The sequence below is a fragment of the Arachis hypogaea genome, chromosome 12, assembly GCF_003086295.3.
Source record: "Arachis hypogaea cultivar Tifrunner chromosome 12, arahy.Tifrunner.gnm2.J5K5, whole genome shotgun sequence".
NCBI classification, from domain to species: Eukaryota; Viridiplantae; Streptophyta; class Magnoliopsida; order Fabales; family Fabaceae; genus Arachis; species Arachis hypogaea.
In genome coordinates this window covers 76,016,205-76,085,882 of record NC_092047.1, presented here as the reverse complement: position 1 = coordinate 76,085,882, position 69,678 = coordinate 76,016,205, and the positions used below count along the sequence as shown (strand labels likewise).

At 39.1% G+C, this 69,678-nt stretch overlaps 4 non-coding genes across 4 annotated transcripts; 1 reads left to right on the top strand and 3 right to left on the bottom strand.

Moving 5' to 3' along the window:
- Window positions 1-12,742: 12,742 nt before the first annotated feature.
- On the bottom strand, window positions 12,743-12,850 carry LOC112730798 (small nucleolar RNA R71). Its single transcript, XR_003166607.1, has one exon. It is a non-coding gene; the product is annotated as a small nucleolar RNA R71 (small nucleolar RNA).
- A 17,022-nt stretch (window positions 12,851-29,872) lies between these two features.
- On the bottom strand, window positions 29,873-29,980 carry LOC112730818 (small nucleolar RNA R71). Its single transcript, XR_003166626.1, has one exon. It is a non-coding gene; the product is annotated as a small nucleolar RNA R71 (small nucleolar RNA).
- An 8,923-nt stretch (window positions 29,981-38,903) lies between these two features.
- LOC112730967 (small nucleolar RNA R71) lies at window positions 38,904-39,011 on the bottom strand. The gene has a single exon (XR_003166765.1). It is a non-coding gene; the product is annotated as a small nucleolar RNA R71 (small nucleolar RNA).
- Window positions 39,012-58,028: 19,017 nt separating this feature from the next.
- Window positions 58,029-58,136, top strand: LOC112731088 (small nucleolar RNA R71). The gene has a single exon (XR_003166880.1). It is a non-coding gene; the product is annotated as a small nucleolar RNA R71 (small nucleolar RNA).
- Window positions 58,137-69,678: the final 11,542 nt, after the last annotated feature.

Genomic DNA, 69,678 nt, shown 5'->3' with positions numbered 1-69,678 from the left:
GAAAAGGTTAGCAAGACAAGGTGCTGCAGAGTCAGATACTAAAAGTGAACCCAAAAAAGGTTGATGAGTGGTATAGCAGAAGGATCTACAAAGAAAGTAAGAACAGAGGATGAAAATGCAGTTGAACAGATGGTGGAGGGTGCCAGCCTACAAATGGCACCCAAGGCGCCATGAGAACTATAGTTTGGAATTGTCGGAGTTTGGGGAGACCCCTGACAATTCACACCTTAAAAGGGATCTGTAAATCCCACTCCCCCGAGATTGTGTTTATAAGTGAAACAAAGAACCAATCTCGATAGGTGGAAGCAAAACTTCGGGTATGCGGCTACGAAAACTGGCATATTGTTAACCCGGCAGGAGTGGCAGGAGGACTTGTGCTAGCTTGGAAGGACAGCATCAGTGTTCAAATTATTAGCAGTGGAGAATTCTTTGTGGCAGCCGAAATTAAGGAAGTCGGAAGCAGTGAGGTATGGGTGTTCATTGGTGTCTATTTGAGTTGTTCGAAACAAATTCAATCCTTTCAGTTTGAGGAGCTTACAACAATGAGCCAACACCTGGAAGGAAAAGTGGTAATAGCAGGCGATTTTAACACTATAAAAAGTCAAGCGGAAAAGGAGGGTGGAGGCCAAAAATCAGCAAACACCATTGCAACATTCACTAATTTTATTGACAGTAACAAATTAGTGGATATTGGAATGGTGGGGCGCCCTTTCACGTGGACAAATCGAAGACAAGGAGAGGATTTGGTGAAGGAGAGGCTTGACCGCTATTTAGTTGGGATGGAATGAAAGTTGAAGTTTCCGAATGCAGTAGTGCACAGGCTCACAGAGTCAGGCTCGGATCATGCTCCAATTTTGATGGAAATCGAACTTCAATCCTGGCAAAGTAAAAGGAGGTTTAAATACCAGGAACGTTGGTGTGGAGAAGAGGATGTCAAGAGAATTGTCAGTGAAGTGTGGAGAATGGAAGTTGTAGGCTCGGCTATGTTCTCCTTGGCCCAAAAGTTGAAAGTTTGTAGACATAGATTAGTTCAATGGCAGAAAACTCACAAAGCAAACTCTCGGAAAGAAATTGAGGACCTTCAAGATAAACTAGAGGAGTTACGGGTGGCTGGAATCAATGGGGGAGATGAGGTTACCAGTTTGGAGGAGAAGTTGGAGCTGGCATATTTAAAAGAAGAGAGCTATTGGCGAGAAAAATCTAGAGTCAAATGGCTAAAAGAAGGAGATCAGAACACTAGATTCTTTCACTAGAAATTTCAATCAAGGATGCGAAGGAACAGAATTTGGAGATTAGTAGGGAGGGACAATGAGATTGCATCGAAACCGGAGGATATTGCAAAAGTAGCTGAAGACTACTTTTGCGATATTTTTACTTCTTCTTGTTCGGCTGATCCAAATCCATACTTAGAGGATTTGGAGCCTAAGGTTACAGCTTCCATGAACCGTAGGCTCCAAAGGCCAGTAACTATAGACGAGGTCAAAAGAGCTACATTTAGTGTTCATGCTCAGAGTGCTCCTGGTGATGACGGGTTTACAGCTAAGTTTTTTCACTTTTTCTGGGATATAGTTGGAGGTGACGTTTTTAAGGCAGTGAGAAGTTTCTTTCATAGTGGCAGAATTCTAAAAAGCTTTAATCTTACTCAAATTTGTTTGATTCCAAAGGTGCCAGATGCCAGTGACATGACTCAGGTACGACCGATTAGTTTGTCTTCAGTTATGTATAAAATTATTTCTAAAGTTATGGTGCACCGATTACAAGGTATTATGAATAAAATTATAAGCCAAAATCAGAGTGCGTTTCTCAAAGGTAGACTCATTTCAGATAATATTCTAATTGCCTACGAATGTATGCACTATTTGAAAAATAAGAGAAATGGGGCAGAGCATGAGATGGCTATTAAACTAGACATGAGCAAGGCTTATGATAGGGTTAAATGGAATTTTTATGGTATATTATGGATAAGCTGGGCTTTGATGCTAAATGGATTAACTGGACTAAGGAATTGGTAACGACTGTTTCTTACTCTGTCGTTGTGGAAGGTCAACCTTTTGGCTATTTTAGGCCAAATAGGGGCATCCGACAGGGTGACCCCCTATCTCCATATCTCTTTCTTTTTTGTGCAGAAGGGCTTTCTTTCTTGCTACACAAGGCAGAGCAAAACAGATTAATTCAAGGAGTTCAAGTTAATCGGAGATGCCAAACAGTTAATCACCTTTTGTTTGCTGATGATTCAATCCTTTTTTGCAAGAGCGCACCTAATACAAGCCAAAGTATTCTAGAATTGCTAGAGATCTATGAGGGTTTCAGTGGGAAAAAAGTCAATTTGAATAAGTCGGCTATCTTTTTTAGTCACAACACACCTCAGAACACAAGACTAGCAGTTGCTCAGACACTAAATATTGAACATATCGGAGCACAAGACAAATACCTAGGACTGCCCTCTATAATTCAAAAATCAAAGAAAGCAACCTTTGGAGCTATCAAGGATAAAGTTCAGAAGAGGATTATGGGTTGAAAAAGAAGTCTATTATCATCAGGTGGCAGGCACACGCTATTGAGAGCGGTGGGGGAGGCGATTTCTATTTATACACTCTCTTGTTTCAAGCTCCCGAACATGCTGTTGACTGAGATTCATAGCATGCTCTCGCAATTTTGGTGGGGTCAAAAAGGCGCAAAACGAAGAATGGTTTGGATTAAATGGGACACAATGACGAGACTGAAGAAAGATGGAGGGCTGGGGATCAAGGACCTAAGGGCGCAAAATTTGGCTTTATTGGGCAAGCAATGTTGGCATCTAATGAAATACCCTAATTCTACTCTATCAAGAATGCTCAAAGCTAAATATTTCAGATATACAGATTTCCTACATGCAGAGATAGGAAGTTGGTATGCGAAATTGTTACTCAGGTTGTGAATTATTGTTCGAAATTGATTCCCTGGTGATGGCACCAAAAACGGATGCACAGAACCATGGTCTAAACATATCTTCACAACTTCGCATAACTAACCAGCAAGTGCACTGGGTCGTCCAAGTAATAAACCTTACGTGAGTAAGGGTCGATCCCACGGAGATTGTTGGTATGAAGCAAGCTATGGTCACCTTGTAAATCTCAGTCAGGCGGATATAAAATAGTTATGGAGTTTTCGAAATTAATAATAAAAGAAGGATAGAAATACTTATGTAAATTATTGGTGAGAATTTCAGATAAGCGTATGGAGATACCTTCGTTCCTTTGAACCTCTGCTTTCCTGCTGTCTTCTTCCAATCAGTCTTACTCCTTTCCATGGCTGGCTTTATGCAAGGGCATCACCGTTGTCAGTGGCTACATCCCCTCCTCTTGTGAAAATGGTCCAAGATGCCCTGTCACGGCACGGCTAATCATCTGAGGTTCCCGATCATGCTGGAATAGGATTCACCCTCCTTTTGCGTCTGTCACTACGCCCAGCACTCGCGAGTTTGAAGCTCGTCACAGTCATTTAATCATTGAATCCTACTTGGAATACCACAGACAAGGTTTAGACTTTCCAGATTCTCTTGAATGCCGCCATCATTCTAGCTTACACCACGAAGATTCCGATTAAGAGATCTAAGAGACACTCATTCAATCTAAGGTAGAACGGAGGTGGTTGTCAGGCACGAGTTCATAGGGAATGATGATGATTGTCACGTTCATCACATTCAGGTTGAAGTGCGAATGAATATCTTAGAAGCGAAATAAGATGAATTGAATAGAAAACAGTAGTACTTTGCATTAATCTTTGAGGAACAGCAGAGCTCCACACCTTAATCTATGGAGTGCAGAAACTCTACCGTTGAAAATACATAAGTGATAATGGAGTTCATTGGTCTCGGCCCCAGAGGGGAACCGGAGTAACCAAGACTACTATGATCCAAAGATAAAACTCAGGATGTCTAATACAATAGTAAAAAGTCCTATTTATAATAAACTAGCTATTAGGGTTTACAGAAGTAAGTAATTGATGCATAAACCCACTTTCGGGGCCCACTTGGTGTGTGCTTGGGCTGAGCTTGAAGTCTACACGTGGAGAGGTCATTCTTGGAGTTGAACGCCAGCTTTTGTGCCATTTTGGGCGTTGAACTCCACTTTGCAACTTGTTTCTGGCGCTGGACGCCAGAATTGGGCAGAGAGCTGGCGTTGAACGCCAGTTTGCGTCATCTAAACTTGGGCAAAGTGTAAGGCCCACATCGGTTGGAGAGGGGAACGAAGCATGCCTTATAAGGGTGTGGATACCTCTCCCTAGCATGACGCGTTTTGACGAGTGAGTGTGGGGGGCTTCGGCTATCATCCCTATCGTCAAAGGCAAAACTGTGAGGTCTTGTGTGCCAAAGCGGATAATATTGTGCTAGCGGGTGGTCTGGGCTGTTACAGATGGTATCAGAGCCAGAACCCAGATCGATGTGCCAGCGAGGGCGCTGGACTCCCTTAGGGGGGTGGATTGTAAGGCCCACATTGGTTGGAGAGGGGAACGAAGCATGCCTTATAAGGGTGTGGATACCTCTCCCTAGCATGACGCGTTTTGACGAGTGAGTGTGGGGGGCTTCGGCTATCATCCCTATCGTCAAAGGCAAAACCGTGAGGTCTTGTGTGCCAAAGCGGATAATATCGTGCTAACGGGTGGTCTGGGCTGTTACAGAAATGTAATACCCGGTCTACCGAAATTAATTAAATAATAAGTTAAATAGGAGCGAATACGGTTGGAAGATTTGGCAATAGGAATTTGATGATTTAAATATGATATTTGGATTCAGTGAATTTTTTCAAGTCGAAACACATAGTTTTCTGCGTAAAAGCGCGCAGTGAAATTTTGACCGGCAGTACCGGCTGAGACCTGTCTGGTACTGCAGCTGAGAAAATTGATTATGAGTAAGTAGGATTAAGAAATGAGGAATTATAATTAGGGGAGGTAGAAATATTTGAAGTGCGATTTAGAGCGCTAATCTTAAAGGTTTTGGTCTAAAATTGGGCCAACGGGCAAAAATAAGTGAACCGGGCCTAAGTGGGCCCAAGACCCAACATATATAAACATTAGTTATGAGAATTTCAGCTCATTTTGCCCTAAAGAAGGGGTGTTGGGCGCTGAAATTGGGAAGAGAGAAGAGAAGAGAGAAAACCTAACTCTCTTTGATCTTCAAACCACCATAACTTGAGCTACGGAGCTCCGATTGACAAGCCGTTTGCGGCCACGCGTCGCTCTTCTCATCCTCTACAATTCTATCTAAGTTTGGTGGTGAGTATTCCATTCATCTCTGCCCAGTTTTCGAAATTCCCCACTGTTACACGTTTTTGGGTAGTTAGTGTTGAAATCTTGTGATTTTGGGTGTTTAGGGATACTCCAACATGGATTCTAAGTGGGTTCTATCCCTACTTCATATGGGCTGAGGTAAGAAGTGCTCAAACCCTTGTAATTTGTCATTTTTATGAGCCCTAAGTTGATGTATGTATGTGATATTGGTTATGTTAGTGTATTTGGTGATGTTGGTGCACAATTGGGAGATTGGTATTGCTTGAGGAGCTTTGGTAAGGCTTGGAGCTAAGGATGGTGAAGAATTCCAAAGAAGAGGCTCAATTGGTTTGGCTACAAGAGGTACGGTTTAAGTTTCATTTAAGTACCATGTGTTGTGATGAGAATTCCTAGGTTAGATGCCCCTAGGATTAAGTTTGGATTATGTAAATGGTTGGTGCTAATATGCATAGTTGATATGTAATGTGAATTAATGATTGGGTTGAGAATTGTGTGACCTTGTATGTTTGGTGTATTGAGAATTTGATGTACTGGGTAATGAGTATTGATTTTGTGGTTTATGCATTTAAATTGTGAAAATTGGGCCGGAGGCCGTGAATTTTGGGCCGGAGGCCGGAAAGAGGTAAGAAAGGTAAGTCGATGTGTGCATTGTATGATGGCACAAGTGATTGGATGAATTTCAGATAATGAATATATGAATGAGTAGGAAGGTTATTGAATAATAAGGTTTGAGAAGTTGAAGTGTGGAATTTGGTAATTTTGGGTGAATTTATGTAGATGAGGTATGTTTGGTTCGGTTGAGATATATTATGTGATCATATATGTGATTATGATTATTGATGCCTTGATGGTATGATGATGCATTAGAGATATGTATGTTGTGATACATGCTTGGGGAATGATTAAGGTTGATTTGTGGGTGAAATCACGTGATAGTGAGTATGATATTGATTATGTATAATGATGGTTGATTGGAAATGGTATTATTGGAAATTGGGATGAGGAAGGATGTATGACATGATATTGTGTTTGTCCTTTAGCCATTTGATTGAGAAATGTTAAAATGGTTGGATGTGGTTTTGGGAATTTTTGGTAAAGTGTCAATGTGTGAGTTGAGGATGGCTTGATGTGGATTTTGGTACATTTTGATTGATTTCAAAAAGGGTTGAAATTGGCATGTTTTGGTTGATTTTGAAAAGAGTTGGAAATGGCTTGTTTTGAAAATGGCACCTTGTGGTTTTGTATGAAAACATGGTTTTTGGGCACATTTTGACGGGACATAACTTGGACTACGGATCTCTATTTTGTGCCAAATCTATTTAGAAATGAAATTGAATCCGGGATGTCCATGCCGTTCAAAGAACGGGTGAAAAATGATTTAAAATGAGAAAGTTATGTCCGTCGGAAGATTGGGGGTTGAATCTGTAAATTCTGCAGCTTTTAACTTAGAAAATTTTTAGCAGAATGACCCTCCACGCGTAGGCGCACTTGGCGCGTACGCGTCGTTCTTCAAGAAGGCACCATCCACGCGTGCACGTGGTGTGCACGTGCGTGTCGATGCGCTGCACCCAATGCCCAGCTATTTTCCAGAGAGTTGTGCCAGAGTTGTGCCAGTTTTGTGCCTGGGCGCAAGAGCACCCACGCGTACGCGTGGCTGACGCTTGCGCGCCGTTTGGATATTTTTCAACCCGCGCTTTCGCGCGTATGACGTTTGCGCGTCGATGAGTTTTTGGCCATCCGCGCGTGCGCGTGGAGTGCGCGTACGCGTGGCCCTGTTTTCATGCCAAAGATGGTTTTTGAGTTTTTAAAGCCAAATCTCATACTTCTAAGCCTCCGATCTCATCCCTTAAGTATTAAATCATTATGATATGCCTAGCAATGAGGAAGGAACTAGGGGATGTGGTAACTTGCGAGTGAAGCAAGGGAAAAGGTTATGATCAATGATGATCAGATATGATTATATGAGATATGGAGGGTGACGGTGGAAGTACCGTGTAAGCCATGCGCCGAAAGGCTATAATTATTGATAAATGGCCGGTTCTTGATTGAACCATGGGTCGGATGGCTGAGTTATTGCCGGGTTACGGCAAGGCCATTATTGTTTATGGCTGAGTATAAATGCATATATGATTAATAAATGAATGTGTTACATGGATAACAATGAAAAAGGTTGAAATGTGATGTGTGACCCCGGGTAGTAGGCAGTGGCGTTGTCCACTTGCTCCGGGTATGAGACGAGAAAGGATGTTTATGATAAATGAGTTTAATTATGGAGTTTTGAACACATGTGTATTTGTGATACCTGGGTAGTAGTAAGGTGGTGGTTCGTCCCGCTTGCTCCAGGTTAATGTTTGAGATTTGATAACAATGATGATTGCTTATAAACTGAACGAATGTATGTTTTGAGATCCTGGGTAGTAGCAAGGGTTGTGGTTCGTCCCACTTGCTCCAGGACAGAGATTGAGACCCTGGGTAGTAGCAAGGGTTGTGGTTCGTCCCACTTGTTCCAGGTCAGAGATTGTGACGCCTGGGTAGTAGCGGCAGTAGTGGTGAATCCACTCGCTCCAGGTTGAGCTTGTAAACACCCGCCTGGGTAGTAGCCGCAGTAGTGGTTATTCCACTGGCTCTGGGTTGAGCGGGTAGTAGCAAGGGGGTTGTAGCTCAAACCTACTTGCTCCGCAATGGGTGTTTCTGTCCAATGGTTAGCTACCAGGACATGTCGGGTTGGCTATATAACCGACAGATGATATCATCAGCCATAGGGCAGGCATTCATCATTTGCATATGTTTGAATTGTTTGGGTTTGCCATTTGTTTTGGATTTCTACATCATATATGCCATGTTACCTGACTATATGCTACTTGTTCTACTTGTACCATATTTGTGTATTACTTGCCTGTATTGCTTGTGTTTGTACAACTGAGAGGCCCCTCATGCTGGTGTCGGTGGGTGTGAGGGCTGTTCTTGATGGGATGCATTGATGATGCGATTGCATGATGATGATGATTATTGAATGAGATAACTGGAGCTCCCTGGGTAGACGCAGTGATGTGGTTTCACTAGCTCTAGGCGAGTGTATGATGTATTGATATAGAATTGCTGAGGCAGAACAACTGGTGATGGTTTTGCTTATAATTCTGAGTCTGATTCGTGGAAGAGTCAGCGAGTTGGGAAACATGTGAAACATGAATTGAATTTAGCACTCCCTTATGACAGTTGCCTATTCATGGATTAGCGAGAACCTAGGATGAATAATTGGTGAAGAAGTTTAGGATGTGATGAGCGGATAATTTATACGCTTTTTGACATTGTTTTTAGTATGTTTTTAGTAGGATCTAGTTACTTTTAGGGATGTTTTTAATAGATTTTGTGTTAAATTCACATTTCTGGACTTTACTATGAGTTTGTGTGTTTTTCTGTGATTTCAGGTATTTTCTGACTGAAATTGAGGGACTTGAGCAAAAATCAGATTCAGAGGTTGAAGAAGGACTGCTGATGCTGTTGGATTCTGACCTCCCTGCACTCAAAGTGGATTTTCTGGAGCTACAGAACTCGAAATGGCGCGCTTCTAATTGCGTTGGAAAGTAGACATCCAGGGCTTTCCAGCAATATATAATAGTCCATACTTTGGCCAAGAATTGACGACGTAAACTGGCGTTCAACGCCAGCTTTCTACCCAAATCTGGCGTCCAGCGCCAGAAAAGGATCCAAAACCAGAGTTGAACGCCCAAACTGGCACAAAAACTGGCGTTCAACTCCACAAATGGCCTCTGCATGTGCAACACTTAAGCTCAGCCCAAACACACACCAAGTGGGCCCCGGAAGTGGATTTATACATCAAATACTTACTCATGTAAACCCTAGTAGCTAGTTTATTATAAATAGGACCTTTTACTATTGTATTTGACATCTTTGGATTACCTTATGATCCTTTGATCACGTTTTAGGAGGCTGGCCATCTCAGCCATGCCTGGACCTTCACTTATGTATTTTCAACGGTAGAGTTTCTACACTCCATAGATTAAGGTGTGGAGCTCTGCTGTTCCTCAAAGATTAATGCAAAGTACTACTGTTTTCTATTCAATTCTTCTTATTTCGCTTCTAAGATATCCATTCGCACCCAAGAACGTGATGAAGGTGATGATTATGTGTGACGCTCATCATCCTTCTCCCTTATGAACGCGTGCCTGACAAACACTTCTGTTCTACATGAATTAAGCTAGAATGAATATCTCTTAGATCTCCTAACCAGAATCTTCGTGGCGTAAGCTAGAATGATGGCGGCATTCAAGAGAATCCGGAAAGTCTAAACCTTGTCTGTGGTATTCCGAGTAGGATTCAATGATTGAATGACTGTGACGAGCTCCTAACTCGCGATTGCAGGGCGTTAGTGACAGACGCAAAAGGATAGTAAATCCTATTCCAGCATGATCGAGAACCGACAGATGAATAGCCGTGCCGTGACAGGGTGCGTGAGCATATTATTCACTGAGAGGATAAGATGAAGCCATTGGCAAGGGTGATGCCTCCAGACGATTAGCCGTGCCGTGACAGGGCATTGGATCATTTTCCCGAGAGATGACCGAAAGTAGCCATTGACAGTGGTGATGTATCACATAAAGCCAGCCATGGAAAGGAGTAAGACTGACTGGATGAAGATAGCAGGAAAGCAGAGGTTCAGAGGAACGAAAGCATCTCCATTCGCTTATCTGAAATTCCTACCAATGATTTACATAAGTATCTCTATCCCTATTCTATTATTTATTATTCGAAAACACCATTACCAATTTATATCTGCCTAACTGAGATTTGCAAGGTGACCATAGCTTGCTTCATACCAACAATCCCCGTGGGATTCGACCCTTACTCACGTAAGGTATTACTTGGACGACCCAGTGCACTTGCTGGTTAGTTGTATCGAAGTTGTGACAAATTATGAATTAAGATCAGAGCACCAAGCTTTGGAGCCATTACCAGGATTTGTTCGAGCCTGGAGATCACAATTTCGTGCACCAAGTTTTTGGCGCCGTTGCCGGGGATTGTTTGAGTTTTCGGCAAGCTTTTGGTCCGGTAACATCAGTGCCAGATTCCCTTTTGATCCGGCAACAGCACCAAGTTTTTGGCGCCGTTGCCGGGGATTGTTCGAGTTTGGACAACTGACGGTTCATCTTGTTGCTCAGATTAGGTAATTTTCTTTTTATTTTATTTTCAAAAATTTTTTCAAAAAAAAATATTTCTAAAATTTTCTCATCTATTTTCGAAAAAAAAAATGTTTTCAAAAATATATTTTTCTTCAAAATTTTTAAGAATGAATTCTAGTGTTTCATGAAGCATGTTGAAGCCTATCTGGCTGTAAAGCCATACCCAAACTACTTTGGGATTGGCATTCAACTAATCACTCCAGTCCATGTAATTATATGCTAAAGCTTGGCTGGCTATTAAGCCATGCCTGACCCTTTGATTGGAGCTTTAAGACTAACATGGCAAGATTCCTGGAATTCATATTAAAAATTTTGAAATCCTTATTTTTATTTTTCACAATAATTTTGGAAAAAAAAAATTTAGAAAATCATAAAAATCAAAAATATTTTGTGTTCTTGTTTGAGTCTTGAGTCATATCATAAGTTTGGTGTCAATTGCATGTGCATCTTGCATTTTTCGAAAATTTCATGCATTCATGGTATTCTTCATGATCTTCAAGTTGTTCTTGGTAAGTCTTCTTGTTTGATCTTGATGATTTTTTGTTTTGTGTCTTTCATGTTTATCATATGCATTCTTGAATTCTTAGTGCGTAAGCATTAAAGAATTCTAAGTTTGGTGTCTTGCATGTTTTCTTTGCATTAAAAATTTTTCAAAAATATGTTCTTGATGTTCATCATGTTCTTCATAGTGTTCTTGGTGTTCATCTTGACATTCATAGCATTCTTGCATGCATTCATTGTTTTGATCTAAAAATTTCATGCATTGCATAATTTTCATGTTTTCATAAAAATTCAAAAAATCAAAAAGAATATCTTCCCCTTTTTCTCTCATCAAATTCGAAAATTTGAGTTGACTTTTTCAAAAATTTTTAAAATCAAGTTGTTTCTCATAAGTCAAATCAAATTTTCAATTTGAAAATCTTATCTTTTTCAAAATCTTTTTCAAAAATAAAATCTTTTTCAAAATTCTTAGTTATTTTCGAAAATTAAAAAAATATTTTTTAAAAATATTTTTCTTATTTTTATCAAATTTTCGAAAATAATATAATCAATTAATGTTTTGATTCAAAAATTTGAAGTTTGTTACTTGCTTGTTAAGAAAGATTCAAACTTTAAGTTCTAGAATCATATCTTGTGATTTCTTATGAATCAAGTCATTAATTGTGATTTTAAAAATCAAATCTTTTTCAAAAACTAATTTCTATCATATCTTTTCAAAAAAATATCTTCTTATCTTATCTTTTTCAAAATTTGATTTCAAAATATCTTCTCTAACTTCCCAACTTCTTATCTTTTCAAATTTGTTTCAACTAACTAACTAACTTTTTGTTGTTTCTTAACTTTTTCAAAACTACCTAACTAACTCTCTCTCTCTAATTTTCGAAAATATCTTCCCTCTTTTTCAAAAATTTCTTTTTTATTAACTAATTATTTTTATTTTTTATTTAAAAAAAAATTCGAAAAAAAATACTAAACTTTTTCAAAAACTATTTTCAAAAATCACTAACTCTTTTTCAAAAATTGTTTTCGAAAATTCACTTCCCCCTCTCATCTTCTTCTATTTGTTTATTGATATACTAACATCTTTCCTTCAACTCTCCAAAAATCTGAACCCCCTCTCTCTCTGAGTTCAGATTTTCTTCCCTTCTTTTCTTCTACTAACACAAGGATCCCTATACTGTGGTATAAAGGATCCATATTATTATTACTATTTTTTCTGTGCCATCTTCTTTGTCATATGAGCAGGAGTAAGGACAAGAACATTCTTGTTAAAGCAGATCCAGAACCTGAAAGGACTCTGAAGAAAAAAATTAAGAGAAGCTAAAATACAACAATCCAGAGATAACCTTTCAGAAATTTTCGAACAGGAAAAGGAGATGGCAGCCGAAAATAATAATAATATAAGGAAGATGCTTGGTGACTTCACTGCACCTAATTCCAATTTACATGGAAGAAGCATCTCCATTCCTGCCATTGGAGCAAACAACTTTGAGCTGAAACCTCAATTAGTTTCTCTGATGCAGCAGAACTGCAAGTTTCATGGACTTCCATCTGAAGATCCCTTTCAGTTCTTAACTGAATTCTTGCAGATATGTGATACTGTTAAGACTAATGGAGTAGATCCTGAAGTCTACAGGCTCATGCTTTTCCCTTTTGCTGTAAGAGACAGAGCTAGATTATGGTTGGATTCTCAACCCAAAGACAGCCTGAACTCTTGGGATAAGCTGGTCACGGCTTTCTTAGCCAAGTACTTTCCTCCTCAAAAGCTGAGCAAGCTTAGAGCTGATGTTCAAGCCTTCAGACAGAAAGAAGGTGAATCCCTCTATGAAGCTTGGGAAAGATACAAACAGTTGACCAAAAAGTGTCCTTCTGACATGCTTTCAGAATGGACCATCCTGGATATATTCTATGATGGTTTATCTGAGCTATCAAAGATGTCACTGGACACTTCTGCAGGTGGATCCATTCACCTAAAGAAAACGCCTGCAGAAGCTCAAGAACTCATTGACATGGTTGCTAATAACCAGTTCATGTACACTTCTGAAAGGAATCCTGTGAGCAATGGGAGGCCTATGAAGAAGGGAGTTCTTGAAGTTGATACTCTGAATGCCATATTGGCTCAGAATAAAATATTGACTCAGCAAGTCAATATGATCTCTCAGAGTCTGCATGGAATGCAAGCTGCATCCAACAGTACTCAAGAGGCTTCTTATGAAGAAGAAGCTTATGATCCTGAGAACCCTGCAATAGCAGAGGTAAATTATTTAGGTGAACCTTATGGAAACACCTATAACTCATCATGGAGAAATCATCCAAATTTCTCATGGAAGGATCAAAAGCCTCAACAAGGCTTTAATAATGGTGGAAGAATCAGGTTTAGCAATAGCAAACCTTTTCCATCATCCACTCAGCAACAGACAGAGAACTCTGAACAAAATACTTCTAATTTAGCAAACTTAGTCTCTGATCTATCTAAGGCCACTGTAAGTTTCATGAATGAAACAAGATCTTCCATTAGAAATCTGGAAGCACAAGTGGGCCAGCTGAGCAAAAGGATCACTGAAATCCCTCCTAGTACTCTCCCAAGCAATACAGAAGAGAATCCAAAAGGAGAGTGCAAGGCCATTGACATAAGCGCCATGGCCGAACCTGTGAGGAGAGGAGAGGACGTGAATCCCAAGGAGGAAGACCTCCTGGGACGTCCAGTGATTAATAAGGAGCTTCCCTCTGAGGAACCAAAGGACTCTGAGGCCCATCTAGAGACCATAGAGATCCCATTGAACCGCCTTATGCCCTTCATGAGCTCTGATGAATATTCCTCTTCTGAAGAGAATGAGAATGTTACTGAAGAGCAAACTGCCAAGTTTCTTGGTGCAATCATGAAGCTGAATGCCAAATTATTTGGCATTGATACTTGGGAAGTTGAACCTCCCTTGTTCATCAATGAACTAAGTGATCTGGATCAACTGACATTGCCTCAGAAGAGACAGGATCCTGGAAAGTTCATAATACCCTGTACCATAGGCACCATGATCTTTAAGGCTCTGTGTGACCTTGGTTCAGGAATAAACCTCATGCCCCTCTCTGTAATAGAGAAACTGGGAATCTATGGGGTGCAAGCTGCTAAAATCTCATTAGAGATGGCAGACAGCTCTAGAAAACAGGCTTATGGACAAGTAGAGGACATGTTAGTAAAGGTTGAAGGCCTTTACATCCCTGCTGATTTCATAGTCCTGGATACTGGAAAGGAAGAGGATGAATCCATCATCCTAGGAAGACCTTTCCTGGCCACAGCAAGAGCTGTGATTGATGTTGACAGAGGTGAAATATTCCTTCAATGGAATGAGAACTCCCTTGTGTTTAAAACTCAAGGATCTCCCTCTGCAACCATGGGGAGGAAGCAGAAAAAGCTTCTCTCTAAGCAGAGTCAACCAGAGCCCCCACAGTCAAACTCTAAGTTTGGTGTTGGGAGGCCACAACCAAACTCTAAGTTTGGTGTTGAACTCCCATATCCAAACTCTAAGTTTGGTGTTGGAGAGTCTCAACAAAGCTCTGCACATCTGTGAAGCTCCATGAGAGCCCACTGTCAAGCTATTGACATTAAAGAAGTGCTTGTTGGGAGGCAACCCAATGTTTATCTAATTCTTATTTTTATTGATTTTCATGTTTCCTTAGGTTCATGATCATGTGGAGTCACAAAATAAACAAAAAATTCAAAAACGGAATCAAAAACAGCAGAAGAAAAATCACACCCTGGAGGAGCATCTGTCTGGCGTTCAAACACCAGAACAGAGCATAGTTCTGGTGCTGAACGCCCAGAATGGGAGCATCCTGGCACTGAACGCCCAGAACAAGCATGGTTCTGGCATTCAACGCCAGAAATGGCAGCAAATGGGCGTTGAACGCCCAAAATGGGCACCAACCTGGCGCTGAACGCCCAGAGTTGTGTGCAAGGGCATTTTGCATGCCTAAATTGGTGCAGGGATGTAAATGCCTTGACACCTCAAGATCTGTGGACCTCACAGGATCACCTCAGGATCTGTGGATCCCACAGGATCCCCACCTACCTCCACTCACTCTCTTCTCTCTTCTCAATCATCCTCTATTCCCAATAAACACTCTTCCCTATTAACTCTTTACCACTCACATCCAAACACCCACTTTCCTTCAAAATTCAACATCTCTTTCCCACCCAATCCCACCCATATGGCCGAATACACATCTCCCTCCATCTCCTCCATATCTTCTTCTTATTCTTCTATTCTTTCTTCTTTTGCTCGAGGGCGAGCAACATTCTAAGTTTGGTGTGGTAAAAAGCATAGCTTTTTTGTTTTTTCCATAACCATTGATGGCACCTAAGGCCAGAGAAGCCTCTAGAAAGAGGAAAGGGAAGACAAAAGCTTCCATCAAGGGTCTATAGCTCAGTGGTAGAACATTTGACTGCAAATCAAGAGATCCCTGAGATACCTCAGGGGATACATTTTCTTCCACACAATTATTGGAAGCAACTAAGGGTGGAACATCAAGAGCACTCCATCATCCTTCATGAAATCAGAGAAGATCTAAAAGCAATGAAGGAGGAGCAGCAAAGACAAGGAAGAGACATAGAAGAGCTCAAGGACATCACTAAGGTGGACTCATTCCTTGTTCTTACTTTCTCTGTTTTTCATTTTCTATGTTATGTGCTTATCTATGTTTGTGTCTTCATTACATGATCATTAGTAGTAGTAACTATGTCTTAAAGTTATAAATGTCCTATGAATCCATCACCTCTCTTAAAAAAAATGTTTTAATTCAAAAGAACAAGAAGTACATGAGTTTTGAATTTATCCTTGAACTTAGTTTAATTATATTGATGTGGTGACAATGCTTCTTGTTTTCTGAATGTATGCTTGAACAGTGCATATGTCTTTTGAAGTTGTTGTTTAAGAATGTTAAATATGTTGGCTCTTGAAAGAATGATGACTAGGAGACATGTTATTTGATAATCTGAAAAATCATAAAAATGATTCTTGAAGCAAGAAAAAGCAGCAAAGAACAAAGCTTGCAGAAAAAAAATAGAAAAAAATAGGCGAAAAAAAATATAGAAAGAAAAAGAAAAAGCAAGCAGAAAAAGCCAAAAGCTCTTAAAACCAAGAGGTAAGAGCAAAAAGCCAATAACCCTTAAAACCAAAAGGCAAGGGCAAATAAAAAGGATCCCAAGGCTTTGAGCATCAGTGGATAGGAGGTCCTAAAGGAATAAAATCCTGGTCTAAGCGGCTAAACCAAGTTGTCCCTAACCATGTGCTTGTGGCGTGTAGGTGTCAAGTGAAAACTTGAGACTGAGCGGTTAAAGTCAAGGTCCAAAGCAAAAAAAAAGAGTGTGCTTAAGAACCCTGGACACCTCTAATTGGGGACTTTAGCAAAGCTGAGTCACAATCTGAAAAGGTTCACCCAATTATGTGTCTGTGGCATTTATGTATCCGGTGGTAATACTGGAAAACAAAGTGCTTAGGGCCACGGCCAAGACTCATAAAATAGCTGTGTTCAAGAATCATCATACTGAACTAGGAGAATCAATAACACTATCTGAACTCTGAGTTCTTATAGATGCCAATCATTCTGAACCTCAATGGATAAAGTGAGATGCCAAAACTATTCAAGAGGCAAAAAGCTATAAGTCCCGCTCATATGATTGAAGCTCTGTTTCATTGATAGTTTGGAATTTATAGTATATTCTATTCTTTTTATCCTATTTTGATTTTCAGTTGCTTGGGTACAAGCAACAATTTAAGTTTGGTGTTGTGATGAGCGGATAATTTATACGCTTTTTGACATTGTTTTTAGTATGTTTTTAGTAGGATCTAGTTACTTTTAGGGATGTTTTTAATAGATTTTGTGTTAAATTCACATTTCTGGACTTTACTATGAGTTTGTGTGTTTTTCTGTGATTTCAGGTATTTTCTGACTGAAATTGTGGGACTTGAGCAAAAATCAGATTCAGAGGTTGAAGAAGGACTGCTGATGCTGTTGGATTCTGACCTCCCTGCACTCAAAGTGGATTTTCTGGAGCTACAGAACTCGAAATGGCGCGCGTCCAATTGCGTTGGAAAGTAGACATCCAGGGCTTTCCAGAAATATATAATAGTCCATACTTTGGCCAAGAATTGACGACGTAAACTGGCGTTCAACGCCAGCTTTCTACCCAAATTTGGCGTCCAGCGCCAGAAAAGGATCCAAAACCAGAGTTGAACGCCCAAACTGGCACAAAAACTGGCGTTCAACTCCACAAATGGCCTCTGCACGTACAACACTTAAGCTCAGCCCAAACACACACCAAGTGGGCCCCGGAAGTGGATTTATACATCAAATACTTACTCATGTAAACCCTAGTAGCTAGTTTATTATAAATAGGACCTCTTACTATTGTATTTGACATCTTTGGATTACCTTATGATCCTTTGATCACGTTTTAGGAGGCTGGCCATCTCGGCCATGCCTGGACCTTCACTTATGTATTTTCAACGGTAGAGTTTCTACACTCCATAGATTAAGGTGTGGAGCTCTGCTGTTCCTCAAAGATTAATGCAAAGTACTACTGTTTTCTATTCAATTCTTCTTATTTCGCTTCTAAGATATCCATTCGCACCCAAGAACGTGATGAAGGTGATGATTATGTGTGACGCTCATCATCCTTCTCCCTTATGAACGCGTGCCTGACAAACACTTCTGTTCTACATGAATTAAGCTAGAATGAATATCTCTTAGATCTCCTAACCAGAATCTTCGTGGCGTAAGCTAGAATGATGGCGGCATTCAAGAGAATCCGGAAAGTCTAAACCTTGTCTGTGGTATTCCGAGTAGGATTCAATGATTGAATGACTGTGATGAGCTCCTAACTCGCGATTGCAGGGCGTTAGTGACAGACGCAAAAGGATAGTAAATCCTATTCCAGCATGATCGAGAACCGACAGATGAATAGCCGTGCCGTGACAGGGTGCGTGAGCATATTATTCACTGAGAGGATAAGATGAAGCCATTGGCAAGGGTGATGCCTCCAGACGATTAGCCGTGCCGTGACAGGGCATTGGATCATTTTCCCGAGAGATGACCGAAAGTAGCCATTGACAGTGGTGATGTATCACATAAAGCCAGCCATGGAAAGGAGTAAGACTGACTGGATGAAGATAGCAGGAAAGCAGAGGTTCAGAGGAACGAAAGCATCTCCATTCGCTTATCTGAAATTCCTACCAATGATTTACATAAGTATCTCTATCCCTATTCTATTATTTATTATTCGAAAACACCATTACCAATTTATATCTGCCTAACTGAGATTTGCAAGGTGACCATAGCTTGCTTCATACCAACAATCCCCGTGGCATTCGACCCTTACTCACGTAAGGTATTACTTGGACGACCCAGTGCACTTGCTGGTTAGTTGTATCGAAGTTGTGACAAATTATGAATTAAGATCAGAGCACCAAGCTTTGGAGCCATTACCAGGATTTGTTCGAGCCTGGAGATCACAATTTTGTGCACCAGGATGCTTAGTGAGTTTTTATTGCAGTACATTGAATTTATTTGGCACTTTTACCGTACTGGGAACCCATGGGCCCGGGGTTCTCATTCCGTATATATCTCTTGTTTTTCAGATACAGGTCCAGGTGCTCAGAAGTGAGCTGTGGTTCGTCTGAGAGACGGCGAAGATATTTATTTTCTCTACTTTGTGTTTTGCTTAGAATCTCTCCACCTTTGTTTTGAAAAGATTATATTATGTATTGAACTCTTTTGGAACTTGCCTATAGAGGCTCTTATGTTTCCTTTGGGAGAGATTAGGATTTACTGTTGTCATCTACTTTCATACTGTACCCTAGCGGGCCTAAACTTCGCGGGTCGCGACTAGTGGCTATTTACTTATGCTATAAATATCTATTTATTATCTATCTCTTAATCTCCTTTATGCCTTGTCCATATATCGCGTTCGGCTTAGCAGTTTAACTTTTCGTTGTCGAAACGTGAGCGATACGTCTTCGCGATTTTATTTCTACTCTTTTCAGGCTTCTCGATTAATACTCCTTTCGAAAATTACCTATATTTATATATTAAAAATCCACCTGAGAGTCGTAACACCGTAATATCATTGACTTATGACTCGAGCATAAGGATTTGAATATTAGGGTGTTACATTATGGTATCAGAGCCAGAACCCGGATCGATGTGCCAGCGAGGGCGCTGGGCTCCCTTAGGGGGGTGGATTGTAAGGCCCACATCGATTGGAGAGGGGAACGAAGCATGCCTTATAAGGGTGTGGATACCTCTCCCTAGCATGACGCGTTTTGACGAGTGAGTGTGGGGGGCTTTGGCCATCAATCCCTATCGTCAAAGGCAAAACTGTGAGGCCTTGTGTGCCAAAGCGGACAATATCGTGCTAGCGGGTGGTCTGGACTGTTACATTATGGTATCAGAGCAGTTCGTCCTCGTGAGCCTGAGGGATGGAACTGCTTATGCTTCAATGCATACTCTGAGTCTGTGCCTGTGCTAGTTAGGGTATCTAACTGATACATCTAGCATGAAGTCCATGAGTGTACCTTTGGTACTTTGAAGCACTATACTTCCGATATTGAGACTGATCAACTTGATATCGATTGTTTGGTGTGTATAGGAACCAGATGGCACCTCGTGGACCTGGTCGGGGACGTGAAAGAGATCGTACTAATGCGCAGGAACCAGAAATCAACCCGAATAACCCGGTAAACCTTATGGCGGTGTTGGAGAATATGGCTGCTGCTATGTAGGCCACTGCGGAGGCTCTTGGGCAACAGATGAACAATAATGGCAATGGCAGAAGGGAAGCTCAGGACCCAATGACACTGGGAACCTTCTTAAAGGTTAATCCACCTAAGTTCAAGGGAACCACCAATCCGACTGAAGCTGATACTTGGTTTCAGGCCATGGAGCGAGCACTGCAAGCGCAGTTGGTGCCTGAAGAGCAGCGTGTTGAATTCGCTACCTATCTACTCACGGGAGAAGCATCGCATTGGTGGCAAGGGGCTCGACATCTCCTGCAACAGGGGAATACCTGAAATCACAGAAAAACACACAAACTCATAGTAAATTCCAGAAATGTGAATTTAACATAAAAACTAAAGAAAACATCCCTAAAAGTAACCAGATTCTACTAAAAACATACTAAAAACAATGCCAAAAAGCGTATAAATTATCCGCTCATCAGAAGTGTACCGTCGTGGGGCTGGAGAAGTGTTCTTGAAGGGCGCAAGGTGATCGATTAAGGCTTGTTATGGAAAATAGGCTCTGGCACTAATGTTCGCATCTTCCATGACCCCTGGCTCCCACCACCAGTGCCCCTTAATGTCCCTCAAAATGCACTCACAATCCCGCCAAATCTGCAAGTGTATTACGTTAGTGCGTTACTAAATCCTGATAGAAGTTGGAATAGAAATCTGATTGAGTCGATTTTTTCAGTTGATATATGTAATAAAATTTTTTCAATCAAACCAACAGAGGAGGATGATGAAGTTAATTGGTGCTGGACAAAATCTGGTATATATGAAGTTGGGTCAGGATACAAAATTGCTTATGGATTCTTTCATTCTCCTACTTCATTGAGGCCCCAGAACATACACAACAGAGTCTGGAATAGCATTTGGGAGTTGAAATTACCACATAAAATTAAGATTTTTCTATGGAAAAGTCTTCATGAAAAGCATCTGGTGTTGCAACAAGTTCACAGCCGGTTCGCATCCACTCCTGCCACTTGTCCAAGATGCATGTTGAAGGCTGAATCAATTTCTCATGCTTTGTTCCAATGCCCCCTGTCTTCAATAATATAGAGTCTAAGCTTAATAACCCCTGACCTATGGATGAGAGAAGAAGAGACCTTTTTCAATTGGTGGCAACGAGTCTTATCTTGGGCAGCGGCTCAATTCGACGGTAGACAAAAGACCCTCCTCATAGCGGCGCTGTGTTGGAGCACTTGGAAAGCGAGGAATCGGTGTGTTTTTTGAGAAGGTAATAAGCCCGGCACCAGAGATAGTGAAAGAAGCCAGCAATTTGGTGCGTGAACTCGTGAGCCATACCTGATAGATGTTGCTAATTTTCTTTACTCTTATTTTACTCTTCTTTAAGCTCTTAGTCTTTTAGTCACAGTTGGTGATAAATGGGAATACCCAATTCTTTTGTACTTCCTTATGGAAACACTTTTATTTTATATTAATAAAATAACATTTATCTTGGAAAAAAAAATGATCGCCTATAGTAATTCGACGTAGACTGGGTGGATTTCTTCACGATAACAATAATAAAAATAAGATTATTGAAAATCTTAAAAAGAGTATTAAAATATGTTATATATTATTTTTAATTTAATAAATAAATATTAATTTTATTATAAAAAATACTTAAAAGTTATCAAATTTTATATGTTGTTGTTAATTTAATAAATAAATATTAATTTTATTATAAAATAAGTACTTGAAAGTTATCAATTTTTATATGTTATTTTTAAGTTGGGATAAGTATTGTTTTGGTCCCTAACGTTGGGGTCAGAATCGAAACCGTCCCCATTGTAATTGTCGATTTAAAATCATCCTTAATATTTTTTTGTATTAAAATCGTCTTTAGAATTGCCAAACATAAATTAATTTCAACTTCTATGCATATACATTTGTACCATAGTAAATCGAATTAATGTAAATCCATTTATACATGTTGGTAAATACATGATAAATCACTAAATCGAACTATGTGGATTGGATTTATTCATTATTAGCCCGTTGCATGTAAATCGAAACAATCCCATTCGATTTACTTGGTGACTAATAGTAAGTAGTAAATCGATACAAGCTCATTCGATTTACTAGAATTGAATTGGTTTACTTCATTTTATTGTTGCATCATGTAAATCGAATAGGTCTGATTCGATTTACTCTAAATTTACCTAATTTGAGTTCACTCGACACAACATTCCAATGTAAATTGATACACTCCAATTCAAATTACTATCATAACTTGAAAATTGAATTTACCTAATTCGATTTATATAGTTACATGCATGGGGACATCCACATAACGTTTTTGCCTTTAGGTGATTCACCTAATATTTACATGGTTTTAGTTTATTTGAGTGTTTTACCCCAGATTTAATTTGAGTATTAACAGTAAATATTTCTGTTGATACAAAAAATAGATTTCTTCGACTATCAGTAACTTTGACCATTAAAGCAGTGTTTCGACTGCATAAACAAAATTAGACAAGGTGGAGTCGATGGAAGAAGGTATAAAAATGTTGAAATCGAAAATTAATTGGTGACCTCATTCAAAGTATCAAAAGCTTAATCTGACATTCAAGCTGAAAATGGGAACATGGGAGCAAAAGTTGAGGAACAAGCTAGTATTTAGAGACCAAGGAAGACATGGTTGTCAAAACTTAGAGATAAAGGTTTTTCATGATCAAGACAAGGTCGTGGTTGAGAAAAAGGAAAAAGTGGGATCATAGATGACATGCTCCAGGATCAGTCAAATTCATGGTCTATAAATAATAGAAATTAAGAAAGAGTTTGGGACTTCACTGAAGAACACTATATCATCACATAAACTCAAAGAATTCATAGTTTCCGTGATGCAAAGGAAGAACATGGAGTGTAACTATGTAAGTGCATGTGAGTGTTAGAAGTCAATTTTTAATTTATTTTCTTTTGCTTATTTGATTCATTGTCATTTATTTCCTTTATATTTTGTTATTGCTTTGTTTTAATCAATATTTTACACTTTCATCATCTTTTATATTTAATTATTTATTCCCTTGTTGTTCATCATCAGTTTACCACTAGCAATATTAACATAAATTGTTTCGACAATAATTAAGTAATTTCTGGGTCGAGCTCACTCTTTTTCAGAGGAGTCGTATCGGCTCTCCGATACTTGAGATCTTGATACAAGTTCGTTTCGACATCACCTATCAAAGTCGACCGAAAAATGAGTGAAATAAATTGGCACATCCAGTAGGACCTTGAGTTAAATTCGTATCAAGTGGTGTATGCGATTACGGGGTAGATTAATTATGATAGATAGAGCTTCAACGTCGACGGGTACGTCAAACAGTGATAGTAAAAATTCCACTAGAAGTCCTGAAATAGAGGCAGTCCCTTCGACCAGTGTTTCGAGTCAATAGTCGACAGAGGACATTCCGACGGCCATTCTTGTCACATGGCCTCAATATGGATTACCTTCAAATTATTCACCACCTTTGAAAAATTCTAGTGTTATATATACTGAAGGTATAAATACTATAAGAAATAATCCTTTGTACAACCTGATACCTCCTTTGCGTTATCCTTCGATGGATAGACACAGTCAATACTACTCTTACATAGCAAATTATAATGCCTATCAATCATTAATAAATAACCCTCCGTATCTGGGATCTATACTCATGCCACAATCAAATCCTGTAATGTCGAATGTCATTTTAATGTAGGGTCTAGGAGCCCCTAGAGTTTCGATAGGAGGAACTCGTAATTCAATATTTTCTTAAATGTCGAGGCAGATTTCTGTAAGGACATCTTCACCTAATACAGTTGAATCTTTGGCTATATTTAGATGACAAATCAAGAAAATCCATTATGATATAGTCAACATGTTGACACAACAACTGCTACAGTATTAAATCCAATATTAGAAAATAACAATGTTCGAATAGAACAAGTCGCTTGATGCGATGATGATATTGTGGGAGCAACTAATTGACCACTAGCCCAACCTTTTGGGAGAGTTCACATTAATAACCTTTCTATCATGTTAAATAGGGGGATGATCTAAATAGGGTATTGAACGAAGCTAGAGCAAATAATGCTGCTCAAGCTTACGGGCAAAATATAACTCAAGCAGTCAAGCAAATCCTGAACAGAGCTGGATTGAACATTGGGGTAACTAATCAACCTTATTTTATATCTCCTTTCTTCGATTATGGTCTGCAAGCCAAATTCCCAAGAGGGGTCAAAACTCCTAAATTCCTCACGAAGTTTGCAAGAAAAAATGGAGAATCGACCGTAGAGAATATTGCTCGTTCTTCGGTCGAAATAGGTGAATTGGTTAATAATGAATATTTAAAAAAAATATTTTTTCCTCTTCTCTAACAAAGAATGCTTTCACTTTATTTTCAAATTTGTAACCAAATTCGATTCTTAGTTGGGTACAACTAAAAATAAGTTTTCATGATCAATTCTTTATAGGAGAAATGAAAGTAACATTGTCAGATCTATTTACAGTGAAGAGAAAAAAAAAACTGAGTCAATCGATGATTATCTCATCAGGTTAAAAAATATGAGAAATAAATATTTTACACCTACTCCTGAATAAAAAATATTTAAAATGACTTTCAATGGGCTTTGATTTAACATTCGAAAAAAAATTAGTAAATTAACAATTTCTCGACTTAGCCCAGTTGACCGATAAAATTCACCAAATCAAAAAATTAAATAAAGAAAAAGAAGAACAAGAGTTAAATAAAAGAAAACTTTTTTTTAATAAAAAGGCTAATTACGTCAATTGCATGAGTGAAAAAGCGTCGAATAATGAATCTGATTTTGTTGTGTTATTAAAAGATGGACCTCCTTATGTGTGTTGGTCTCTTAATCCAACAAAGGATAAAACCCTTTTGTCAGGGGGAAAGAATTATTCCTTTGATTTAACAAAAGCTGAACTGATCTTCGTCATGTTGCTAAAAGATAAACAACTTGTACTCCCTAAAGGGAAAAGAATGCCGTCTATTTCAAAAATGAGAAATAAAAAGTTTTGCAAATTTTATCAAGTTTCTTGACATTATACTAACAATTGTGTTCATTTCAGGGACTTGATACAAAAGGCTATTGATGAAGGTCGACATAAGTTTGATAATAAGCCTAAAATAAAGGTAGACTCCGATCCCTTCCAGGTCGCTTCAAATTTTGCTGAAACAGAAGAAATTGCATTCCCGGTAAACATGGCTTTTGTCGAACCTATCAAAAAAGATGAACTATTTCAACTAGACATATTAGAAGCAGAAAGGTCTATCTATCCAAAAGCAAGGGAAAACCTTTTATATACCCATGTAGCTACTATATACCCATGTTGTAGTGTCCTATTTGACACCTTAGCGGGTAAAGCTTTTGACTCTTATAAAAAGAGTAGAGAGTGTGTTCATCAAGAAGAATTGAGACAAGTGATGCATGAGCATCTTGTCTATCTTTTCCTAGTGAATTTGCATTCAAATTACTAAGTTTAATCAAGATTTAATTACTTTTAGCCACTATGAATGCTACTTTGAGTTGTTTTCAATTTCTGTTTATTTTAGGTAGCATTCGGATGGATTTGACGGAGTTTTGTAGCAGAAAGGGAAGAAAGCGAATGATGCTGTCGACTCCGACCTCCTTGCACTCAAACAGAAATAACTTAAGCTACAGAGGTCCAATTGACGTGATTTCAGTTGCATTGGAAAGCTAACGTCTAGGAATTTCCAACGATGTATAATAGTGCACACTTCTTTTCCAGCAAACTCTGCCTCCTCCATGCTGAACTTGGTTCCTTCCAAGTTCAGTGTGGACTTGAAAACTCCAAAGGAAATCACACGCATTAACCCACGTTGATATTTGCCAAGTTCAGCGTGGACCTTAAAGTACAAAGTGGCCCCCAATTCGTTCCAAAGGCAGCACGGATCAATTAAATAAATTTTGATTTAACTTTTATTATTAAAATGAGAAAAAGATATTATTTAGTTTTAGAAAATATATTTTACATTAAGGAGGATTAGAATCTCTTCTCGGACCTCATTCCACAATTTACAGTTTACCTGAATCCTAGTTTTCTCTCTGAACCATGAGCAACTAAACCTCTATTGTTAAGGTTAGGAGCTCTTTCAATTGTATGGATTGATACTACTATTTTTCTATTTTAATTCATGTACTGATTTATATTTCAAGAATTATTTTCGTTCTTTATTGTACGAATTTGGGTGGAACGGAAGTATGACCCTTTTTCTAATTGAGTTCTTGTATAACTTGGAAAATCTCTTTACTTGAACAACAGCTTGAAAACAAATTCTCCTAAATTTCTAATTATCTGGACTTAACGGGATACGTGACATGTAATTGATGAGCGGATAATTTATACGCTTTTTGGCATTGTTTTTACATAGTTTTCAGTATAATTTAGTTAGTTTTTAGTATATTTTTATTAGTTTTTAATTAAAATTCATATTTCTGGACTTTACTATGAGTTTGTGTATTTTTCTGTGATTTCAGGTATTTTCTGGCTGAAATTGAGGGACTTGAGCAAAAATCAGATTCAGAGCTTGAAGAAGGACTGCAGATGCTGTTGGATTCTGACCTCCCTGCACTCAAAGTGGATTTTCTGGAGCTACAGAACTCCAAATGGCACGCTCTCAATTGCGTTAGAAAGTAGACATCCAGGGCTTTCCATCTATATATAATAGTCTATACTTTGATTAAGGATAGACGATGTAAACTGGCATTGAACACCAGTTCCATGCTGCATTCTGGAGTCAAATGCCAAAAACAGGTTGCAAAGTGGAGTTAAACGCCAGAAACAGGTTACAAACTGGCGTTCAACTCCAAGAAAGACCTCTACATGTGTAAAGCTCAATGCTCAGCCCTAGCACACACTAAGTGGGCCCCGGGAGTAGATTTCCACATCATTTACTCATTCTTGTAAACCCTAGTAACTAGTTTAGTATAAATAGGACTTTTTACTATCTTTTGGATCATCTTTGATTAGTTTTATGCTATCTTAGACTTTTGTGAGGGCTGGCCATTCGGCCATGCTTGAACATTTATCACTTGTGTATTTTCAACGGTAGAGTTTCTACACACCATAGATTAAAGTGTGGAGCTCTGCTGTTCCTCAAAGATTAATGCAAAGTACTATTGTTTTTCTATTCAATTCAACTTATTCCGCTTCTAAGATATTCATTCGCACTTCAATATGATGGATGTGATGATTGTGATAGTCATCATCGTTCTCAACTTATGAACGCGTGCCTGACAACCACTTCCGTTCTACCTTAGATTGAATGGATATCTCTTGGATATCTAATACAGGGGACCGAGTTCGAGTTATTAGTGTCTTCGTGGTATAAGTTAGAACCCATGGATGGCCATTCTTGAGAATCCGGAAAGTCTAAACCTTGTCTGTGGTATTCCGAGTAGGATTCAGGGATTGAATGACTGTGACGAGCTTCAAACTCGCGAGTGCTGGGCGTAGTGACAGACGCAAAAGGATCAGTGGATCCTATTCCAGTATGATCGAGAACCGATAGATGATTAGCCATGCAGTGACAGCGCATTGGACCATTTTCACTGAGAGGACAGGTGGCCATTGACAACGGTGATGCCTAACATACAGCTTGCCATGGAAAGGAGTAGGAAGGATTGGATGAAGATAGCAGGAAAGCAGAGGTTCAGAGGGACGAAAGCATCTCTATACGCTTATCTGAAATTCTCACCAATGAATTACATAAGTACCACTATCCTATTTTATATTTTATTTATCTTTTACTTATCAATTCATAAAATCAGTTGAATCCGCCTGACTGAGATTTACAAGGTGACCATAGCTTGCTTCAAGCCGACAATCTCCGTGGGATCGACCCTTACTCACGTAAGGTTTATTACTTGGACGACTCAGTGCACTTGCTGGTTAGTTGTACGAAGTTGTGAAACAAGAATTAAGAACATGAACGTGCGTATTGAGTTTTTAGCGCCGTTACCAAGGAAGGAATGATCACGATTTCGCACACCAAGTTTTTGGCGCCGTTTCCGGGGATTGTTCGAGTTTGGACAACTAACGGTTCATCTTGTTGCTCAGATTAGGTAATTTTATTTTATTTTATTTTTAAGCTTTTTTTTTACTTCTTATTTTCGAAAAAAAATATTTTTAATAAAATCATAAAATAAAAAATATTTGTGTTTCTTGTTTGAGTCTAGAGTCAATTTCTTAAGTTTGGTGTCTTGCATGTGTTTGTTTTTCTCAAGAATTTTCGAAAATTCATCATATGTTCTTCAAGATCTTCAAGTTGTTCCTGGCCAGTCTTCTTGTTTGATCCTCTTATTTTCTTGTTTTGTGTCTTTACTTATTTTTCATATGCATTTTCAATTTGTTAGTGTCTAAAGTTTGCAAAATTTCTAAGTTTGGTGTCTTGCATGTTTTCTTTTCTTGAAAATTTTTCAAAAAAATAAGTTCTTGGTGTTCATCTTGACATTAAAAGTGTTCTTGATGTTCATCTTGACATTCATAGTGTTCTTGCATGCATCACATGTTTTGATCCAAAATTTTCATGCATTGAGTCTTTTTGATGTTTTTCTCTTTCATCATTAAAAATTCAAAAATAAAAAAAAATATCTTTCCCTTATCATCTCATAAATTTTCGAAAATTTGACTTGACTTTTTCAAAAATTTTTAAAAATCTAGTTGTTTCTTATGAGTCAAATCAAATTTTCACTTTAAAAATTCCATCTTTTTCAAATCTTTTTCAAAAATCAAATCCTTTTCATTTTTCTTTCATAATTTTCGAAAATTTCAAATTGATTTTCAAAAATCTTTTTCTTATTTTCATTTCATATTTTCGAAATTAATACCAACATTTAATATGATTGATTCAAAAATATTAAGTTATTACTTGCCTATTAAGAAAGGTTCAATCTTTAAATTTTAAAATCATATCTTTTTGTTTCTTGTTAGTCAAGTAATCAACTTTAGTTTTCAAAATTAAATCTTTTCAATTCCTTATCATATCTTTTTCAATCATATTTTTTTCAAAATCAATTTCAAAATTCTTTCTAACTTCTCCCGTAACCTCTTATCTTTTTAAAATTGATTTTCAAATCTTTTTCAATCAATCTTATCTTTTTGTTTCAATCATATCTTTTTCAATTTCAATCATATCTTTTTCAAAAACAAATTTCAAATCTCGTTTAATCAATCATATCTTTTTGTTTCAATCATATCTTTTTCAAAACTGCCCAACTAACTCTCTACCTTTAATTTTTGAAAATCCATTCCCTCTTTTTCAAAATTTCGTTTTAATTAACTAATTGTCTTAATTTTAATTTAATTTAATTTCAATTTTAATTTTCGAATTTTAAATTTAAATTTAAAATATTTTTATTTTATTTTGTTAAATTTTCAAATTCTTCTCTCATCTCTAATCTCCTTCTATTTATTTATTCATCCATTAACACTTCTATCCTCACCCCTGTGTTTGGATTCTCATCTTTTCCTTCTTCTATTCTTACCTTCTTCTACTCACATAAAGGAATCTCTATACTGTGACATAGAGGATTCCATATTTTCTTTTCTGCTTTCTTCTTCTTTTTCATATGAGCAGGAACAAGGATAAGAACATTCTTGTTGAAGCTGATCCTGAACCTGAAAGGACTCTGAAGAGGAAGCTAAGGGAAGCTAAAGCACAACTCTCTGGAGAAAATCTGACAGAAATTTTTGAAAAAGAAGAAGATATGGCCGAAAATAATAACAATACAAGGAGGATGCTTGGTGACTTCACTGCACCTAATTCTAATTTACATGGAAGAAGCATCTCAATCCCTGCCATTGGAGCAAACAATTTTGAGCTTAAACCTCAATTGGTTTCTCTGATGCAACAGAACTTCAAGTTTCATGGACTTCCATCTGAAGATCTTTTTTAGTTCTTGACTGAATTCTTGCAGATCTGTGATACTGTTAAAACCAATGGGGTTGATCCCGAGGTCTATAGGCTTATGCTTTTCCCGTTTGCTGTAAGAGACAGAGCTAGAGTATGGTTGGACTCTCAACCTAAAGATAGCCTGAACTCTTGGGATAAGCTGGTCACGGATTTCTTAGCCAAGTTCTTTCCTCCTCAAAAGTTTAGTAAGCTTAGAGTGGATGTTCAAACCTTCAGACAGAAAGAAGGTGAATCCCTCTATGAAGCTTGGGAGAGATATAAGCAACTGACTAAAAAATGTCCTTCTGACATGCTTTCAGAATGAACCATTCTGGATATATTCTATGATAGTCTATCTGAACTATCAAAGATGTCATTAGACCATTCTGCAGGTGGATCCATTCACCTAAAGAAAATGCCTGCAGAAGCTCAAGAACTCATTGACATGGTTGCTAATAACCAGTTCATGTACACTTTTGAGAGGAATCCTGTAAGTAATGAGACGCCTCAGAAGAAGGGAGTTCTTGAAATTGATACTCTGAATGCCATATTGGCTCAGAACAAAATATTGACTCAGCAAGTCAATATGATTTCTCAGAGTCTGAATGGAATGCAAGCTGCATCCAACAGTACTCAAGAGGCATCTTCTGAGGAAGAAGCTTATGATCCTGAGAACCCTGCAATAGCAGAGGTGAATTATATGGGTGAACCCTATGGAAACACCTATAATCCCTCATGGAGAAATCACCCAAATCTCTCATGGAAGGATCAACAAAAGCCTCAACAAGGCTTTAATAATGGTGGAAGAAACAGGTTTAGCAATAGCAAGCCTTTTCCATCATCCACTCAGCAAAAGACAGAGAATTCTGAGCAGACCCCATCTAGCTTGGCAAACATAGTCTCTGATCTATCTAAGGCCACTCTAAGTTTCATAAATGAAACAAGGTCCTCCATTAGAAATTTGGAAGCACAAGTGGGCCAGCTGAGTAAAAGGATCACTGAAACCCCTCCTAGTACTCTCCCAAGCAATACAGAAGAAAACTCAAAAGGAGAGTGCAAGGCCATTGAATTGATCATCATGGCCGAACCTACAAGGGAGGGAGAGGACGTGAACCCCAGTGAGGAAGACCTCTTGGGACGTCCAGAGATCAACAGGGAGTTTTCTTTTGAGGAACCAAAGGAATCTGAGGCTCATCTAGAGACCATAAAGATTCCATTAAACCTCTTTATGCCCTTCATGAGCTCTGATGAGTATTCTTCTTCTGAAGAGAATGAGGATGTTACTGAAGAGCAAGTTGCCAAGTACCTTGGTGCAATCATGAAGCTAAATGCCAAATTATTTGGTAATGAGACTTGGGAAGATGAACCTCCCTTGCTCATCAATGAACTGAGTGATCTGGATCAACTGACATTACCTCGAAGAAACAGGATCCTAGAATGTTCTTAATATCCTGTACCATAGGCACCATGACCTTTGGGAAGGCTCTATGTGACCTTGGATCAGGGATAAACCTCATGCCACTCTCTGTAATGGAGAAACTGAGAATCTTTGAGGTGCAAGCTGCCAGAATCTCATTAGAGATGGCAGACAACTCCAGAAAACAGGCTTATGGACAAGTAGAGGACGTGCTAGTAAAGGTTGAAGGCCTTTACATCCCTGCTGATTTCATAATCCTGGATACTGGGAAGGATGAGGATGAATCCATCATCCTTGGAAGACCCTTCCTAGCCACAGCAAGAGCTGTGATTGATGTGGACAGAGGAGAATTGATCCTTCAACTAAATGAGGACAACCTTGTGTTTAAAACTCAAGGATCTCCTTCTGTAACCATGGAGAGGAAACATGAAAAGCTTCTCTCACTGCAGAGTCAACCAAAGCCCCCACAGTCAAACTCTAAGTTTGGTGTTGGGAGGCCACAACTAAACTCTAAGTTTGCTATTGGGAGGTTCCAACAATGCTCTGAACATCTGTGAGGCTCCGTGAGAGCTCACTGTCAAGCTATTGACATTAAAGAAGCACTTGTTGGGAGGCAACCCAATATTATCTAATTATATTTATTTATTTTCTATTGTTATTTTCTGTTTTTCTTAGGTTGATGATCATGTGAAGTCACAAAAACTACTGAAAAATCAAAAACAAAATGAAAAATAGCAGAAGAAAATAGCACACCCTGTAAGAGAGCAGTCTGGCGTTTAAACGCCAGAAACAAGCATCTGTCTGGCATTTAACGCCAGAAACAGACACCAAGCTGGTGTTTAACGCCAGAAACAAGCATCTACCTGACGTTAAACGTCAGAACAGAGCATGGAAGTGGCATTTAACGCCAGAAACAGGCAGCAGTCTGGCGTTAAACGCCAGGATTGCATGTATAGGGCATTTTACACGTCTAAAGGGTACAGGGATAAAAAATCCTTGACACCTCAGGATCTGTGGACCCCACAGGATCCCCACCTAACCCTATTCTCTCCCCTTCACACCTTTTCATAATTCTCTTCCCCAAATGCCCTTCACGAATCACTTCAATTACTCTTTCCCATCACCCCCTCACCACTCACATCCATCTTCTCTTCCCCATAAATCCCACCTACCTTCAAATTCAAAATATTTTCCCTCCCAAACCCAACCCTAAATGGCCGAACTCTATACCCCTTCACACCTCTATATAAACCCCTCATTCCTTCTTCTATTTCACACAACACAACCCTCTCTTCTTCCACTTGGCCGAAACCTACTCTATCTCCATCTCCTCCATTTCTCTTCTTCTTCTACTCCTTTCTTTCTTCTTTTGCTCGGGGACGAGCAAAAATTTTAAGTTTGGTGTGGTAAAAGCATTGCTTTTTGTTTTTTCATAACCATTTATGGCACCTAAGGCCAGAGAAACCTCTAGAAAGAGGAAAGGGAAGGCAATTGCTTCTACCTCTGAGTCATGGGAGATGGAGATATTCATCTCAAAGGTCCATCAAGACCACTTCTATGAAGTTGTAGCCAAGAAGAAAGTGATCCCTGAGGTTCCTTTCAAGCTCAAAAGGAATGAGTATCCGGAGATCCGACTTGAGATTCAAAGAAGAGGTTGGGAAGTTCTCACCAACCCCATTCAACAAGTCGAGATCCTAATGGTTCAAGAGTTCTATGCAAACGCATGGATCACAAGGAACCATGATCAAAGTGTGAACCCAAATCCAAAGCATTGGCTTACTATGGTTCGGGGGAAATACTTAGATTTCAGTTCGGAAAATGTAAGGCTGGCGTTCAACTTGCCAATGATGGAAGAGAACGCACGCCCCTACACAAGAAGGGTCAACTTTGATCAAAGGTTGGACCAAGTCCTCATAGACATATGTGAGGAAGGAGCTCAATGGAAAATTGACTCAAGAGGCAAGCCGGTTTAACTAAGAAGGCATGACCTCAAACCAGTGGCTAGGGGATGGCTAGAGTTCATTCAACGCTCAATTATTCCTACTAGTAACCGGTCTGAAGTTACTATAGACCGGGCCATCATGATCTATAGTATCATGATTGGAGAAGAGGTGGAAGTTCATGAGATTATACCTCAAGAACTCTACAAGGTGGCTGACAAGTCCTCCACTTGGGCAAGGTTAGCCTTTCCTCACCTCATTTGCCACCTCTGCAATTTGGCTGGAATTAACATAGAGGGAGACATCCTCATTGAAGAGGACAAGCCCATCACTAAGAAAAGGATGGAGCAAATAAGAAATCATGGACCTCAACATGAAATTGGGTGAGAGGCTCTGCCAGGTCCACGTTCCAAGTTCACCGTGGTAAACGATGTCAACAGCGTGCAATATGGCCAAGAGTTCATGCTGAACTTGAGCCCACCAAATTCAACGTGGGAAAATCATCAAAAAAAATTTTATATATAGCCCACGTCGAACTTGGGCTGCACCAAGTTCAGCGTGGAAAGCAGATACCCAACCCAACGCATGAGTCACGGCGCCGAACATCAATCCCTTCAAGTTCGGCGCCAAATCCTTATTGTTCACCAATTCCACACACAATCTCCTATTTACATGACCAAATCCCCATACTATTTGCCCCCACATCAATCCCACCATACCCGTGATCCCTTCCCAGCATTACAATACACCCCCTTCCCTTCATCCCTTCCCCATACTATTTTTTTACGTATATAACCCCCTATATATATACATAAAAATAAAGAAAAAAATACCGTAAATAAATAATTAAATACATAAATAAATGAATAAATAAATAACTATATATATATATATATATATATATATATTTTAATTAGTTTTAACTTTTCTTTTTCTTTTATCATTTTCTTTTTTTTATTTTTGTTTTTCCTCTTCCGTGCACTTTTTATGTCTCTTACTGTTTTCAGATTTTCTTTGCTTGAGGACAAGCAAACTTTTAAGTTTGGTGTTGTCGCCTCACTTGTGACTTTTTTGTTTATTTCAATGGCACCAAAGGGAGATGAATCATCTTCACGGAGGAGCACAGTCTAAAGAATGAGACGGCCACTAGAATAACTGAGGTGGTTGAGTCCCTTTCGTTCTATATTTCCTTCCATTCTTTTATGTTAGGTTCCTGTTTTTTGCTTATTTTGTTTTTGCATGATCAGTTGTTATTTCAATTCCTAGGTTCTAGCTTAATTTACTGTTTATTTTGTTTTTTGATTTTTTTCCTTAAAGGGTGTCTCATGTATTGCTCACTGAGCTTGAATCAAAAGAAAAAGAAAAAGATGTAAAAGATAATACTCAATTTAGTCCCTGAACTTACACGCGAGTCTCAATTTAATCCCTGAGGTTTAAATTGCCTCTATTTAGTCCCCGAAGTTTATTAACATGCCTCATAATAGTCCCTGAGACCATTTTAGTATAAAAACATTAATAGAGCGTTGATGAGCGGATAATTTATACGCTTTTTGGCATTGTTTTTAGTATGTTTTTAGTAGGATCTAGTTACTTTTAGGGATGTTTTCATTAGTTTTTATGTTAAATTCACATTTCTGGACTTTACTATGAGTTTGTATGTTTTTCTGTGATTTCAGGTATTTTCTGGCTGAAATTGAGGGACTTGAGCAAAAATCTGATTCAGAGGTTGAAGAAGGACTGCTGATGCTGTTGGATTCTGACCTCCCTGCACTCAAAGTGAATTTTCTGGAGCTACAGAACTCGAAATGGCGCGCTTCCAATTGCGTTGGAAAGTAAACATCCAGGGCTTTCCAGCAATATATAATAGTCCATACTTTGGCCAAGAATTGATGACGTAAACTGGCGTTCAACGCCAGCCTTCTGCCCAAATCTGGCGTCCAGCGCCAGAAAAGGATCCAAAACCAGAGTTGAACGCCCAAACTGGCACAGAAATTGGCGTTCAACTCCACAAATGGCCTCTGCACGTGCAACACTCAGGCTCAGCCCAAACACACACCAAGTGGGCCCCGGAAGTGGATTTATGCATCAATTACTTACTCATGTAAACCCTAGTAGCTAGTTTATTATAAATAGGACCTTTTACTAATGTATTAGGCATCTTTTGATCATCTGATTATCTTTTGATCATCTTAGGATCTTAGGATCATCTTTGAACGCATTGTTCTTAGATCAAGGGGGCTGGCCATCTCGGCCATGCCTGGACCTTCACTTATGTATTTTCAACGGTAGAGTTTCTACACTCCATAGATTAAGGTGTGGAGCTCTGCTGTTCCTCAAAGATTAATGCAAAGTACTACTGTTTTCTATTCAATTCTTCTTATTTCGCTTCTAAGATATCCATTCGCACCCAAGAACGTGATGAAGGTGATGATTATGTGTGACGCTCATCATCCTTCTCCCTTATGAACGCGTGTCTGACAAACACTTCTGTTCTACATGAATTAAGCTAGAATGAATATCTCTTAGATATCCTAACCAGAATCTTCGTGGCGTAAGCTAGAATGATGGCGGCATTCAAGAGAATCCGGAAGGTCTAAACCTTGTCTGTGGTATTCTGAGTAGGATTCAATGATTGAATGACTGTGACGAGCTTCAAACTCGCGATTGTTGGGCGTTAGTGACAGACGCAAAAGGAGGGTGAATCCTATTCCTGCATGATCGAGAACCGACAGATGAATAGCCGTGCCGTGACAGGGTGCGTGAGCATATTATTCACTGAGAGGAGGGGATGTAGCCACTGACAACGGTGATGCCCTTGCATAAAGCCAGCCATGGAAAGGAGTAAGAATGATTGGATGAAGATAGCAGGAAAGCAGAGGTTCAGAGGAACGAAAAGCATCTCCATTCGCTTATCTGAAATTCCTACCAATGATTTGCATAAGTATCTCTATCCCTATTTTATTATATAATATTCGAAAACACCATTATCACTTTATATCTGCCTGACTGAGATTTACAAGGTGACCATAGCTTGCTCCATACCAACAATCTCCGTGGGATTCGACCCTTACTCACGTAAGGTATTACTTGGACGACCCAGTGCACTTGCTAGTTAGTTGTATCGAAGTTGTGACAATTATGAATTAAGATCAAAGCACCAAGCTTTGGAGCCATTACCAAGGATTGTTCGAGCCTGGACATCACAATTTCGTGCACCAAGTTTTTGGCGCCGTTGCCGGGGACTTAATTGTTCCTGTTTGGCGCCAAGAATCGTCTGAGATCCCAATCCCGGCAACAACACCAAGTTTTTGGCGCCGTTGCCGGGGATTGTTTGAGTTTTTGGCAAGCTTTTGGTCCGGTAACATCAGTGCCAGATTCCCTTTTGATCCGGCAACAGCACCAAGTTTTTGGCGCTGTTGCCGGGGATTGTTTGAGTTTGGACAACTGACGGTTCATCCTGTTGCTCAGATTAGGTAATTTTCTTTTTATTTTCTTTTCAAAAATCTTTCAAAAAAATTTTCAAAAATCTCTCATCTGTTTTCGAAATAAATAAAAATGTTTTCAAAAATAAATTATTCTATGGCTTCAGAATTTTTAAGAATGAATTCTAGTGTTTCATGAAGCATGTTGAAGCCTGGCTGGCTGTAAAGCCATGTCTAAATTCATTTGGACTGAGGCTTACAATTTGTTATCAAGAGCAAGCTAGTTGTTGCTAATCCACCTGCTACTGTTCCTGATCTACATGCTAAAGCTTGGCTGGCCATTGGCCATGTCTAGTGTTTTGGACTGGAGCTTTCATTGAAAGCTTGGCTGGCTAGTGAGCCATGTCTAATTCCTGGACTGAAGCTTTAGACTAAGAATGCAAGATTCCTGGAATTCATGTTAAAAATTTTGGAATCCTTATTTTTTTTCTTTTTCAATTAATTTTCGAAAAAAATACAAAAAAATTTAGAAAATCATAAAAATCAAAAATATTTTTCTGTTTCTTGTTTGAGTCTTGAGTCATATCATAAGTTTGGTGTCACTTGCATATGCATCTTGCATTTTTTCGAAAATATCATGCATTCATAGTGTTCTTCATGATCTTCAAGTTGTTCTTGGTAAGTCTTCTTGTTTGATCTTGATGTTTTCATGTTTTGTGTCTTTTCTTGTTTTCCATGTGCATTTTTCGTTTCTTAGAGTCTAAACATGAAAGATTTCTAAGTTTGGTGTCTTACATGTTTTCTTTGCATTAAAAATTTTTCAAAAATATGTTCTTGATGTTTATCTTGACATTCATAGTGTTCTTGGTGTTCATCTTGACATTCATAGCATTCTTGCATGCATTGATTGTTTTGATCTAAAAATTTTATGCATTGCATCTTTTTAAGTGTTTTTCTCTTGCATCATAAAAATTCAAAAAAATCAAAAAAATATCTTTCCCTTTTTCTCTCATCAAATTCGAAAATTGAGTTGACTTTTTCAAAAATTTTTAAAAATCAAGTTGTTTCTCATGAGTCAAATCAAATTTTCAATTTGAAAATCTTATCTTTTTCAAAATCTTTTTCAAAAATCAAATCTTTTTCAAAATTATTAGTTATTTTCGAAAATTTCAAAAAATATTTTTCAAAAATCTTTTTCTTATTTTTATACCAAATTTTCGAAAATAACATAATCAATTAATGTTTTGATTAAAAAATTTGAAGTTTGTTACTTGCTTGTTAAGAAAGATTCAAACTTTGAGTTCTAGAATCATATCTTGTGATTTCTTGTGAATCAAGTCATTAATTGAGATTTTAAAAATCAAATCCTTTTCAAAAAATAATTCCTACCATATCTTTTCAAAAATATCTTCTTATCTTATCTTTTTCAAAAATATCTTTTCAAAATATCTTTTCTAACTTCCTAACTTCTTATCTTTTCAAAATTTGTTTCAACTAACTAACTAACTTTTTGTTTGTTTCTTAACTTTTTCAAAACCACCTAACTAATTCTCTCTTTCTAATTTTCGAAAATATCTCCCCCTTTTTTCAAAAAATTTCTTTTTAATTAACTAATTATTTTTTTATTTTTGATTTCAAAAATTTTCGAAAAAAAATACTAAACATTTTTCAAAAACTATTTTCAAAAATCACTAACTCTTTTTCAAAATAATTTTCGAAAATTTTCCCTTCCCCCATCTTACTCTATTTATTCATTCATATCCTAACATCTCATCTCACCTCTCTTCCATCCTCACAGTTGTGTTTCTTCCATTATATTACATTCTTTGTCTCCCCCTCTTCTTCCACTCACCCAGGGATCCCTATACTGTGGTATAAAGGATCTCCATTATTATTATTACTTTTCTGTGCCTTCTTCTTTGTCATATGAGCAGGAGCAAGGATAAGAACATTCTTGTGGAAGCAGATCCAGAACCTGAAAGGACTCTGAAGAGAAAATTAAGAGAAGCTAAAATACAACAATCCAGAGATAACCTTTCAGAAATTTTCGAACAGGCAGAGGAGATGGCAGCCGAAAATAATAATAATGCAAGGAGGATGCTTGGTGACTTTACTGCACCTAATTCCAATTTACATGGAAGAAGCATCTCCATTCCTGCCATTGGAGCAAACAAATTTGAGCTGAAACCTCAATTAGTTTCTCTGATGCAGCAGAACTGCAAGTTTCATGGACTTCCATCTGAAGATCCTTTTCAGTTCTTAACTGAATTCTTGCAGATATGTGATACTGTTAAGACTAATGGAGTAGATCCTGAAGTCTACAGGCTCATGCTTTTCCCTTTTGCTGTAAGAGACAGAGCTAGATTATGGTTGGATTCTCAACCCAAAGACAGCCTGAACTCTTGGGATAAGCTGGTCACGACTTTCTTAGCCAAGTACTTTCCTCCTCAAAAGCTGAGCAAGCTTAGAGCTGATGTTCAAACCTTCAGACAGAAAGAAGGTGAATCCCTCTATGAAGCTTGGGAAAGATACAAACAGTTGACCAAAAAGTGTCCTTCTGACATGCTTTCAGAATGGACCATCCTGGATATATTCTATGATGGTTTATCTGAGCTATCAAAGATGTCACTGGACACTTCTGCAGGTGGATCCATTCACCTAAAGAAAACGCCTGCAGAAGCTCAAGAACTCATTGACATGGTTGCTAATAACCAGTTCATGTACACTTCTGAAAGGAATCCTGTGAGTAATGGGACGCCTATGAAGAAGGGAGTTCTTGAAGTTGATACTCTGAATGCCATATTGGCTCAGAATAAAATATTGACCCAGCAAGTCAATATGATTTCTCAGAGTCTGCATGGAATACAAGCTGCATCCAACAGTACTCAAGAGGCATCTTCTGAAGAAGAAGCTTATGATCCTGAGAACCCTGCAATAGCAGAGGTAAATTACTTAGGTGAACCTTATGGAAACACCTATAACTCAACATGGAGAAATCATCCAAATTTCTCATGGAAGGATCAAAAGCCCCAACAAGGCTTTAATAACGGTGGAAGAAACAGGTTTAGCAACAGCAAGCCTTTTCCATCATCAACTCAGCAACAGACAGAGAACTCTGAACAAAATGCTTCTAATTTAGCAAATCTAGTCTCTGATCTATCTAAGGCCACTGTAAGTTTCATGAATGAAACAAGGTCTTCCATTAGAAATTTGGAAGCACAAGTGGGCCAGCTGAGTAAAAGGATCACTGATATCCCTCCTAGTACTCTCCCAAGCAATACAGAAGAGAACCCAAAAGGAGAGTGCAAGGCCATTGACATAAGCGCCATGGCCGAACCTGCAAAGGAAGGAGAGGACGCAAATCTCAAGGAGGAAGACCTCCTGGGACGTCCAGTGGTCAATAAGGAGCTTCCCTCTGAGGAACCAAAGGACTCTGGGGTCCATCTAGAGACCATAGAGATCCCATTGAACCTCCTTATGCCCTTCATGAGCTCTGATGAGTATTCCTCTTCTGAAGAGAATGAGGATGTTACTGAAGAGCAAACTGCCAAGTTTCTTGGTGCAATCATGAAGCTAAATGCCAAATTATTTGGCATTGATACTTGGGAAGTTGAACCTCCCTTGTTCATCAATGAACTAAGTGATCTGGATCAACTGACATTGCCTCAGAAGAGACAGGATCCTGGAAAGTTCATAATACCCTGTACCATAGGCACCATGATCTTTAAGGCTCTGTGTGACCTTGGTTCAGGGATAAACCTCATGCCCCTCTCTGTAATAGAGAAACTGGGAATCTATGGGGTGCAAGCTGCTAAAATCTCACTGGAGATGGCAGACAGCTCAAGAAAACAGGCTTATGGACAAGTAGAAGATGTATTAGTAAAGGTTGAGGGCCTTTACATACCTACTGATTTCATAGTCCTGGATACTGGAAAGGAAGAGGATGAATCCATCATCCTAGGAAGACCTTTCCTGGCCACAGCAAGAGCTGTGATTGATGTTGACAGAGGTGAAATAGTCCTTCAATGGAATGAGAACTCCCTTTTGTTTAAAACTCAAGGATCTCCCTCTGCAACCATGGAGAGGAAGCAGGAAAAGCTTCTCTCAAAGCAGAGTCAACCAGAGCCCCCACAGTCAAACTCTAAGTTTGGTGTTGGAGAGTCTCAACAAAGCTCTGCACATCTGTGAGGCTCCATGAGAGCCCACTGTCAAGCTATTGACATTAAAGAAGCGCTTGTTGGGAGGCAACCCAATGTTTATCTAATTCTTATTTTTATTGTTTTTCATGTTTTCTTAGGTTCATGATCATGTGGAGTCACAAAATAAATATAAAAATTGAAAACGGAATCAAAAACAGCAGAAGAAAAATCACACCCTGGAGGAGCATCTGTCTGGCGTTCAGCGCCAGAACAGAGCATGGTTCTGGCATTGAACGCCCAAAATGGGCAGCTTCTGGGCGCTGAACGCCAGAACAGGCATGGTTCTGGCGTTCAACGCCAGAAATGGCACACAGATGGGCATTGAACGCCCAAAATGGCCACCAACCTGGCGTTGAACGCCCAGAGTTGGGTACAAGGGCATTCTTACATGCCTAATGGGTGCAGGGATGTAAATCCTTGAACACCTCAGGATCTGTGGACCCCACAGGATCCACTCAGGATCTGTGGACCCCACAGGATCCACTCAGGATCCCCAACTACCTCCACTCACTTCTTCTCACCACTCTCTTTCACACAACCCCATAAACACTCTTCCCTAAAAACCCCTCACCAATCACCTCAATCTCTCTTCCCCACTAAACCTTCACCACTCACATCCATCCACTCTTCCCAATAAACCTACCTCATAAACTCCACCTACCTTCAAAATTCAAAACCAATTTCCCACCCAAACCCACCCATATGGCCGAAACAATACCCCACCTCCCTACCCTATATAAAGCCCTCCATTCTTCTTCAAATTCACACAACACACCCCTCTACACTCCTCTTGGCCGAAACCACATTTCCCTCTCCCTCTCCATATTTCTTCTTCTTCTTCTTCTATTCTTTTGATTATTGCTCGAGGGCGAGCAATATTCTAAGTTTGGTGTGGTAAAAGCATAGCTTTTTTGTTTTTCCATTACCATTGATGGCATCTAAGACCGGAGAATCCTCTAGAAGAGGGAAAGGGAAGACAAAAGCTTCCACATCCGAGTCATGGGAGATGGAAAGGTTCATCTCCAAAGCCCATCAAGACCACTTCTATGATGTTGTGGCCAAGAAAAAGGTGATCCCTGAGGTCCCTTTTAAACTCAAAAGAAATGAGTATCCGGAGATCCGACATGAAATTCAAAGAAGAGGTTGGGAAGTTCTAACAAATCCCATCCAACAAGTCGGCATCCTAATGGTTCAAGAGTTCTATGCCAATGCATGGATCACCAAGAACCATGATCAAAGTAAGAACCCGGATCCAAAGAACTATGTTACAATGGTTCGGGGGAAATACTTAGATTTTAGTCCGGAGAATGTGAGGTTGGCGTTCAACTTGCCATACATGGAAGAGAACGCACGCCCCTACACAAGGAGAGTCAACTTTGATCAAAGGTTAGACCAAGTCCTTATGGACATATGTGTAGAAGGAGCTCAATGGAAGATTGACTCCAAAGGCAAGCCGGTTCAACTAAGAAGATTGGACCTCAAGCCTGTAGCTAGAGGATGGTTGGAGTTTATTCAATGCTCAATCATTCTCACTAGCAACCGGTCTGAAGTTACTATAGACCGGGCCATCATGATCCATAGCATCATGATTGGAGAAGAGGTGGAAGTTCATGAGATTATGCCTCAAGAACTCTACAAGGTGGCTGACAAGTCCTCCACCATGGCAAGGTTAGCCTTTCCTCACCTCATTTGCCACCTATGCAATTCAGCTGGGATTGACATAGAGGGAGATATCCTCATTAAAGAGGAAAAGCCCATCACTAAGAAAAAGATGGAGAGAGCAAGAGAGCCCAGTCATGGAGCTCAAGAGGCGCAAGAAGCTCATCACCATGAGATTCCGGAAATGCCTCAAATGCACTTTCCTCCACAAAACTATTGGGAGCACATCAACACCTCCCTAGAAGAATTGAGTTCCAATATGGGACAACTAAGGGTGGAACATCAAGAGCACTCCATCATGCTTCATGAAATAAGAGAAGATCAAAAAGCAATGAAGGAGGAGCAACAAAGACAAGGAAGAGACATAGAAGAGCTCAAGGACATCATTGGTTCCTCAAGAAGGAAACGCCACCATCACTAAGGTGGATTCATTCCTTGTTCTTCTTTCTTCTGTTTTTCGTTTTCTATGTTATGTGCTTATCTATGTTTGTGTCTTCATTACATGATCATTAGTAGTAGTAACTATGTCTTAAAGTTATGAATGTCCTATGAATCCATCACCTCTCTTAAATGAAAAAAAATGTTTTAATTCAAAAGAATAAGAAGTACATGAGTTTCGAATTTATCCTTGAACTTAGTTTAATTATATTGATGTGGTGACAATGCTTCTTGTTTTCTGAATGTATGCTTGAACAGTGCATATGTCTTTTGAAGTTGTTGTTTAAGAATGTTAAATATGTTGACTCTTGAAAGAATGATGACTAGGAGACATGTTATTTGATAATCTGAAAAATCATAAAAATGATTCTTGAAGCAAGAAAAAGCAGCAAAGAACAAAGCTTGCAGAAAAAAAAAAAAGAAAAAAAAAGGGGGCGAAAAAAAAAATAGAAAAAAAAATAGAAAGAAAAAGAAAACGCAAGCAGAAAAAGCCAATAACCCTTAAAACCAAAAGGCAAGGGAAATAAAAAGGATCCCAAGGCTTTGAGCATCAGTGGATAGGAGGGCCTAAAGGAATAAAATCCTGGTCTAAGCGGCTAAACCAAGCTGTCCCTAACCATGTGCTTGTGGCGTGTAGGTGTCAAGTGAAAACTTGAGACTGAGCGGTTAAAGTCAAGGTCCAAAGCAAAAACAAAGAGTGTGCTTAAGAACCCTGGACACCTCTAATTGGGGACTTTAGCAAAGCTGAGTCACAATCTGAAAAGGTTCACCCAATTATGTGTCTGTGGCATTTATGTATCCGGTGGTAATACTGGAAAACAAAGTGCTTAGGGCCACGGCCAAGACTCATAAAGAAGCTGTGTTCAAGAATTATCATACTGAACTAGGAGAGTCAATAACACTATTCGAAATCTGAAGTTCCTATAGATGCCAATCATTCTGAACCTCAATGGATAAAGTGAGATGCCAAAACTATTCAAGAGGCAAAAAGCTATAAGTCCCGCTCATATGATTGAAGCTCTGTTTCATTGATAGTTTGGAATTTGTAGTATATTCTCTTCTTTTTATCCTATTTGATTTTCAATTGCTTGGGGACAAGCAACAATTTAAGTTTGGTGTTGTGATGAGCGGATAATTTATACGCTTTTTGGCATTGTTTTTAGTATGTTTTTAGTAGGATCTAGTTACTTTTAGGGATGTTTTCATTAGTTTTTATGTTAAATTCACATTTCTGGACTTTACTATGAGTTTGTGTGTTTTTCTGTGATTTCAGGTATTTTCTGGCTGAAATTGAGGGACTTGAGCAAAAATCTGATTCAGAGGTTGAAGAAGGACTGCTGATGCTGTTGGATTCTGACCTCCCTGCACTCAAAGTAAATTTTCTGGAGCTACAGAACTCGAAATGGCGCGCTTCCAATTGCGTTGGAAAGTAGACATCCAGGGCTTTCCAGAAATATATAATAGTCCATACTTTGGCCAAGAATTGATGACGTAAACTGGCGTTCAACGCCAGCCTTCTGCCCAAATCTGGCGTCCAGCGCCAGAAAAGGATCCAAAACCAGAGTTGAACGCCCAAACTGGCACAGAAACTGGCGTTCAACTCCACAAATGGCCTCTGCACGTGCAACACTCAGGCTCAGCCCAAACACACACCAAGTGGGCCCCGGAAGTGGATTTATGCATCAATTACTTACTCATGTAAACCCTAGTAGCTAGTTTATTATAAATAGGACCTTTTACTAATGTATTAGGCATCTTTTGATCATCTGATTATCTTTTGATCATCTTAGGATCTTAGGATCATCTTTGAACGCATTGTTCTTAGATCAAGGGGGCTGGCCATCTCGGCCATGCCTGGACCTTCACTTATGTATTTTCAACGGTAGAGTTTCTACACTCCATAGATTAAGGTGTGGAGCTCTGCTGTTCCTCAAAGATTAATGCAAAGTACTACTGTTTTCTATTCAGTTCTTCTTATTTCGCTTCTAAGATATCCATTCGCACCCAAGAACGTGATGAAGGTGATGATTATGTGTGACGCTCATCATCCTTCTCCCTTATGAACGCGTGTCTGACAAACACTTCTGTTCTACATGAATTAAGCTAGAATGAATATCTCTTAGATATCCTAACCAGAATCTTCGTGGCGTAAGCTAGAATGATGGCGGCATTCAAGAGAATCCGGAAGGTCTAAACCTTGTCTGTGGTATTCTGAGTAGGATTCAATGATTGAATGACTGTGACGAGCTTCAAACTCGCGATTGTTGGGCGTTAGTGACAGACGCAAAAGGAGGGTGAATCCTATTCCAGCATGATCGAGAACCGACAGATGAATAGCCGTGCCGTGACAGGGTGCGTGAGCATATTATTCACTGAGAGGAGGGGATGTAGCCACTGACAACGGTGATGCCCTTGCATAAAGCCAGCCATGGAAAGGAGTAAGAATGATTGGATGAAGATAGCAGGAAAGCAGAGGTTCAGAGGAACGAAAAGCATCTCCATTCGCTTATCTGAAATTCCTACCAATGATTTGCATAAGTATCTCTATCCCTATTTAATTATATAATATTCGAAAACACCATTATCACTTTATATCTGCCTGACTGAGATTTACAAGGTGACCATAGCTTGCTCCATACCAACAATCTCCGTGGGATTCGACCCTTACTCACGTAAGGTATTACTTGGACGACCCAGTGCACTTGCTGGTTAGTTGTATCGAAGTTGTGACAATTATGAATTAAGATCAAAGCACCATGCTTTGGAGCCATTACCAGGGATTGTTCGAGCCTGGACATCACAATTTCGTGTACCAAGCGTTGTTGTAGACTATCACATGTCACGTTAAAACTTGTAAAATGATGCAGTTTTGGTTTTGACATTTAAATAGCTTAAAAACAACATCGTATTACTTATTTTGTTAGGTAAAATTTTAATAAACACCATTTAGGATGTTGTTTTTAGGTTATTTGAGTGCCAAAACCAAAACGACATCATTTTACAAAGTTTAGTTTGGCATCCGGCTGTCACGATAGTGTTCCGTTAACGTTTGTACGTTGAAAATTATTTCAAGGACTAACATGAGTTATGTTTACAAAGTTTGGGGACTAAATAGAGGCAATTGAAACTTCAAGGACTAAATTGAGACCCGCGTATAAGTTCAGGGACCAAATTGAGTATTATCTCAAGATGTAATGCATGAAAAATTGAGTTTATACTTAAGATTAGTCTTGTTTACTTAAATGTGGTGGTATTAATTGTGATTATGAATGAATGACATGAATAGTGCATATTCGAATTTGAATCAAGGGATGTTGATGTATAAGGAACAAGAATTTAGAGAACTATTATGACTTCTCTGAAATTAGTGAAAGCTTAATCCTTGAAGCAAAAGAAACAACAAAAGAAAAATTAAAACAAGGTCCAAGGCTCTGAGCATCAATGACTAAGGAGGTCAGACATGATTAAAAGCTCAAAAGAGTTGTTTCCCTAGTCATATGCTTGTGGTGTTCTTGTGTCAAGTAATCCTTGAGACAGAACATTTATAGTCGAGACCAAATGCATTTAGCAGAGTATACCAATGGCTTTGAGCACCACTGTCTGGGAGTAACTGAAAGAAAAATCAGAACTCAAAGAGAGTTCCCCAGTTAAGTGCTTGTGGTGTTCTTGTGTCAATTAACCCTTGAGACAAAACATTTAAAGTCATGGCTAGACTCAAGGTGCAAAGAACCAATTCAAGAAGTAAAAGATATATGCTGTGTTCAAGGATTAAAATGAATAATAAAGATCAGAAAATTCATAATATAATTTGGATTCTAATTTCGAATGACAGTGACAGTCCTCTGATTCAAAGAAAAGTGAGATGCCAAAACTGTTCAGAATTACAACAGATAAACCCCACTTTAAGGAGAGACATGAGCATAACTGAACTCTCACCTCTCATGCAAATTCACATCTTAATCATGTACTAATTTTGGTTGCTTGAGGACAAGCAACAATTCAAGTTTGGTGTTGTGATGCGTGAGTATCATTTCTATCTTTTCCTAGTAAAGTTGCATTCAAATTACTAAGTTTAATCAATATTTAATTACTTTTAGCCACTATGAATGCTACTTTAAGTTGTTTGCAATTTCTGTTTATTTCAGGTAGCATTCGGATGGATTTGACGGAGTTTTGTAGCAGAAAGGGAAGAAAGCGAATGATGCTATCGACTCCGATCTCCTTGCACTCAAACAGAAATAACTTGAGCTACAAAGGTCCAATTGACGTGATTCTAGTGGCATTGGAAAGCTAACTTCTAGGGCTTTCCAATGATGTATAATAGTGCATACTTCTTCTCCATCAAACTCTGCCTCCTCCACACCAAGTTCAGCATGGACTTGAAAACTCCAAAGGAAAACGCGCATTAACCCACGTTGAACTTGCCAAAAGCAAGGGAAGACCTTTTATATACCCATGTAGCTACTATATACCCATGTTGTAGTGCCCTATTTGACACCTTAGCGGGTAAAGCTTTTGACTCTTATAAAAAGAGTAGAGAGTGTGTCCATCAAGAAGAATCGAGACAAGCTCGACTGAAACAGGGGATTAAAGGTCGAGAGGTCATGGCTGCTCTTGTTAAACAGCACATGCGCATGATGGTAACAGTCGACCAATTACTCCAGGGGTTATCGAGTCGAACTAGGGTTCCCCCATCCAATGTATCGAATAACAATTGGGTACAAAACAATGCTCCAAGCTACTCAAGGAAATATAATTTCAGTATTCCTAGAGGTGGTTTTGGAAATCGGGCTGAAACCCAAAAAAGTGGAGGTTCTAGACAAGAAGCAAGCAAAAGGGGTAATGGTCGAGGCAGGTATCAATGCGGTTTACTTGAAAGAACCCCCTTTATTCCAAGGGATGTGGCACAAACACAAAATGTTTGTGCCAATATACAGGAGCCATATCCAGAGTTGGCTAAAGGAAGTAAATCACCTCAAAAGAAAGAACAGGAAAGAGATAAGGTGTTCGAAGAATCGAAGGCGAAGGAGATATTGCCAGTCAAGTCGGCCCCCAAGGGGAAAAAAGAGGAAGAGACGTTGACTGAAACCTTTGATTCTGATTTTGAGGATGATCTAAATGTAATATTTGGAGAAACTGGTTTTGGATATGTTGCTACAGTCTCCATCCTTCCGTTTGACTTTCAGGTAATCCTGAGGGACCTTGGAGTTATCTTAAAGAAGATTATGATGATATAATCCCAGGAGATGAGTATCAATTTGATGAAAATGGCATCATTAAGGAAGGTTTATTTGAAAGGCCAGATGAGATCACTAAAGGTCATCTTTGACCTTTGCACATTAAGGCAAAAGTTGAAGGATTGATGATTAATCGCATTTTGGTCGATGGTGGGGCGGAAATTAATTTGTTACCTAAAAATATGCTCTCATTATTCCAAAAAACAGTCAAAGATTTGATTAAAACAAATTTAGTTGTCATTGGATTTAACGGTAAGTCAACAACTGCCCTGGGAATGATTCCACTTAAGGTCAAAGTTGGGAGTGTAACACCCCGTTAGCCTAAGCCTTACCTCGCGCCGTAAAGCGAAGAATAACAAGGTGTCATGACAGTTCTAAGGCTCATATAATATTTTATATATATATGTAGAGAGAGAGAGAGAGAGAGAGAGAGAGAGAGAGATAGTAATATGTTGAGCGGATATTTTATACGCTTTATGGCATCATTTTCATATAGTTTTTACCATGTTTTGTTTAATTTTTATTAAGTTTTCATAGGTTTTAGTGTTAAATTCACATTTTTGGATTCTACTTTGAGTTTGTGTGTTTTTATGCAATTTTAGGTATTTTCTGGCTGAAATTGAGGAGTTGGAGCAAAAGTCTGATTCAGAGACAGAGAAAGCACTGCAGATGCTATTCGGATCTGACCTCTTTGCTCTCGGAAGAGCTTTTCTGGAGCTATAGAAGTCCAAATGGAGCATTCTGAATGACTATAGAAAGCTGACTTCCAGAGCTTTCCAGCAATATATAATACTTCCATACTTTGCTTCAGATTAGAAGACCCAAAACTGGCGTCCAACGCCAGTTTCCTGCCCTATTCCAGGCGTCCAGTGCCCAAAGGAGGAGACCAGCATCCAAATGCCCAAAGAGGATCCCCTAGCCAGCGTTCAACATCCTAGAGGCCTCCTAGCACGTGGATTCCAATGAAGCTCAGCCCAAACACTCATCAAGTGGGCTCCAGAAGTGGATTTTAGCACTAAAAAGACTGTTTTACCCTTACTAGTCATTAGTTTAGTATTTAAAGGAGAAGATCAACCTTGTTTAGGATCTTCTTCCAGACCTCTATGCCATATTTTTGTTTATCATCATGTTTTCTATCAGTATGAGTTTCTAAACCTCCTAGGTTGAAGGGAGGAGCCCTGCTGAGTTCTATGAATTAATAAAAGTATTACTGTTTCTCTTCAATCCGTGTTTAAGATGTATATTCGTTCTTCAACTTGATGAATGGGATGATCTGTGACAATCATCTTCGTTCATCATACTAAGACCGCGTGCCTGACAACCACCCGTGTTCTTCTTGGGTTCGTGTGAATACGTGACTGGAAAGCATCGAACCGCCAGCTTGATTATACATCTCTTAGACGGCTAATCCATGATTTCGTTGGGGACTTCTCAAGACACTAGTTCAATCGAGGTCTGGGGAGATTAGGGTCTCTGTGGTATAGGCTAGAACCCAAAGGCGCAGAATTCTCTGATCCGGAAGATTCAACCTTGTCTGCGGCGTTTTGAGTAGGATCATTAAGGAGAATGGACTGCAGGAGCTTCACCCTCAATCAGAATGGATCCACACTAACACTGGGGTTCAGATCTAGAGAAGATTGGCGACCGCGGCCATACGGCGTTGATCACATACAACCTAGCATAGAAGAAATCATACACAATTGAAGAAGACAGTAATACCAGAGTTAATTCAGAAGGACAAAGCATCTCCAAGCCTTAACCATCTTCTTATTATTGGTTACATTCAAATTTACAAAGTATTTTATACACTTTTATTCCTTTTATGCTTTTAACCAAATTCAAACCAACAACTCTTTTATCCGCCTGACTAAGATCTGCAAGATAACCATAGCTTGCTTCAAACCACAATCCTCATGAGATCAACCCTGACTCGCTCAGGTATTACTTGGACGACCCAGTGCACTTGCTAGTTCAGCTTACAGAAGCGTGGGGATTCGTGCACCAAGTTTTTGGCGCCGTTGCCGGGGATTGTTTGAGTTTGAACAACTGACGGATTATCTTGTTCCCTAGATCAGGTATTGTCTTTAACTTTGTTAGAGTCTTTTATTTTATTTTGATTTTCTGCTTCTTTATTTTCGAAAAAATTAAAAACTTTTTCAAATTTTTTTTTCTTTTCTTTGTTTAATCTTTGTTTTTGGTTTGAGTCTTGTATTTTTGTTCTTGTTGAAGTTTTCGAAATTTTTGAGTTTTTCTTTCTAAAAATTTTCAAAAAATAGTTTCTTTGTTAAATCTTGTGTCAATCTTTAAGTTTGGTGTCTTCTTATGTGTTTTCTTTAATTTTTCGAAACTTTTGTGTATAGTTTTCAAAAATCTTAAGTTTGGTGTCTTTTGTATGTTCTTGTGTTCTTTGAATCTTTTGAGTTTTGTTCTTGGTGTTCTTCTTGATCTTCAAAGTGTTTTTGTCTTTCTTTTTGTTTTGATCTTAAAAATTTTAAGTTTGGTGTCTTTTACTTGTTTGTCTTCAAGTTTTCGAAAACTTAGGGTCCTAGATCTAAAAATGTTAAGTTTTGTGTCTTTTACTTGTTTTTCTCTTTCTTCATTAAATTCAAAAATAAAAAAATTAAAATATCTTCTCTTATCTTTTAATTAATTTTTCGAAAACTTTAATTAAAAATTCAGATTTTAATTTTAAATTTTATCTTATTTTATCTTAGTTTTCAATTTTAAAATCAAATCCTTTCAAAAATCTTATCTTTTTCAAAATCTTATCTTATCTTTTTATCTTTCTTTAAAATTCAAAAATTTAAAATTCAAAATTAAAAAATGTTATCTTATCTTATTTCAAATTCAAATTTTAAAATTCAATTTTCAAAATTTAAATTTCAAATTTTAAATTTCAAAATTAAACCTTTTCAAAATTCAAATCTTTTTCAAATCTTTATCTTATCTTGTTGACTTTTTCAAAATTCAAAATTTAAAACTTGATTTTCAAATTTCAATTTCAAATCTTTTCTAATCTTCTATCTTATCTTGTTTTCAAATCTTTTCTTAATTAATTACTTTTCTTCTCTCTCTTCTTTTTCAAAACTTTCTAACTAATTCTTCTCTCTCATAATTTTCAAAAATTCCCTTTTATTTCTCTCTCTTCTTTTTCGAAAATTCATTAACTAATTTTCAATTCTTTTTAATTAATTAACCTTAATTTTCAAAAATAATAAATAAATAAAACAAAAACAAAAAAAATTAATTCTTGTTTATCTCTTCTATTTCTAATTCTTCTCCTCTCTACTTCTATTTATTCGAACTCTTCTTATACATCTTCTATCTTCATTCTTCTTCCTCTTCTTTCTTCACATCTCACAAGGAGCTCTCTGTTCTTGAATATAGAGCTCCCATTCTCTTCTGCCCTTGCTTTCTTCTTTTCTTGTTTATGTCCAGGAACAGGGATAAAGAACCTCTCTTTAATCTTGATCCTGAACCTGAAAAAACTTTAAGGAGGAGCTTACAACAAATTAAAGCACAACACTCCGAAAGAAACTTTTCAGAAAATTTTGAACAAGAAATTGAAGACATGGCTGAACGTAAAGGAGAAGTAAGAAAGGTTCTTGGTGACTTCACCATGCCTACTGGTGCACGAAATTGTGATCATCAACAATGGCGCCAAAGGACTTGGAGCTCTTAAACGTGAATCACACTTTGTCACAATTTTGCACAACTAACCAGCAAGTGCACTGGGTCGTCCAAGTAATACCTTACGTGAGTAAGGGTCGATCCCACGGAGATTGTCGGCTTGAAGCAAGCTGTGGTCATCTTGTAAATCTCAGTCAGGCGGATTCAAATGGTTATGGAGTTTAAGGTGATGAAAATAAACATAAAATAAAGATAGAGATACTTATGTAATTCATTGGTGGATTTCAGATAAGCGTATGAAGATGCTTTGTTCCCCTTGAACCTCTGCTTTCCTATTGCCTTTTTCCAATCATTAATACTCCTTTCCATGGCAAGCTTTATGTTGGGCATCATCGTTGCCAATGGCTACATCCCGTCCTCTCAGTGAAAATGGTCCTGATGCTCTGTCACAACATCGGCTAATCAGCTGTCGGTTCTCGATCATGTCGGAATAGGATCCATTGATCCTTTTGCGTCTGTCACACGCCCCACAATCGCGAGTTTGAAGCTCGTCACAGTCATCCCTTCCCAGATCCTACTCGGAATACACAGACAAGGTTTAGACTTTCCGGATCTCAGGAATGGCCGCCAATAATTCTAGCCTATACCACGAAGGTTCCAATCCTAGATTAGAAACCCAAGAGATACGCATTCAAGCCATTGCTAGTAGAACAGAGGTGGTTGTCAGGCACATGTTCATAGGTGAGAATGATGATGAGTGTCACGGATCATCATATTCATCAAGTTGAAGAACGAATGAATATCTTGGAGAAGAAATAGACTTGAGTTGAATAGAAAAACAATAGTACTTTGTATTAATTCATGAAGAACAGCAGAGCTCCACACCTTAATCTATGGTGTGTAAAAACTCCACCGTTGAAAATACATAAGAACAAATAGTGTAAGCATGGCCGAATGGCCAGCCTCAAAGGTCTAAGGACTAAACGTCCCCAGATGTAAATACAATAGCAAAGGGTCCTATTTATAGAAAACTAGTAGCCTAGGGTTACAGAAATGAGTAATTAATGCAGAAATCTTCTTCCGAGCCCACTTGGTGTGTGCTTGGGCTGAGAATTGAAGCTTTCATGTGTAGAGACTTTTCTTGGAGTTAAATGCCAGCTTTTGTGCCAGTTTGGGTGTTTAACTCCAGCTTTTGTGCCAGTTCTGGAGTTAAACGCCAGAATTCTTGAGCTGACTTGGAACGCCTATTTGGGCCATCAAATCTCGGGCAAAGTATGGACTATTATATATTGCTGGAAAGCCAAGATGTCTACTTTCCAACGCAATTGAAAGCGCGCAAATTGGGCTTCTGTAGCTCCAGAAAATCCACTTTGAGTGCAGGGAGGTCAGAATCCAACAGCATCTGCAGTCCTTTTTCAGCCTCTGAATCAGATTTTTGCTCAGGTCCCTCAATTTCAGCCAGAAAATACTTGAAATCACAAAAAAACACACAAACTCATAGTAAATCCCAGAAGAGTGATTTTTATTTAAAAACTAATAAAAATATAATAAAAACTAATTAAAATATACTAAAAACATACTAAAAATAATGCCAAAAAGCGTATAAATTATCCGCTCATCACAACACCAAACTTAAATTATTGCTTGTCCCCAAGCAACTGAAAATCAAATAGGATAAAAAAAAAGAGAATATACAATGAATTCCAAAAATATCTATGAAGATCAGTATTAATTAGATGAGCGGGGCTTTTAGCTTTTTGCTTCTGAACAGTTTTGGCATCTCACTTTATCCCTTGAAGTTTAGAATGATTGGCATCTATAGGAATTCGGAATCCAGATAGTGTTACTGACTCTCCTAGTTAAGTATGTTGATTCTTGAACACAGCTACTTTATGAGTCTTGGCCGTGGCCCTAAGCACTTTATTTTCCAGTATTACCACCGGATACATAAATGCCACAGACACATAACTGGGTGAACCTTTTCAGATTGTGACTCAGCTTTACTAGAGTCCCCAATTAGAGGTGTCCAGGGTTCTTAAGCACACTCTTCTTTTTGCTTTGGACCTCGAATTTAACCGCTCAGTCTCAAGTTTTCACTTGACACCTTCACGCCACAAGCACATGGTTAGGCCAGGATTTTATTCCTGTGGGCCCTCCTATCCACTAATGCTCAAAGCCTTGGATCCTTTTTATCACCCTTGCCTTTTAGTTTAAAGGGGTATTGGCTTTTTCTGCTTGCTTTTCTTTTTTCTTTCTTCTCTTTTTTTTTCCGCATATATCCTTTTTTTTTCTGCAAGCTTTTCACTGCTTTTTCTTGCTTCAAGAATCAATTTTATGATTTTTCAGATCATCAGATAACATTTCTCCTTTTCCTTTCATTCTTTCAAGAGCCAACAATTTTAACATTCATAAATAATCAAATTCAAAAATATGCACGGTTCAAGCATTCATTCAGAAAGATAATAGTCTTGCCACCACATCAAAATAATTAAACTGTTTTAAAATTCGAAATTCATGCACTTCTTTTTCTTTTTCAATTGAAAACATTTTTCATTTAAGAAAGGTGATGGATTCATTTTCATAGCTTTAAGGCATAGAAACTATTGATCATGTAATAAAGACACAAACATAGATAAACATAAAGCATAATTTTCAAAAAACAGGAAAATAAAGAACAAGGAAGTTAAAGAACGGGTCCACCTTAGTGATGGCGGCTTGTTCTTCCTCTTGAAGATCTTATGGAGTGCTTGAGCTCCTCAATGTCTCTTCCTTGCCTTTGTTGCTCCTCTCTCATGGTTCTTTGATCTTCTCTAATTTCATGGAGGAGGATGGAATGCTCTTGGTGCTCCACCCTTAGTTGTCCCATGTTGGAACTTAATTCTCCTAGGGAGGTGTTGATTTGCTCCCAATAGTTTTGTGGAGGAAAATGCATCCCTTGAGGTATCTCAGGGATTTCATGATGAGGAATTTCCTCATGCTCTTGATGAGGTTCTCTTGTTTTCTCCATCCTTTTCTTAGTGATGGGTTTGTCCTCATCAATGAGGATGTCTCCCTCTATGTCAATTCCAACCGAATTGCAAAGGTGACAAATGAGATGAGGAAAGACTAACCTTGCCAAAGGAGAGGACTTGTCCGCCACCTTGTAGAGTTCTTGGGATATAACCTCATGAACTTCCACTTCCTCTCCAATCATGATGTTATGTATCATGATAGCCCGGTCTATAGTAGCTTCGCACCGGTTACTAGTGGGAATGATTGAGCGTTGGATGAACTCCAACCATCCCCTAGCCACGGGCTTGAGGTCATGCCTTCTTAGTTGAACCGGCTTCCCTCTTGAATCTCTCTTCCATTGGGCGCCCTCTTCACAGATGTCCATGAGGACTTGGTCCAACCTTTGATCAAAGTTGACCCTTCTAGTGTAGGGGTGTGCATCTCCTTGCATGATAGGTAAGTTGAATGCCAACCTTACATTTTCCGAACTAAAATCTAAGTAATTCCCTCGTACCATTGTAAGCCAATTCTTAGGGTCCGAGTTCACACTTTGATCATGGTTCTTGGTGATCCATGCATTGGCATAGAACTCTTGAACCATTAAGATCCCGACTTGTTGAATGGGGTTGGTGAGAACTTCCCAACCTCTTCTTCGGATCTCATGTCGGATCTCTGGATACTCATTCTTTTTGAGTTTGAAAGGGACCTCGGGGATCACTTTCTTCTTGGCCACAACTTCATAGAAGTGGTCTTGATGCACCCTTGAGAGAAATCTCTCCATCTCCCATGACTCGGAGGTGGAAGCTTTTGCCTTCCCTTTCCTCTTTCTAGAGGTTTCTCCGGCCTTTGGTGCCATAAATGGTTATGGAAAAACAAAAAACTTTAGCTTTTACCACACCAAACTTAGAAGGTTGCTCGTCCTCGAGCAAAAGAAGAAAGAAGAGAGTAGAAGAAGAAGAAATAGAGGAGATGGAGTGGGCTTGTGTTTTGGCCAAGGGAGAGAAGTGGTGTTTAGGTTGTGTGAAAATGAAAGAGTGAAGATGGGTTTATATAGGGGTGAGAGGGGTGTGTATGGTTCGGCTACAGAGGGTGGGTTTGGGAGGGAAAGTGGTTTGAATTTGAATGGTGGGGTTTTATGAAGGATGGATGTGAGTGGTGAAGAGAATGGTGGGATTTGATAGGTGAGGGTTTTTTGGGGAAGAGGTATTGAGGTGATTGGTGAAATGGTGAAGAAGAAAGAGAGTGGTGGGGTAGGTGGGGTCCTGTGGGGTCCACAGATCCTAAGGTGTCAAGGATATCTCATCCCTGCACCAAGTGGCGTGCAAAACGCCCCTTTCTGCCAATCCTGGCGTTAAACGCCAGGCTGCTGCCCATTTCTGGCGTTTAACGCCAGTTTCTTGCCTATTCCTGGCGTTAAACGCCAGTCTGGTACCCTTTTCTGGCGTTAAACGCCCAGAATGGTGCCAGACTGGGCGTTTAACGCCCATTCTGCTACCTTTATTGGCGTTTAAACGCCAGTAACTATCTCCTCCAGGGTGTTCTTTTTTTCATTCTGTTTTTCACTTTGTTTTTGCTTTTTTAATTGTTTTTGTGACTTCACATGATCATCAACCTACAAAAAATATAAAATAACAAAAGAAAATAGAAATTTAACATAGATAAGTAAAGATTGGGTTGCCTCCTAACAAGCACTTCTTTAATGTCAATAGCTTGACAGTGGCTCTCATGGAGCCTCATAGATGTTCAGAGCAATGTTGGAACCTCCCAAAACCAAACTTAGAGTTTGAATGTGGGGGTTCAACACCAAACTTAAAGTTTGGTTGTGGCCTCCCAACACCAAACTTAGAGTTTGACTGTGGGGGCTCTGTTTGACTCTTTATTGAGAGAAGCTCTTCATGCTTCCTCTCCATGGTTATAGAGGGATATCCTTGAGCTTTAAACACAAGGGAGTCTTCATTCACTTGAATGATCAATTCTCCTCTATCAACATCAATCACAGCCTTTACTGTGGCTAGGAAGGGTCTGCCAAGGATGATGGATTCATCCATACACTTCCCAGTTTTTAAGATTATAAAATCAGCAGGGACGCAATGGTCTTCAACCTTTACCAAGACATCCTCTACAAGTCCATAAGCCTATTTCTTTGAATTGTCTGCCATCTCTAGTGAGATTCTTGCAGCTTGTACCTCAATGATCCCTAGCTTCTCCATTACAGAGAGAGGCATAAGGTTTATGCTTGACCCTAGGTCACACAGAGCCTTCTCAAAGGTCATGGTGCCTATGGTACAAGGGATTGAGAACTTTCCAGGGTCCTGTCTCTTTTGAGGTAATCTCTGCCTAGTCAAGTCATCCAGTTCTTTGATGAGCAATGGAGGTTCATCCTCCTAAGTCTCATTACCAAACAACTTGGCATTTAGCTTCATGATTGCTCCAAGGTACTTAGCAACTTGCTCTTCAGTAACATCTTCATCCTCTTCAGAGGAAGAATACTCATCAGAGCTCATGAATGGCAAAAGTAAATTTAATGGAATCTCTATGGTCTCAGCGTGAGCCTCAGATTCCCATGGTTCCTCTTTAGGGAACTCCATGGAGGTCAGTGGGCGTCCATTGAGGTCTTCCTCAGTGGGAATCACTGCCTCTTCCTCCTCTCCATGTTCGGCCATGTGAGATGTGGTTATGGCCTTGCACTCTCTTTTTGGATTCTCTTCTGTATTGCTAGGGAGAGTGCTAGGAGGGAGTTCAGTAATTTTCTTACTCAGCTGACCCAATTGTGCCTCCAAATTTCTAATGGAGGACCTTATTTCAGTCATGAAACTTTGAGTGGTTTTGATTAGATCAGAGACAATGGTTGCTAAGTCAGAGTGGCTCTGCTTAGAATTCTCTGTCTGTTGCTGAGAAGATGATGAAAAAGGCTTGCTATTGCTAAACCTATTTCTTCCACCATTATTGTTGTTGAAACCTTGTTAAGGTCTCTGTTGATCCTTCCATGAGAGATTTGGATGATTTCTCCATGAAGGATTATAGGTGTTTCCATAGGGTTCTCCCATGTAATTTACCTCTTCTATTGCTGGGTTCTCACGATCATAAGCTTCTTCTTCAGAGGAAGCTTTCTTAGTACTGCCTGTTGCTGCTTGCATTCCAGATAGACTCTGAGAAATCATATTGACTTGTTGGGCTAATATTTTATTCTGAGCCAATATGGCATTCAGAGTATCAATCTCAAGAACTCCTTTCTTCTGAACTATCCCATTATTCACAGGATTCCTTTCAGAAGTGTACATGAATTGGTTATTTGCAACCATTTCAATGAGTTCTTGAGCTTCTGCAGGCGTCTTCTTCAGATGAAGAGATCCTCCAGCAGAGTTATCCAATGACATCTTGGATAGTTCAGACAGACCATCATAGAAAATACCTATGATGCTCCATTCTGAAAGCATGTCAGAAGGGCACCTTCTGATCAATTGCTTGTATCTTTCCCAAGCTTCATAGAGGGATTCACCTTCCTTCTGTCTGAAGGTTTGGACTTCCACTCTAAGCTTGCTCAATTTTTGAGGTGGAAAGAACTTTGCCAAGAAGGCATTGACTAGCTTTTCCCAAGAGTTCAGGCTTTCCTTAGGTTGTGAATCCAACCATGTTCTAGCTCTGTCTCTTACAGCAAAAGGAAAGAGCATAAGTCTGTAGACTTCAGGGTCAACCCCATTGGTCTTGACAGTGTCACAGATTTGCAAGAACTCAGCTAAGAACTGATGAGGATCTTCCAATGGAAGTCCATGAAACTTGCAATTCTGTTGCATTAGAGAAACTAATTGAGGCTTAAGCTCAAATTTGTTTGCTCCAATGGCAGGGATTGAGATGCTTCTCCCATAGAAATTAGGAGTAGGTGCAGTAAAGTCACCAAACACCTTCCTTGCATTGTTGGCATTGTTGTTATTTTCGGATGCCATGGTTTCTTCTTCTTTGAAGAGTTCTGTTAGGCCTTCTAAAGAGAATTGTTCTTTAGCTTCTCTTAGCTTTCTCTTCAAGGTCCTTTCAGGTTCAGGATCAGCTTGAACAAGTATGCCTTTATCTTTGTTCCTGCTCATATGAAAGAGAAGAGAACAAGAAAGTAGGGAATCCTCTATGTCACAGTATAGAGATTCCTTGAGGTGTCAGAGGAAAAGAAGAATAGAAGGAGGAGGTGGAGAAGAGGGAATTCGAACTTATCAAGAGGGACAGAGTTCAAATTGCACCTTGATGAGGGGTCTTAGTCCCTTAAATAGAAGGATGTGAGAAGAGGGGAAGAAATTTTCGAAATTAAAGTAAGAGATTTAGAAAATTTGGTAATTGGTTTTCAAAAACTATGATTGAGAAAGAAATCAAGTGATTTTTGAAAAAGATTTTGAAATCAGAAATTAAAAAGATATGATTGAAAATTAATTTTGAAAAAGATGTGATTGAAAAGATATGACTGAAAATCAATTTAGAAAAAGAAAGTTTTTAAAACTAAAGTTGATTACTTGACTATCAAGAAATTAAAAGAGATGATTCTAAAATTTAAAATTTGATCCTTTCTTAATAGGCAAGTAACAACTTGAAAATTTTGAAGTAAATCTTTAATTATAGCAAGGATTTTTGAAAATAGTAAAAATTAATATAAAATGGAAAGAAATTGATTTTGAAAGAGATATAATTGAAAAGATATGATTTGAAAAAATTTTGATTTTGAAAAATTATGAAAACTTGAAAAAAATGTGAATTAAAAACAAAATCTTCCCTCTAGTGTCACCCTGGCGTTAAACGCCCAGAATGGTGCCCATTCTGGCGTTTAACGCCCAAATATCTACCTTTTGGGGCGTTAACCCTGGCTGACGTTTAAACGCCAGTTTTCCTTCTTCACTGGGCGTTTTGAACGCCCAGCTTTTTCTGTTTGATTCCTCTGCTGAATGTTCTGAATCTTCAATTCTCTGTATTATTGACTTGAAAAGACATAGTTTTGAAAAATATTTTTGAATTTTTGATGATGAGAAACAATAAAAATGCAACTAAGATCAAATAAACAATGCATGCAAGACACGAAACTTAAATGTTTGTATACTAAGGACTATAACAATGTAAAAATGCATATGAAAAACAACAAAATACACTAAACAAGAGAATTTAAAGATCAGAGCAAGGAAATCATCAAGGACAACTTGAAGATTAATGAAGAACAATATGTATAAATTTTCGAAAATTAGAAGGATAAAGACATGCAATTGACACCAAACTTAAAATTAGACAATAGACTCAAACAAGAAACATAAAATATTTTTGGTTTTATGATTTTAAAATTTTTTTGTATTTTTTTCGAAAATTATATAGAAAAGAAAATAAAGAGAATCAAAACTTTTAATAAGAATTCCAGGAATCATGCAATGTTAGTCTAAAGCTTCAGTCTAAAAAGGATTAGACATGTTTGGCCAAGCTTCAGCAGGACATTACATTCAATAGCTAAATTGATGAGAATCAATCAGCTGTTGTGATGATAAGAACATCACCTTGAAACTCTAGAATTCATTCTTAAAAATTCTGAAAAATACCTAATCTAAGCAACAAGATGAACCGTCAGTTGTCCAAACTCGAACAATCCCCGGCAACGGCGCCAAAAACTTGGTGTTGTTGCCGGAAACGAATGCGAAATTATTGTTCGTTCATTCGTTCCTTCCCCGGCAACGGTGCCAAAAACTTGGTGCACGAAATTGTGATCATCAACAATGGCGCCAAAGGACTTGGAGCTCTTAAACGTGAATCACACTTTGTCACAATTCCGCACAACTAACCAGCAAGTGCACTGGGTCGTCCAAGTAATACCTTACGTGAGTAAGGGTCGATCCCACGGAGATTGTCGGCTTGAAGCAAGCTATGGTCATCTTGTAAATCTCAGTCAGGTGGATTCAAATGGTTATGGAGTTTATGGTGATGAAAATAAACATAAAATAAAGATAGAGATACTTATGTAATTCATTGGTGGATTTCAGATAAGCGTATGAAGATGCTTTGTTCCCCTTGAACCTCTGCTTTCCTATTGCCTTCTTCCAATCATTCATACTCCTTTCCATGGCAAGCTTTATGTTGGGCATCACCGTTGTCAATGGCTACATCCCGTCCTCTCAGTGAAAATGGTCCTGATGCTCTGTCACAACATCGGCTAATCAGTTGTCGGTTCTCGATCATGTCGGAATAGGATCCATTGATCCTTTTGCGTCTGTCACACGCCCCACAATCGCGAGTTTGAAGCTCGTCACAGTCATCCCTTCCCAGATCCTACTCGGAATACCATAGACAAGGTTTAGACTTTTCGGATCTCAGGAATGGCCGTCAATAATTCTAGCCTATACCACGGAGGTTCCAATCCTAGATTAGAAACCCAAGAGATACGCATTCAAGCCATTGCTAGTAGAACAGAGGTGGTTGTCAGGCACATGTTCATAGGTGAGAATGATGATGAGTGTCATGGATCATCACATTCATTAAGTTAAAGAACGAATGAATATCTTGGAGAAGAAATAGACTTGAGTTGAATAGAAAAACAATAGTACTTTGTATTAATTCATGAAGAACAGCAGAGCTCCACACCTTAATCTATGGTGTGTAGAAACTCCACTGTTGAAAATACATAAGAACAAATAGTGTAAGCATGGCCGAATGGCCAGCCTCAAAGGTCTAAGGACTAAATGTCCCCAGATGTAAATACAATAGCAAAAGGTCCTATTTATAGAAAACTAGTAGCCTAGGGTTACAGAAATGAGTAATTAATGTAGAAATCTTCTTCCGGGCCCACTTGGTGTGTGCTTGGGCTGAGCATTGAAGCTTTCATGTGTAGAGACTTTTCTTAGAGTTAAACGCCAGCTTTTGTGCCAGTTTGGGCGTTTAACTCCAGCTTTTGTGCTAGTTCTGAAGTTAAACGCCAGAATTCTTGAGCTGACTTAGAATGCCTATTTGGGCCATCAAATCTCGAGCAAAGTATGGACTATTATATATTGCTGGAAAGCCCAGGATGTCTAATTTCCAACGCAATTGAGAGCGCACCAATTGGGCTTCTGTAGCTCCAGAAAATCCACTTTGAGTGCAGGGAGGTCAGAATCCAACAGCATCTGCAGTCCTTTTTCAGCCTCTAAATCAGATTTTTGCTCAGGTCCCTCAATTTCAGCCAGAAAATACCTGAAATCACAGAAAAATACACAAACTCATAGTAAAACCCAGAATAGTGATTTTTATTTAAAAACTAATAAAAATATAATAAAAACTAATTAAAATATACTAAAAATAATGCCAAAAAGCATATAAATTATCCGCTCATCACCTACCTCTGACTTTTATGGCAGAAGCATCTCTGTACCTGTCATTGGAGCTAACAATTTTAAACTTAAGCCTCAGTTAGTCTCTCTTCTGCAACAGAATTGTAAGTTTCATGGACTTCAACTAGAAGATCCACATCAGTTCCTAGCTGAATTCTTGTAGATCTGTGACACTGTTAAGACCAATAGAGTAAATCCTGAGGTCTACAGAACTTATGCTTTTTCCCTTTGCTGTAGGTGATAGAGCTAAGATATAGTTAGATTCTCAACCTAAAGAGAGCCTAGACTCTTGGAAAAAGCTGGTTAATGCTTTCCTAGCTAAATTCTTTCCCTTCAAAGGATGAGCAAAATCAGAGTGAAAGTTCAAACCTTCAGACAAAGAGAAGGTGAATCCCTCTATGAAGCTTGGGAAATATACAAGCAACTGATCAGGAGATGTCCTCCTGACATGCTCTTAGAATGGTCTGTCATAGGCATGTTCTATGATGGTCTGTCTGAGATGCCCAAAATATCATTGGACAACTCTACAGGTAGATCACTCCACTTGAAGAAAATGCCTGCAGAAGCAGGTGAACTCATTGAGATGGTTGCAAACATCCAATTCATGTACACTTTTGATAGAAACCATGCAAACACTGGGGTCCCCAGAAGAAAGGAGTTCTTGAGGTTGATACGCTGAATCCCATATTGGCACAGAACAAGATCTTGACCCAGCAGGTCAATATGATCTCTCAGTATTTGACTGGAATGCAAACTGCAACTGGCAGTACTCAGGAAGCTTCTTCTGAAGTAGAAGCTTATGATCTTGATCAACCCACCATGGAGTAGGTGAATTACATGGGAGAACCCTATGGAAATACTTACAATTCTTCATGGAGGAATCATCCTAACCTTTCATGGAAGGATCAACAGAAGCCTCAGCAAGGCTTCAACAACAATCAAGCTGGAAGGAACCAGAATAGGTTCAACAACAGACTACCATTCCTATCTTCTCAGGAACATATGAAAACCCCTAAGTAGAGCCTTTCTGCCTTAGTCACTCTGGTTTCTAGCCTCTCTAAGACCACTCATAGTTTCATAACTGAGACAAGATCCTCCATCATAAATTTGGAGGTACAGATTGGTCAATTGAGCAAAAGGTTCCCTGAGACTCCTCTTGAAACTCTTCCTAGTAACACTGAACTAAACTCAAGAGAAGAGTGCAAGGCCATCACCATAGAGGCTGAGGCCGAATGTAGAGAGACTATGATGGCGTTGAACGCCAGTGAAGAGCATATCACTGGGCGTACAACGCCCAACCTGGCAGCAAGCCTGGCGTTGAATTCCAGTGAGGAATCCCTCCCTGGGCGTTCAACGCCCATCCTGGCAGCAGAGCTGGCATTGAACGCCAGTCAGGGAACACTGGCTGGGCGTTCAATGCCCAAACAAGCAGGAACTCTGGCGCTAAACACCAGTGAGGAACCCCTCACTGGGCGTTCAACACCCAAACAGATAGGGGAGATGGCGTTGAACGCCAACCCGGACATCTCTGCTGGGCGTTCAACGCCCATAATGGTAAGGGAACTAGCGTTTAACGCCAGTAAGGGTAGACAACATGGGCGTTCAATGCCCAAATAGCCATCAGAGCAGGCGTTGAATGCCAGTAAAGGCACACCTTCTGAGTGCTCAATACCTACTCAAGAAATCCCTATCCAAGACCTAAAAGAAGCCAAGGCTCATATAGAGACCATAGAGATTCCTTTGCATGCACTTCTGCAATGCATGAGTTCTGATGAACACTCATCCTCTGATGAGGATGAAGACACTAGGGAAGATCAAGTTTCTTGGTACTTAGCCTTTGGTACAAAGCCTTTGGAGGAAGAACCTCCATTTCCTTCCAAAGAACTCAATGCTTTGGTTTAGCAGAAGCTACCTCAGAAGCTTCCAGATGCTGGACACTTCCTGATTCCTTGTACCATAGGCACCATAACCTTTTAGAAGGCTCTGTGTGACTTAGGGTCAAGTATAAACCTCTTGCCACTCTCTGTAATAGAAAAGTTGGGAATCTTTGAGGTACAAGCTACAGACATCTCACTAGAGATGACAGACAAGTCAATGAAGAAGCCATATGGCTTAGTAGAGGATGTCTTAGTAAAGGTTGAAGACCACTACATCCCTGGAAACTTCATAGTCTTGGATATTGGAGAGGATGCAGATGACTCTATCATTCTCGAAAGACCTCTCCTAGCCACTGCTGGTGTGTACGATCCCCACATTTCGTACAGCAGTACCAGCAAGTGCACTGGGTCGTCCAAGTAATACCTGAGTGAGTCAGGGTCGATCCCACAGAAATTGTGGTTTGAAGCAAGCTATGGTTATCTTGCAGGTCTTAGTCAGGCAGATAAGAAGGTTGTTGAAATATGATGACCACGAAACTATAAAGACATATAACTAATAAAGCAAAAGAGGTAGAAAATACTGATAGGACTAGGGTTAATGCTTGGAGTTGCTTTGTCTTTCTGAATTAACCCTGGTACTACTGTCTTCTTTTCTTGTGAATGATTTTCTTCTATGGCAGGCTGTATATGATCAATGCCATGGGCCATGGTCATTAATCTCCTTTGCTACAGATTGAACGCCATTGGTCGTGGTCATCCAATCTGATGAAGGGTGAAGCGCATAGCAATCCATTCTCTTGGCGATCCTACTCAAAACGCCACAGACACGGTCGAATCTTCCGGATCAGAGGATGCTGCTTCTTAGTATTCTAGCTTATACCACGGAGACCCTAATCTCCCTAGAAATTGGCTGAACTAGTGTCTCGAGAAGTCCCCAATGAAGTCGTGGATTAGCCGTATGAGAGATGCATAAACATAGCTGTTGGCTCGTGCTTTCTAGTCACGTATTCACACGAACCCAAGCAGACGCGAGTGTTTTTCAAGCACGTTCATCTTAATGTGATGAATAGAGATAATTGGTTAGATCATCCTATTCACCATAATGAAGATCAGATTATACATCTTAGAGATAGATCAAACATAGATCGAAGAAGAAACAATAGTACTTTTATTAATTCATGAAACTCAGCAGGGCTCCTCCCCTCAACCTAGGAGGTTTAGAAACTCATACTGAAGTAAAAACATGTATGATAGGCGAATATGGTGATTAAGCTTCAAATTATATAAATAAAATCCTTTAAATACTAAACAGGTGACTAGCAAGGGTAAAACAGTCTATTTAGTGCTAAAATCCACTTCTGGGGCCCACTTGGTGAGTGTTTGGGTTGAGCTTTGTGAGATCCATGTGCTTTGGAGTCTCTGGGCATGGAACGCCAGCTAGGGGGTCCTATTTGGGCATTTGTACATTGGTCTCTGCTCTTTTGGGCGCTGGACGCCTGTAAGGGAGCAGGAAGGTGGCGTTGGACGCCAGTTTTGGGCCTTCTAATTCGAAGAAAAGTATGAACTATTATATATTGCTGGAAAGATCTAGAAGTTAGCTTTTCACTTGAGAGTGCTCTATTTGGACTTTTTTAGCTCCAGAAGAGCTCTTTCGAATGCAGGGAGGTCAGATCCGGACAGCATCTGCAGTGCTTTCTCTGTCTCTGACTCAGACTTCTGCTCCAGCTCCTCAATTTCAGCCAGTAAATACCTGAAATTATAAAAAAAACAAAATCTCATAGTAGAATCCAAAAATGTGAATTTAACACTAAAACCTATAAAAACTTAATAAAAACTAAATAAAAACTACTAAAAACTATATGAAAGTGATGCCAAAAAGCGTATAAAATATCCGCTCATCACAACACCAAACTTAAACCGTTGCTTGTCCCCAAGCAACTAAAAACACAGTAGGATAAATAGAAAATTAAGATACAATAAATTTCTAAGTTTTAAATGAAGCTTAGTTACAATCAGATGAGCGGGACTTAGTAGCTTTTTGCTTCTGAATAGTTTTGGCATCTGACTATCCATGGAAACTCAGAGATGTTGGCATCTTTAGGAACTTAGAATCCAGATGATATTATTGAATTTATTAGTTAAGCTTATTTTGATTCTTGAACACAGCTTTTAGAGTCTTGGCCGTAACCCTAAGCACCTTGTTTTCCAGTATTACCATCGGATACAATAATGCCACAGACACTTTAATTGTGGGTGAACCTTTTCAGATTGTGACTTAGCTTTGCTAGAGTCTCCAGATAGAGGTGTCCAGAGTTTTTAAGCACACTCTTTATGCTTTGTACCACGACTTTAACTGCTCAGTCTCAAGCTTTTCACTTGACAGCTTCACGCCACAAGCACATGGTTAGGGACAGCTTGATTGAGCCAGCCACTTAGGCTAGGATTTTATTCCTTTGGGTCCTCCTATCCATTGATGCTCAAAGCATTGGGTCCTTTTACCCTTGCCTTTTGGTTTAAAGGATTACTGGCTTTTTCAATCTGCCCTCCTTTTCCTGTATTTTTGGGCAGTAATGAATTTTTCTGCTTTTTATTTTTTTCTTTTTTTTGCCATTTTCTTTCTTTTTTTTTCGCATGCATGTAATTTTTTTTCTTTTGCAACATGCTTTTTCTTTTGCTACTTTTTCTTGCATCAAGAATTAATTTTTAGATTTTTCAGATTATCAATAATATTTTTCCTTTTTCCTTATTCTTTCAAGAGCCAACATTTTAAAACTTCAACTTCAAATATGCACTGTTTAATCATACATTCAGAAAACAAAAGCAATGTCGCCACATCAACATAATTGAACTACTCTTATTTTAAACTTGAAATTCATGCATCTCTCAATTCTTTATAGAAAATTTTATTTAAGCAAGGTGAGATATATGAAACATTTCACAACTTTAAGACATCAATACAAATGATCATGCAATTAGAACAAGAGAATAGATAAATAAACAGATAGAAAACAGAAAAATAATAAGAAAGGGTGTAAAAGAGAACGAATCCACCTTTAAGGGTGGCGTCTAGTACTCCTCCTTGAGGATCTAATATAATGCTTGATCTCTTCTATGTCATCCCTTTGTCTTTGTTGCTCTTCCCTCATAGCCCTTTGGTCTTCCCTTATGGCTCTTTGGTCTTCTCTTATTTCATTGAGGGTGGTGGCGTGTCCTTGATGCTCCATCCTTAATTGCTCCATGTTAGTGCTCAATTCTCCAAGAGAAGTTTGTCATTGATCCCAATAGCTTTGGGGAAGAAAATACATCCCTTGAGGCATCTCAGGGATCTCATAATGAGGTGGCTGCACGTGCTCTTGTGCATGCTCTCTGGTTTTCTCCATCCTCCTCTTGGTGATGGGCTTGTCCTCTCCAATGGAGATATCTCCATTTATGACAATTCCAGCTGAATTGCATAGATGACAGATGAGGTATGGGAATGCCAACCTGGCATTGGTGTGAGGCTTTTCAGCTACCTTGTATAATTCTTGAGGAATCACCTCATGTACTTCCACCGCAGTTCCAATCATGATGCAATGAATCATGATGGCTCTATCAACAGTCACTTCTGACCGGTTGCTAGTAAGAATAATAGATCTTTGGATGAATTCTAACCATCCTCTAGCTATGGGCTTTAGGTTAACCCTTCTTAGTTGGATGGGCTTGCCTTGGAAATCCCTTTTCCACTGTGCTCCTTCTACACAGATGTCTGAGAGCACTTGATCCAATTTTTTTTTATCATAGTTGACTCTCCTCGTGTAAGGATGAGGAACTCCTTGCAATAGAGGCAAGTTGAACGCCAACCTCACACTTTTCGGGCTGAAATCTAAAATTCTTCCTCGGACTATGGTGATCTAATTCCTTGGATTTGGGTTCACACTAGTGTCATGGTTTTTAGTAACCCATGCATTAGCATAGAACTCTTGCATCATGAGAATTCCAACATCCTAGATGGGATTGGTTAGGACTTCCCAACCTCTTCTTCGGATTTCTCTTCAAAATTCCAGATACTCATTCTTTTTGAGTATGAAAGGGACCTCAGGGATCACTTTCTTCTCAGCCACTACTTCATAGAAGTAGTCTTGGTAGGCTTTGGTGATGAATCTTTCCATCTCCCAAGATTAAGAGGGAGTGGCTACTGCCTTTCCTTTCCTCTTCTCTTCTTAAAGGAGTCTCCAACCTTGGGTGCCATGAATGGTAATGGAAAGAAAAAAGCTATGCTTTTCCCACACCAAACTTAAAACTTTGCTCGTCCTCGAGCAAAATTAAAGAAAGGAAAAGAATGGAGTAGAAGAAGAAGAAAATAGAAGGATAAAGAGGGAGAGATGGGGCTCGACCTTGTAGGTGTATTAGTGTATGAGAGGTGTGTGTATGAAGGGTTATGAAGTGGGTATTTATAGGAGTGGATAGGGCTTGGGTTCGGCCATAGGGTGGGTTTTGGGAGGGAAATTTGATTTTGAAATGGGTGGGGGTAGGTGGGAGTTATGATGGTCATGGGGAAATGGTATGGTTGTAATTGGGCTAGGGTTTATAGGGAAGTGTGAAAGTAAGTGGGGTAGGTAGGGTAGGTGAAGATGCTATGGGACCCACATGTCCTGAGAGGCTAGGAAATCCAGTTTCCCTGCTTCTCTGCATTGGCATTTGAACGCCCAGGGGCTGCTCCCTAGCTGGCATTGAACGCCAGCAATGCTGCCCATGAGGGGCGTTGAACGCCCAGTGAGGACTTCCTCACTAGCATTCAACTTTAACACTCTATCTAGAGTGCTCTGTTTTCACTGCTGTGAAATTTTGTCTCTTGACTGATGCATATAATCATGATTCTAACAACTGAAAGAAAAATAAAATGAAAGAAAATAAATATAGTTGAGTAAGGTTGGGATGCCTCCTAACAAGCGCTTCTTTAACGTCACAAGCTTGAACTTTAGCTCCTTACGTAGGTGAGTATGGGCTCAGATTTTTGCCCCTTACAGTGAATTTTCTTCCTTTCCTCTCATGAATGAGCTCTACATGCTCTAGAGATAGGACACGACTCACTGTATGTGGTAAGGCTGGCTTCTTAGTAAAGACAACTCTCATGCCAGGTGAGAGGCCTTCAGTTGGGACTTTCTTGTCCCTTCAACCTTTAGGTACTTTCATTTTAGTACCTTTGTGCTTAGAGCTTGTTGATGGCTGCCCAACACCAAATTTAGAATTGATGTCTGGGGGCTCTATAAAGCTCTGCACAAAAAGAGAGGGTTGGAACACTAGGTGTTGTACAGTTATCTCTTTCTTATCAGAGGGAGAATTGGAATTGGACATCTTGAATAAGATATAGTCCTCCCCTAATTGGAAACTATTTCTCCCTTAGCTACATTAATCAAGGCTTTTGCAGTAGCTAAGAAGGGTCTTCTAAGGATGACATAGTCATCCTCATCCTCTCCAATATCAAAGACAATGAATTTTTTAGGGATGTAGTGATTTTCAACTTTGACCAAGACATCCTCTACTAAGCCATATGGCTTCTTCATGGTCTTATCTGCCATCTCTAGTGAGATATTGGCAGCTTTCACCTCAATGATGCCCAGCTTCTCCATTACAGAGAGTGGCATGAAGTTAATGCTTGACCCTAGGTCACACAGAGTTTTTTCAAAGGTCATGGTACCTATGGTTCAAAGAATCAGAAAGCGTCCAGGATCTGGAATCTTCTGAGGTAGCTCTTGCTGAACCAAAGCATGGAGTTCTTTGGTAAGCAATGCAGGTTCTTCATCCAGAGGCTTTGTACCAAATATCTTGGTATTTAGTTTCATTAGAGCTCCTAGGAAACGAGCAACTTGCTCTTCCCTAGTGTCTTCATCCTCATCTGAGGATGAGTA